This window comes from Drechmeria coniospora, chromosome 03, assembly GCF_001625195.1.
Source record: "Drechmeria coniospora strain ARSEF 6962 chromosome 03, whole genome shotgun sequence".
Lineage (NCBI taxonomy): Eukaryota > Fungi > Ascomycota > Sordariomycetes > Hypocreales > Ophiocordycipitaceae > Drechmeria > Drechmeria coniospora.
In genome coordinates, this window is record NC_054391.1 from 7840552 (window position 1) to 7912640 (window position 72089).

The 72089-nt window shown below is 32.3% G+C and overlaps 4 protein-coding genes across 4 annotated transcripts; 3 read left to right on the top strand and 1 right to left on the bottom strand.

Annotated features, from left to right (window-relative positions):
* Window positions 1-42471: 42471 nt before the first annotated feature.
* On the top strand, window positions 42472-43758 carry DCS_07883 (uncharacterized protein; the record flags this gene model as incomplete). The annotated part of the gene is made up of 1 exon (XM_040805166.1): window positions 42472-43758. The coding sequence occupies one exon, from the start codon at window positions 42472-42474 to the stop codon at window positions 43756-43758; it is 1287 nt and encodes a 428-aa protein (XP_040655270.1).
* A 452-nt stretch (window positions 43759-44210) lies between these two features.
* DCS_07884 (uncharacterized protein) lies at window positions 44211-45137 on the top strand (the record flags this gene model as incomplete). Its single annotated transcript, XM_040805167.1, has 1 exon — window positions 44211-45137. The coding sequence occupies one exon, from the start codon at window positions 44211-44213 to the stop codon at window positions 45135-45137; it is 927 nt and encodes a 308-aa protein (XP_040655271.1).
* A 153-nt stretch (window positions 45138-45290) lies between these two features.
* Window positions 45291-46509, bottom strand: DCS_07885 (uncharacterized protein; the record flags this gene model as incomplete). The annotated part of the gene is made up of 2 exons (XM_040805168.1): window positions 45291-45524; window positions 45583-46509. The coding sequence occupies 2 exons, from the start codon at window positions 46507-46509 to the stop codon at window positions 45291-45293; spliced, it is 1161 nt and encodes a 386-aa protein (XP_040655272.1).
* A 766-nt stretch (window positions 46510-47275) lies between these two features.
* On the top strand, window positions 47276-49741 carry DCS_07886 (tRNA ligase; the record flags this gene model as incomplete). The annotated part of the gene is made up of 2 exons (XM_040805169.1): window positions 47276-49420; window positions 49499-49741. The coding sequence occupies 2 exons, from the start codon at window positions 47276-47278 to the stop codon at window positions 49739-49741; spliced, it is 2388 nt and encodes a 795-aa protein (XP_040655273.1).
* Between the last annotated feature and the right edge of the window lie 22348 nt (window positions 49742-72089).

Consider the following 72089-nt stretch of genomic DNA (forward strand, 5'->3'; position numbering starts at 1 on the left):
GTATACTTAAGGAATTAAAAGGCTATATTTTCTTTAGGTCCCTAGTAAAATAGTATACCCCTTCCTATAAGGGCTATAAGTAGTTCTATAAGGCTTATAAAATTAGGAATAAATTTATAGTAAAAGTTTGTAAAACCTAAGAAACTCCTAATCCCCCTTACTTTAGTAGGTAGTTATTATTCTTAAATTATAGTAATTTTTGCTAGGTTAGGCCTAACCTTAACGCCTACTTAGATAATAAACCTAAGGTATTTAACTTTTATTATTGCAAATATATACTTATTAAAATCTAAGTATAAACTAGCTACTTAAAGCTGCTTAAGGATTTCCCTAACCTTAGTAAGGTAGTTAGCCTTCGATCCGAAGGTATAGATTAGGATATTATTTAAATAGACTATAACCTACTCCCTTAATTTATCCTATAATATCCTATTAATATATCTTTAGAATAAAGCTAGTACTCTAGCTAAACCGAAGGGGTAAACTAACTATTTAAATAGACTAAATTATATATAGAATACTATAAGTAGTTTATCTCCTAGCGCTATATATAACTTATAGAATACTACTTATATATTTAGTTCAGTAAACTAATATACCCTTAAGAGTAAGTATAATATTTCTTTAATTAGTAGGAGTAGGTAGTAATCCTATTATATAATTTTATTTAGGGTTTAGTAATCTATATATAGCCTTTATTCTTTATTTTCTTTTTTAGTAAGTAGTATTAGTATTACTATTATTAATAAACTTACCTATATTTATTCCTTATTTAGTAGGTTTATAATTTATTTACGGACTTTAAGTAGTTAGTCTTATAGTAAATTGTATAGTAGGCCCTAGGGTAGCAATAGTATTTCTCCCTTATCGTTTTATTATAGTTAGATATAGTAGTCCTAGGAGCCCTAGTATAGTAGTAGGACTAAGGCCTATTCCTTATCGAAGAGATTAGTATAGTCCTAGAAGGCTACTAGGAGAGTAGGTAGGGCTATTACTATTATATTTATACTTTTAGGTTCTTATAGTACTATTTTTTATAGTTTTATTACTATTTCTTATAAGCTTATTACTATTAGTACTTCCTATTATTTTTGTAAAAAGGTTTATATTAGTATAAGGTATACCTCTTAGGACCCATTAGAAGGGTAGATATTGTTTGCTTATATAATTTAGTTACCTATTGCCCTAATTATAAGGGTTTAATCTATTGTATTTAGGGTAACCCGTTAGTATTCTATCTATAGTAGACCTAGTATAGCGTTTTAACTTAGGCTTAGGATAATATATAGGAGTACTAGGCTCTCTTAGCTATTTATATTAATTGTTATATAGACTATATTAGTTATTATAGGGTAGGTAAGGGTATTGCTTATATTCCGCTAAGATATTGTAATAGCCGTTTAAAGTAGTTATTTTATTAAAAGAGGGATAAGCTTAAGTTATAAGTATTAGGCTATTCTTTTACTAATAGCCCTATAGTAGTTATAGCTACTATTAATTTAAATATTAAGGAATCTTATAGAAAATTTATAAATATAGTAATAAGAAAGAGTAGTTTATTTATCCTTAGTATAATCTTTTTAAACTTAATTTCCTAATTCCCTTAGTTCCTTATAGTCCGCTTACCTATAAATCCTTTATACCTTTATATAAGATTTAGCTTAAAGGTATTTTATTTTCCTTTTCTTCCTTAGTTTTTAATTCCTTATAAATATATTTTTCTCCCTAAGCGGCCTAAATACTTATCCCTAGGGTATATAGGATTATAGCTTATTATAGGTATTATTAGATATAGTAGCCTCCCTCCTTATAGTAGATATATATATTAGCTACCTTATATTTTTTTTTCCTATATAACCTATTTTGCCTGCTATTAAGGCCTGCCTTAGCCCTAGTTTATTTTTATTATTAGTTTAGTTATAGCTGCTTTAGGCCTAGCAGTAGCCCTAGAGCTTATTGTATTAACCCCTAATATAGGGGTATTACTATTCTTATTAGGTCGAGGGGTTGCCCTAGCTATCCCTTAGCTAGGCCTACCTTAATTCTTAATTTTATCCTCTATATATTATAATTCTATTTTAAATATAATTTATTTATATATATTAACTACCTTATTATAGTTATTTATTATAGTCCCCTACTAGAGGATATAGTTCCTTATTCTCTTAGTTAGCCTAATATAAAGCTTTATAAGTTTTACCTTACTAAGCTAATATATTCCTCCTATTAGTATAAGCTTCTCTTTAAAGTATATAAGGAATATTAGGAATAACTTTAATATCCCTTGCTTAATATCCTTTAGTTTAATAACTATTAGTTACTAGTAGTAGGGGTTACTATAAGCCGATTTATAGTATATTATAAATTAAAATAAATTATAACTAATATAGGAGCCTTCCTTAAAGTATATTATAACTTATTACTAGACTTTAGCTAAAAGGTTTTACTAAATAAAGATCTATTAGTCCTAGGTAGATTTAATAAAGTCCCTATCTACCTAAAGCTTATAGTTTATATAGAACTTCTAGGCTATAAAGGTACCCTTATTACTATTATATAGGTCCTCGATTGGAATTAGTTTATATTTAATACGGGCCTATAGTATACCTAACTTATTCCTAGTCCGTTCCTACTAGGGGTCGATTATTAAGGTATTTATTGGCTGGACTAATAAGTACTTTAGGTCCTACTATACTTATTACTGCTTATTCTTCTATAGAGCTAAGATTTAAATAGAGTATATTTTTATTTAGGCGTATATTTAGCTAAACTTTATATAGACTTTTACTATAAAGTTCTTTATAACTTACTAAAGGTTAATTTTTTTAAGCTTCCCCTTATCTATTTTAACTTATAATAGTTAGGCTTTTCCTTCCTTCTAACCGGTATAAGTAAAGTTTTTTAAATATTATAGAGTTACTAAGTAACTACTTTAGGACTCTTAATAATATTTATTAAAAGACTTAAAGGATAGGAAAACTACTTAGCAATTAGGGCTTTTAGTTATATGCGTTCCTCCTAGTAGGTCCCTTAGTTCCCTTCGTTCTCCTATATCGGGCTAAGCCCGATACTATAATAACTTATAAGTATAATAGCTAAATATACTTTTATATTAGGAATAAAATAAAAAGAATATACTATACTTAGGATAAATACTTTAGTTAGTATTAATCTCTATACTATAAGAGGTACTTAAAGGCTAACCTATATAAAAAGGCCCTAATACTTAGAATATAGTAATTATAAATATAGGAATAAATTAAGTAAATATAGGAATAAACTAAGCCTAAGCTAACTATAAAGTACTAAGCGCTTAAGATATAATAGCTATAAATATAGGGGTAGACTAAGCTTATTTAGAGATAGAAAGGGAATAAAAAGCTATTAATATATTCTAATTACTCTTAGTAATATAGAAATAAATAGAAAGGGAAATATTATTTCTATAGAATATACTAACTAATTAACTATTTTTCCTAAACCCCTACCTATAGGAATTATAGAATTAGGTATTATAAAATAATATAATATATAAAGCTTAATAATAAGTAGTTATAATAGGTATATAGAAATTCTTAGTAAAAGTAAAAATAAAAAAATAAATAGCTAATTATACTATTAATACCTATAATATAATATACTATAGGGGATACTTATAGTTACTAACTTAAGAACTATTAATAATATAAATAATATAATAAGTATATAAATTACCTATATTAAGCTACTTTAGTTAAAACAGAATATTTTAAGTACTTTAGTAGGACTTCTATTAAAATAGTATATTATAAAATATAGTATAGTATATTTAGAATTACTATTACTACTAAAGCTATAAAAGCTATTTATAGAAATAAGGACTCTTATAATTAATCCCCTTACTAAACTATTATAAAAAGTAAATATTAATTAACTTTATAACTAACCTATTAGTATAAAATAATAAGAACCCCTAATTCTTAATAGTTATTATAAACTACCTTTTTAAATTTATTTAACTAAAGGTAATAATTATAATAAGTATAAAGGCTTATATAAAATAATTTAAGACCTATTAGTAATAATTTAGGGGTTTTCCTACTTAAATTATAATAAATTAAGGATTAAACTAACTTAGTAAGTTCTAAATATTCTTATACTTCTTTATTAGTATAAAATAATTCCTATTAACTTTATATTACCCCTAAATAGATAGGGGTATTAAAAGAGTAAATTAAGAAATTTAAGCTACCCTATAGATCCTAATCTTATTTAAGTAATTTAACTAACTAACCTATTTAGCTACCTACTAACTTACCCTAAATAATAGGGAGTCTTTAGTTATAGGAGTTAGCCTAAATAAGCTATTATTAGGCTATAAAATTAATATAATACCTAAGGTAAAGGATAATTAGGTAAGTATAATAATATTAAAAGGGAGGGCTATTACCTTCCTATAATACCTAAGGGAAGAAATAGAAATTATATAAATAGCTATTACCTTTATATAATAATACTTATATAAGTTAGTAATAGCTTTAGGTTACCTAATAGAAAAGTTCTAGGTAAGTAATAAAGTCTAGCTTAGCCTTAAATATATTAAAACTAATAGGCTATATAGGAAGCTAAACTAAATAGCTTTTAAATTTATAGTACTAATAGTACTAATACTACTTATAGTAATACTATATATTCCTTAGGGCTTATACTCTACCTTCTATATAGACCTTATTAAAAGGGTAGTAAATAACCCTTTATTTAGTTAAATAGTATAGGATTTAAAGCTAGGCCTATTATTAGTTTAAGATAAGAATAGTACTTTATAAAAGGAATATTAAATTAAATATATTCTTACAATGAGCGGGGCCTAAGGCTAAGGGGGATAATATAATACCCTTATAAAATAGCTAGGTTATAAATAATTAACCTAAGAACCAATAAAGACCTTAGTATAAACAAAAGCCCTAAAGGAATTTATATAGTAATAGGGAGACCCCTATATAAATAATAAAATATAGGTAAGCTATAAAATAAAATATAAAATTTTAAATATATTAAAGGAAAAAATTAACCCTAAAGCAGTTCTAATAAGGACTTAACCTAATACTATTATAAATATATACTAGCTATACTACTTAGACTTATTAGTTTTTATATCCTTTTTACTTTTATTCTTCTTAGTATCCTCCTTAGGGAGGGTCTTAAAACTATTTATTATAGTACTTAAGTAAGGGTAGGATATAATTAAGGGGGTAAGGGTAAGGGTATAAAATAAAAGCACTAAGTAATATAGGTAATATAAAAAGTAAAGATAATAGGATAGTATAATAAAGATATACTATTTATATAAAATAAGTATAACCTATTACTATTATAAGTAATATAGGGAATAAAGGGGGTAAAATAATATAATAAAAGGGAACTATCTATATAAGACTTATATAACTTATAAATATTATAGTATATTTTAGTTAAAATAGCTATTAATTTAGTACTAATTCTTTGCAATTAATGCGCAAGAGGAGGGGATAGTGGAAGTATATCGCACGGACTAGTAAATCAATTATACTGTTAGTAATAGCAATAAGGGAAGTACCAGTTAGTAACTGGGCAAGAGTATACAATTAGTAGTACCAAATTATACAAACGAATGCAATTATTTCTTCTAGCTATAGTACAGGAAAAGAGCGGCTATTTATATTTACAGAACAATCCCCAATAACGGCTTTATCGGAGATTCCATCGTAGATTAAAGGCGCTATCGTACTATGGCTTAAATGGCTGAAACTATTATACAGTTGGATAACTGTTTTAGTTACTCGTTAGTTAACTGCTTCCGTTATAAGGTTGGATGGATTGTTTTAGTTATTAGCTTAGCTAATTCCATTACATAATGAATAGGTAGTCCGGCCTAAGTTAGTATTATGGGCTGGCAAGCGCTAGTAGCAATTGGGAGAGCAGTAATTATTGTTCCGATTAATTGGCTCCAGTAGTCGACTGGCTACTACATATATAGGTTATATTGCAGTAGTAAGTTGGTCGGTAGTAGTACTGCTGTATATCGCTCCGAGTTATAGTTCGGAGAAGTAGTATGTTATATACTATTAGTTAACTCAATATGCTTACTAATACTTACAGTATAGTATAGCATCCGTACTAGTAGTACTAGTACTAATACTAATAGGATAGTATCCTATTTAGGTAGTCTTACTAGTATAAATACTAGTATTTTAATACTCCCTCTATTTAGCTAGTATAACTACTGCTAAATAGGGATTCCTTGGAGACCTAGTAGGCTAAGGTAGCGCTGGAAGAGATTAGTAGTAAGAGCCTTAGTAAGGCTATCGGTAGGCATAGACTTAGTATTTAGGTAGCTGATTTTGGCTAGTCCGTTAGTTACCTCTTGCTGTATATACCGGAACTTTAGCAATGTATGCTTTGTTCGGTTATACTGATTGGGGTTATTGGCATTAGAGATAGATCCATTATTGTTACATAATAGTAGAACAGGTTTTTGGAGACCCTTACCTATTTCAGTAAATAGACCATCTAGCTATTTAAGTTCCCGAATAGCTTCCAATAGGGCATCCGATTCTACTTTTACGGTAGAAAGAGCAATAGTACTAGCCCTTTTTGATTTTCAGTAGATAGGTCTGCCTGCTAAGGTAAAGAGGTATCCGTAGGTTAACTTAGAGGAATCTAAGTCCCCTGCAAAATCGCTATCGGAAAATCCAAATAGATTGGGTACTAAGGAATTAGACTAGTAGCAAATAGCTAGATCTATAGTTCCTTTTAGATATTGGAGGAGGTTCTTGCCGGCTAATAGCTATAGGCTAGTAGCCTAGTATATGTACCGAGATAGCTATTGTATTGCAAAGGCTATGTTTGGTCGGGTCAATAGCATAAGGTACATTAGAGTCCCTACTATTTGTTAGTATACCAGTTGGTCGGTATTGGATAATGGAGGAAGGGGCGTAGTAATAGCCTGTTTAAGTACCCCTAGCTGTAGTAGGATTACTACTGCCTTGGCCTCCGTTAGCCCAAATCGGGATAGGGCTTCCTCGATATACCCTTTTTAACTAAGAGTAATTCCCTTAGTTATTCGACTAATCTGTACGCCTAGGAAGAAAGCAGCCTGCCCGCAGTCTTTAATTGGGTAAACCTTATATAGTTACTGTTTTAACTGGTTAATGTATATAAGGTCTGGTCCAATAAGTAGGCAATTGTCGATATAGCTAACTATATAAGTACTAGTAGTATTATTATAGTAGATAGCCGGATTAGATATAAGAGGGCTATATCCATATTATTGTAGCAGTTTGGCTAGTACCTCCTGCTACTCTCTAGGTCCTTGTTTTAGGCCGTAGAGTGCCTTTTTTAAAAGGATACCTTGTTTAACTGCTAGGTTATAGCCTAGCTTAGCTAGTAGCTTAGCTAAGTTATTATTCTTATTAAGACTAATAAATACTTCTAGTCCCTTGGGAATTTTAAGATAATTAACTTTAGGTAGCTTACTGTTTAGGAAGGCACCAATAAAGTCAATTTGCTCGACGTACTAGTTATTCTAAGCAGCTAGGGCTAATAGTATCCTCTAGGTAGGTAGAATACTAGTAGTTACAAAAGTCTCTATATAGTTAAGGCCTTTAATTTGCATAAATCCCTTAGCTACTAGTTATGCCTTAAATTTAATGGGGTTATTCTGCTAATCCTTTTTGACTCGTAGTATAAGTTTACTTTTCAGAAGTCGTCTGCTAGTTGGTATTTCTTAAAGGGGAATAAAATAAAATACCCCTGCCTGAATAAGCTGCTGGAATTCCGAGAATATAGCACTTATCTACTGGTCTTTGTTGTCTGACTTAAGTACCTGTTTCCAGCTAGTGGGTTCGCTGCTAACTAGTATTTGCTTTGCTTTGGCTTAGTAGTATAGGTCCTGGATCCAATACGTTAGGTTAAGATCCATTAGGTTAGGGTTGTCTTCTAGTTCTGGTGCATCTGGAAGGGAGGTATCTAGTAGATCCTCTGTTAGCTGGGCTAGGACCCCCTCTGTTGTACTAGTCCTAGTAGGACTAGTTGGTCCGTTGGCTTCTTGCAGCCTACTGGTCCTAGTAGGTCTGCTAGTCCTAGTAGGTCTACTAGTCCTAGTAGGACTAGTAGGTCTACTGGTCCTAGTAGGACTGGTAGGTCTACTGGTCCTAGTAGGACTGGTAGGTCTACTGGTCCCAGTAGGACTGGTAGGTCTACTGGTCCTAGTAGGACTAGTTGGTCTATTGACCCCCTCTGTTTCCCTAGGTGTTTGGGGACTAGAGGTAGTTTGTAAGATATAATCTTCTATCTCAATTTCCCCCTCTGACTTTAGTCCTTGGGGATTAGGACTTAGTAGTTGTTGAAGTCCTTGGGAGATAGGGCTAATACCTTCTAGGATTTTTAGGAAGGTAGTTTTTGTAACTGCCCTTCTGGAAGGTATATATATAAGGTATGTTTTTGAACCTAGCGTTGCTAGTAGCTTTACTGGTTCTGTGCGTTATGCTAATTTAATACTTTGAATCCGTTTCTGATAAGGGATTAGGACTTTGCAGTAGGCACCAATAGCCTTATAGGCTGTAAGGTTTAGTAGTGCTTTTAGCCCTTATAGTTCCTACTTAAGTAATTAATAGGGGCTTAGGTCCCTATTAGTAATTACAGTATAGTTAACTAGGTTAACTATAGCAGGAAGTATAGCAGACCAGAGGAAAAGTAGGAGGCTAGCCCAAATTATAGTTACTCGTAGCCGGTCTAGGATAACTTGTATAGACCGTTCGGTAAGTCCGTTTTGTTCGGGGGTATACGGGTAAGACGTATTAACTAGTATTCCTTTAGTACCCAACCAGTCCTATAACAGTATATTGATTTTAGGTCCTCTATTATAGAATAGCCTTTTTGGGTAACGACTATAGTGTGTTTTTAGGCTTTGAAAGAAGTTCTTTATAGCCTAGAGAATTGTTAGTCCTTCCTTATTAGGTAGGATATATACCCAACGGAATTGGGATTTTCGATTAATTAGAATTAATCCAATAGATTTTCGATTATAGGATATAGGTTTAATCCCAAATGTATCCCCTTCAATTGAGTTAAGTGCATAGTCTAGGTCCTTAATTGGTTCCCTTAACTGGCGTCTTGTAGATTTTGCCCGTATATAAGCAATACATTAGAAGTCGGCAACCTTAATAGATATAAAGTTAGGTAGCCTACTAGTAATTTTATTAGTCTTTTTCAAAAGTAGCAAACTAATATATCCTAGTCGTATATACCAAATGCCTGCTTGTTGCAATAGTCTTTGGTAAGACTAGTTGCTAGATTCCGTACTGGTAGTCGGAATAGCCTGTTCCTCAGTACTAGTAGTTGGGGCTACTAGTAGGTCTGTTGCCTCTATAGGGACTGGGTCCTCTATAGGGTCTTTATATAAGGTAGCCTTAGTAAGGTCCCTTATACTAGCCGAACTGGTAGTTGGGCTAGAACCTGGTCTTGGTCTAGGTCCCGGTCTTAGTACAGGACTAGGTACCGACTTAGGCACCAATCTAGGTGCCGACCTAGGCATTAATCTAGGTGCCGACCTAGGTACCGATTTAGGTACCGTATAGTCTTCTGCCTCGTTGGCCCAGGAAGGTTGTTGCGTAGGAATTTCTACTACAATTCTATAGCTGCTATAGTAGTAGAAGTAGGCTAAATCCGACTTATTTAAGGTAGGTGTATCTAGACCTTCTTGTTATAGGAAGAAGCCGTACCTTTAGAAGTTTAGTAGGCCGTATACTTTTCGGTTCGAGTTATATAGGGATTCCTTAATAAGTATTCCCCCTAATCCGTAGTAATATATCCTACTAATAATATTAACTTCTAGCTTCGGAATATATAGTACCTCCTTTAGTATAGGTATACTATAGGTTGGTAGGTTAGTATTAATTAATACTGTAAATTCTGTATTTCTAATTCCACTAGGGTAGATAGGACTACCTCCAGTTGTAATTGGTTTTAACTAGGATTTTGCAATTGGTCGGAAATTTAAAAACTTAAACCGATTGTTTACTAAATAGTAGGTCGAGCCAGTATTATAAATTAGGCCCTAATTGTATATATTAGTATTAGTAACACTATATAGTATACCGATATTATCCAAGTTGGGTAATATCTCCAATTCTTATGTAGAATTAGTATCTAATTCTTAGTAGGAATTAGGTAAGTCTATATAGCTAACAGTTAGGCTATAGTTACTAACTAGGAAACTAGTAGTATCCTCTAGTTGCTTGGTCGATTGGTTAGATTTATTTAGTTTCTTGGATTAAATTAATTTATTAGGTTAACTCGATTGGTTAGATTTATTGAACTTATTTCCCTTCTTCTTTTTCTTAGGTCCTTAAGATATCTAGTAACTGAATGTATTCGTTCTAGTAGTACTGGAGTTTCGATTTTCTTTTAGTAGGTTAGCCATAAGGTATTGTAGGTTAAAGATATCCAATTTAAGTCCTAGGGCTCTAGAAGATATAAGGTTGTTTTCCTAAATAGCTACCTATTATAGAAATATAGGTTTAACTGTTGCAAGATAATAACTGGTTTGGTCTAATGGATTAATTGTTGCACCGGCTAGCAGTAGCCTAGTAAGTCGATTGTTAAATTTAGTATTAAATACGTTAAGTGTTCCTTTATACCCCTTAAATGTAAGGTTATAGTAGGCCTTGTATAGGTTAGAATGTTTATTTTTATGTCCTTTATAGTAATACTTCTTTAGTAGTAGATAAATTTAGGTTGGATTTTTAATATATATAGTTAATGCTAAGATTTCTTTCGAATAACTATCCCGTAGTAGTATAAGTAAATTGGCCTAATTCCTACCTGAAAAGCTTAATGTAATTAAGGGCTTGTCTAGAAAGCCTTTTAGATTAAGAGCTTAAAGTTATATTGCTAGGGATTGCTCCTATAGCTTATAGTTTTTAGTACCTTTAAGTTTTGCATATTTAGGGAAGTTAAATGCCTTTTTATTTAACGCATAATTAGTATAGGAATCCTCTACCCTATTGTTACTAGTAGTACTAGTACTAAGGGTAGACTTTATTAAATCTAGTCGTTCTTGTATCCTTAGGACTATAGTATTAAGTTACCGTAGCAGTTTGTCAATTTATGTTTATTGTTTCTGAAGATATGTTTTAATTTCCAACAAGTTAGTATTCTGACCTTAGTTGTTGGGATCTATTTTCTAGTTAGTAACTAGATTCTAGTCTTACCTTACTTACCTAGCTAGTAATACTAGCAGTTAGGTCTCCTACTAGTAGTACTAGTAGGAAGAGGAGCCGTAGCTTGGAGATAACTAAGTATTACCAGTAGTACTAGTAGAAATAAGAACTGTAGCTTAGAGATAGCTAAGCGTTACCAGTAGTACTGGTAGGTATAAGAACCGTAGCTTGGAGATAACCAAGCGTTACTAGTAGTACTAGTAGGTATAAGAACCGTAGCTTGGAGATAACCAAGCGTTACTAGTAGTACTAGTAGGTAACTTAGTAAGTTATAGAGTTCGACTAAGAATTACTAGTAGTACAGTAGTACTAGTAGGCGACTTAGTAAGTCGTATAGATTAATTCTAGGGGATTAATTATAGTCCTTCCGGGCTTATAACCTCTTTGCAATTAATGCGCAAGAGGAGGGGATAGTGGAAGTATATCGCACGGACTAGTAAATCAATTATACTATTAGTAACAGCAATAAGGGAAGTACTAGTTAGTAACTGGGCAAGAGTATACAATTAGTAGTACTAAATTATACAAACGAATATAATTATTTCTTCTAGCTATAGTACAGGAAAAGAGCGGCTATTTATATCTATAGAACAATCCCCAATAACGGCTTTATCGGAGATTCCATCGTAGATTAAAGGCGCTATCGTACTATAGCTTAAATAGCTGAAACTATTATACAGTTGGATAACTGTTTTAGTTACTCGTTAGTTAACTGCTTCCGTTATAAGGTTGGATGGATTGTTTTAGTTATTAGCTTAGCTAATTCCATTACATAATGAATAGGTAGTCCGGCCCAAGTTAGTATTGTAGGCTGGTAAGCGCTAGTAGCGATTGGGAGAGCAGCAATTATCGTTCCGATTAATTAGCTCCAGTAGTCAACTAGCTACTACATATATAGGTCACATTGCAGTAGTAAGTTGGTCGGTAGTAGTACTGCCGTATGTCGCTCCGAGTTATAGTTCGGAGAAGTAGTATATTGTATACTATTAGTTAACTCAATATGCTTACTAATACTCGCAGTATAGTATAGCATCCGTACTAGTAGTACTAGTACTAATACTAATAGGATAGTATCCTATTTAGGTAGTCTTACTAGTATAAATACCAGTATTTTAACACTAATACCCTCCTATACCTACTAATAGTAGGTAAGGCTATATATATTACTTTAGATACCTATTAGGGCCTAAGCTATACCTTAGGTAAATATACTAAGCTATATACTTAGTATAGTACTAAAACGGCTACTTACTTAAGTTAGGGTTAAGGTATTAACGGTAAGGATAAGGGTATAGTTCGGGTTATTATTATTATTATTAGTAGTAGTAAGGGGAGAGATAATACCTATTATAAGGGTAAGGGTATAGGTAAGATATATAGGGGTAGGCTTTATTTTAGCTAGAGCTAGAGTATAGGCCTAAACCTAGCCTAAGGCTAAAAATTCAAGTAAAAGTATAGAATAAATACCTAGTACGGACCTAACCTTAGGGTAGGCCTTAACTAAAATATAAATATTATACTAAGTATAAGTATAAAGGTTATATAGGGTACAATATAGCTAAAGGTATACAGTAAATAAATATAGTACCTAAATGCATTTAGTAAATATATATATATATATATATATAGTAACTAGTACTATAGCCTAGTATATAGTTATTACGGCTACTAATAATAAAGTAATTAATATAAGGAAGGTATATTTTATATACCTCCTCTAGAGTTATAAACTCCTTATTAAAGGGGTTACCCTCTACTAGGTATTTACCTAAAGCGCAATAGCAATCCGACTTATTAGTATAGTAGCTATAATAAGGGCCCAAACTATATTTAAAAAAAGGGGGGGGGAGTACTTATAGTAGTAAATATAATAGTAATAATAGTAATAGAAAAGTAAATAATCCTTTATAAGGGAGGAATAATAGTAGTAAGAGAGAGATTAATAGTTCCTACTAATACTAATTTATTAACTAACTACTTAAGAAATATATAGAATAACTATAATAAGAAAGTAATAACCTACCTTATAGGGGAGGAATAATAGTAATAAAGAAAAAGTATAATATAAAGTAGTAAAGAAGTTAGTAATAAAATTATATAATAAGGAGCTAAAAAATAAATAGGTATAATAGTTAAAGGAAGAAGGAATATTAAAATTAAAATAAAAAAGAAATAAAAAGATTAATATAAAGGGATTAATAAGAGGGAAAAGTAAAGTAAAATAGGGCGCCTTAGGTACTTAGTAAATACCTAAGGAGGGGCTAAAGTAAAATAGAGTAAGTTACCTTAGGTAACTAGTAAGCCCCTAGGGAGAGAATAAAGCAAGAGGAGGCTATATATACTATACGCTTAGTAAATACCTAACTAATTAAATCTTTTTTTAGGGGAGCTATAATAATAGGGAGGCTAGCCTAAGGAAGGGTAGTTCGGCTATAGTAATAAATAGATTTTACTTTAAATAAATAAAGTAAAACAGTATATTATAGTATTAGGCTTAGCCTAATATATAAGAATAAAGGGAACTAAAGGACCTACTAAGAAGTACGTATATAACTAAAAGCCCTAGTTACTAAGTAGTTTTCCCTTCTTTAAGTCTTTTAATAAATATTATTAAGAGTCCTAAAGCAGTTACCTAACGACTCTATAACAATTACTAAACTTTAGCTAAAAGGTTTTAGTAAATAAAGATCTATTAGTTCCAGGCGGACTTAATAAAGTCCTTATTTACTTAAAGCTTACAATTTATATAGAACTTTTAGGCTATAAAGGTACCCTTATTACTATTATATAGGTCCCTAACTAAAATTAATTTATATTTAATATAGGCCTATAGTATATCTAACTTATTCTTAGTCTATTCCTACTAAGAGTTAATTATTAAAGTATTTATTAGCTAAGCTAATAAGTACCCTAAATCCTATTATACCTATTATTATTTATTCTTCTATAGGGCTAAAATTTAAATAAAATATATATATATATTTTTAAGTATATATTTAGCTAAACTCTATATAGACTTTTACTATAAAGTCCTTTATAACTTACTAAAAGTTAATTTCTTTAGGCTTTCCCTTATTTATTTTAACTTATAATAGTTAGGCTTTCCTTCCTCCTAACTAATATAAGTAAAGTCTTTTAAATATTAAGGAGTTACTAAATAACTACTTTAGGGCTCTTAATAATATTTATTAAAAGACTTAAAGAAGGGAAAAATACTTAGTAACTAGGGCTTTTAGTTATATATATTCCTTTAAGTAGGTCCTTAGTTCCTTTCGTTCTCCTATATTAGGCTAAGCCTAATACTATAATAATAAGAACTCTAATACTTTATAGAATTAGAGCTTAGTAGATTTCTTAATAACTATTTCCGAGTACTAAATACAAATAGTACTAGTAACTCTATAATAAATAGTATCCTAAAGTTATGAAGTTAGCTAAACTATTTCTTCTTAAATATACTCTTTAGTATTCTTATATAAGTTAATTTAATATTATAATTTTAATAGTAATTTACTAAAATAAAAGTAAGCCTATTTAGACTTTAGTACTTTACTAAAGTAGTTTTTAATTAAGTTTAGGTAAAGACTAAACTCTATTAGGAATTATCTTTTTTATTATATTACTTTTTATTATTATAGTATAAAGTAGGCTTAAAAAATTTTAATAGTCTTTTTTAAACTTCCGCCTTACTATATTAATAGTATAGCTAGAGTTATTAAGCTATTTTTACCTTTTTTATAGAGTTATTAGTTACTTAATCTTTAGTATTTTTTTATTCTAACTTTTTAAATACTCTTTAAAAAGGTATTAAACTTTTTGTAATATATATAGGGAAGTATACTTATATAAACAATAGACTAGTTAACTATTTAACTAAATAGCTAAACTATTAAAAGATTTATTAGTATCCTTACTTAGTATAAGTACTATACTTTATATTTACTTATAAGGCCTATATGCCTATAGTATACCTTATAACTATCCCTTCTCCTATATAATATAGTCCCTTATATTACTAAGTACCTTAATTAGCTAAGGTTAAGGGTCTAACGAATACAAACCCCTAGGTTCTTAGGTAAATAAGCTATAGTCCGATTAGTATACCTATATATTTCTTATTCTTATAAGCCTAACGTAAAGCCTATTACTATAGAATTCTTTTAGTATTATAGTAGTACTTTTGCTTAAACCTATAACCCTTACTTATATATATACGTAACCTAAGAGACCTACTAAGTACGGATATAATTATAATATATATAGGGAGGTATACTTATATAGACAATTGTTATAAAGTCGCTAGGTAATTACTTTAGGACTCTTAATAATATTTATTAAAAGACTTAAAGAAGGGAGAACTACTTAGTAATTAGGGCTTTTAGTTTATATACGTTCCTTTAGTAGTATTATAGGGTTACTAGTACTACTAGTATCTAGTAGTTAGAAATAGTTATTAAGAAATCTATAGAACTCTAACTCGAAGTACTAAGTATTAGAGTACTTATACTCTAGTACTTACTTAGTTATAGGGTATAAGTTATATATAGTAGTACGTAACTCTGTTCTAAGACATAGCTCTATTAGGTAAAGCCTAATATTATAATAAGTAGCTATATTAGTCCCTCCGTCTTATATCTTATTTTGGGCTAAGCCTAATACTATAATAATAATAGACTAGTTAACCGTTTTACTAAATAGCTAAACTATTAAAAGATCTACTATTATTCGCACTTAGTATAAGTACTATACCTTATACTTACTTATAAGGCCTATATACTTATAGTATGCCTTATACTTTCTTTAGGTTTTTGCTTTACTTTTCTTAATTAATAGTTAATTCCTATTCTTAAAAGGGTATTAAGCTCTTTTTCCTTTTCTTTTAGCTATTATAACTCTTATAGTTAGGTTAACTACTCCTATACTATAATTAGTTTTTTTAGAGTTAAAAGTTCTATAATAAGTAGGCTAGTTTAAAGATAGTTAAGTAAGTAAGTAAGCTTTCTTTTAAAAATCGAATAGTATTTAAGACTAAAGCTTAATCTCTTTTAAGCTTTTATACTTATACTCCTTTTATAGCTAGGGTATACCTTACTCCTAGAACTATTTTACTTTCCTATTTATTTAGGCTTTACCTATATGCTTAGCCTTATAAGTTCCCTTTAGGTACCCTTTAGTATTATTCTAAAAGAGCTAGGCGTACTTAGTATTAGGTATACTTTTAGTATTATTGTTAAAATTACTAGTATTAATACTAGTAAGACTATCTAAATAGGATACTATCCTATATATTGCTATTTGCAATACCTAGTAGTAGTACTACTGCTTGCTAATATACTACTACTATACTATACGTATAAGTAGTATATTAAGTTAACGAATTGTACTTACTATATAAATTCTCCTCGCTTAGACTTAGTATTACTAATAGTAGTACTAATACCTAGCTAATTTATTACTATTATGCGTCTTATGCAAGTAGTACTTAGTTAACTAAGTAAGATTATTAATCGGGCCGTTTATTAATATACTCCTAACTACTATTAGTAGTTACTTACTAACAGTACTACTATTATGCAATAGGACCTACCTAACTGCAACTAGTAGTTACTTACTAGTAGTACTACTATTAGCCCGCTTAACTATTGCAGTACCCCTACTATACTGTTACGACCGAATACTAATACTAACTAAGTCTGCTAGTTGTATATACTAACTATACAACTCTTTCCTATACTCTTAGATAGTTAGAATAAAATAAGTACGCAAAATATATATACTATAAATATATATATATATATGCTTACGTAAGTAAGTATAAGAAATATAATAGTCTTTCCTTTTAAATCGTCCCTTAGTACTACTATTTAACTTATTTAAATCTGTATTTCTTGCCTAGTTACTAACTGGTATACTTCTTACTATTACTAATAGCCTTAATTGATATCTATTTTGGATAGTTTGTATAACTAAACTTCTATTGCGTACCCTTCCTATTTTACCCCTTTATTCTAAGAGGTATTTCCCCCTTTATTTTCAAAAATTATATTTATCTTTATTATAGTATCGGGCTTAGCCTAGTATAAGAGAATAAAGGGAACTAAGGGACCTACTAAAGAGAATATATATAACTAAAAGCCCTAGTTATTAAGTAGTTTTTACTCCTTTAAGTCTTTTAATAAATATTATTAAGAGCCCTAGAGTAATTGCCTAATAACTCCGTAATAATCTTACCTTTTAGTAAGAGGTATAGTATATTTCTTATACTATATATAGTAAGTATTATTTTACTTAAGTAACTAAAAAGTAAGCTTTAGAATTGTATTTATACTTAATAAGTCTTTTAAGTTATATATATATATATAAGTAAGAGTTAGCCCCTTCCTCCCTATACTTGCTGTTTTCCTTCTCTTTTCTTCCTCCTTAGTTCGAAAATTCTATAGTCTTTATATATACTGCCTTCCTACTAGTTAGTATCGTAACATTATTTTCGAACTATATTGGCCCGCCCCTAAGATAATTATTCGGCTAAACCCTAAGTCTAATAGAATATTAGGCCCTACTAATTGTACTACTTACTCGGCTGTTACCTAAAGCCTTAACTTAATACTACCCTTAGAACAACCGAGCAGTTCTACCTTAGGCTCCGACCTAGCTCTACTTGAAATTATTACCTTACTCTAAGTACGCTTGTAATAGCTTAAAGGAATGAGTAAAGCTTCCCCTACCTCTACCCCCGAACTAATACCTCTTACTACTATAGCCCCTACTGCCCGCCCCGTACTATACCTAACCTTATTTAATAGCAACCTAGTCCTTTTCTCTTCCTAGTTACTAGAAATTAAGGCCAAAATTAAATATAAAGGCGCCTCTATTAGTAACGACGAAGCCTAATTCTACTATATTTTCGGCCGACTAGGACCGAAACCTAAAAAGATCCTGGCCGCTTGGTTGGAGTATAAGTAGAAAACGGGTAAATTTAACTACCAAAAGATTATTTAGCAATTAGATACAATCTACAGCGATCCAAACCGAGCCGAGAAAGCCCTTAAGAAACTATTATAGCTCCGCTAAACTATTATATTTATAAAGTTCCTTCTTATTTTCGAAAGTACGTTACTTAAAGCTAGTGGCCCTAACTGGCCCAAAGCCGTTAAGATTAATTACCTCGAAACCGCCCTTTCCGACGACCTCCGCTAGGTACTACTCCCTAATTTTAACCTCTTACGCAATAACTTTTATTTCTTTACCCGCTAAGTTAGTACTATTACTAACCGTCTTAAGTCCCCAATATATTGCTCGTCCTACCGCCCTACTAGCTACTATACCGGAGGGGTAAAGACGGCTACTACTACCTAGTAAGCCGACCTTACCGAGCCCGCCTATATTTAATAAGCCAACCTTACCGAGAGAAACGAATACCTCTATGGGTAACGAGCTAATCTTACCGAAGGTAACGAACTCCTCTATAGTAAACAAGCCCAGTACGTTTTAGCTATAGAACTCGGCTACTAAAGGCAGAAGGGGGTTTACTTCTATTGCGTAAGGAAGGGCTACTATACGTAAATCTACCTACTCTTACTACCTATCCTACTGTAAAGATAGAATGCAACCCCCGAGATCTAGGCGCTATAGGATATCCCTACGGGTAGCGTTAAAGGATATAGTAAGGAGGATACTATCTCGGATTAGGGAAATAAGTAGGCTCTAAGGAAAGTCGTTCTCTAAGCCTACTAAACGAAATAAGCCTAATCTCCCCCCCTTTTCTAATTCCTATAATAGTTAATTCGATTTATTATACTAAAAAGACCCTTATAGATATAGGCTTAACCGTTTACGTATCTATTAGTAGTACCTTTACAGAGAAAGCCTAACTAATACGTATCCCTATTTCCCCCTAAGACCTATAAGGCTTTTAGAACTATCCTATTACCTAAATATCCAAAATAGCCTATACTAAGATCGATATAGAGGGCTACTCCTAAGATATCTTCCTTTATATTATCCTATACTAGTACTATAATCTTATCCTTAGCCTTAAATAGATACAATACTAAGACGTTATTATCTCGCCCGCTAAACAACAGCTTTATATTAAGTCTTCTAATACCTGGGTTTAAAACCTTACCTATTGCTACTACTAAAAACCCCTATACCCTGTATAGTAAATTTAATAAATCTATAGTAACTCTTTCTCGGCCTATACTTAATGCTAGAGAAAAGACCCTTTAATCTAAATCTTTACTACCTCCCTAGCTAATATTAAAAAGGCCCTTTAGCCTAAAATTACTAGTAACCCCTATATTACGCTCCTAGTATACTATTATAACTTTCTTCCCCTCTTTAGCCGTTAGTAAGCCGATTAACTTCTACCCCCTAGAGGCTACCTAAACTATAGTATCCCCTTAGAGAAAGATAAGGCCGGCTTTAAGAAATAACCGCCTTAGGGCCCCCTTTACGCTATATTATAAGAAGAACTACTTATCCTCCGAAAGATACTATATAAACTACTAGATAAAGAATTTATTTATATTAGTAGTTCCCTAGCTACTACCCTAGTTCTTTTTACTAAGAAACCTAAAGGCGGCCTCTGCTTTTATATTAACTATAGAGGACTTAATGCTATTATAATTAAGGATTACTTCCCCCTCCCTCTTATTTAAGAGACCCTTTGCTAGGTCTCTTAAGCCCAATAGCTTACAAAACTTAATATTATTTTAGCGTTTTACTGCCTATAGGTTAAAGAAGGCAATAAGTAGAAGACCGCCTTTTATACCCGATTCGGCCTCTTTAAGTAGCTCGTTACCCTATTTAGCCTAACCTCTACCCCCGCTACCTTTTAGTAGTATATTAACTATATACTCCGTAAATACCTTAATATCTTCTGCTCTACGTATATAGATAATATACTTATTTACTCCTTAGGGTCCCTCTAGGACTACTATTGTAAGGTCCGGTAGATCCTTAGTAAACTTTAAGAAGCCGGCCTCTAAGTTAATATCAATAAATACGCTTTTAAAGCTATAGAAGTTAAATACCTCGGTATAATCCTTATAGCTAGCCAAGGCATTAAGATAGATTCCAATAAGGTTAAGGCAATCCGTAACTAGGCGCCGCCTACTATAGTTAAGGGGGTTTATAGCTTCTTAGGCTTTATAAACTTTTACCGGTAATTTATTAATAGCTATAGCCGCTTAGTAGAACCTCTTACTACTCTTACTAAGAAATTAGTACTTATCCCTTTCTCTCTTTCCCCCCTAGCTAAAGAAGTATTCAATATACTTAAGAACCTCTTTACCTCCTACCCTATCCTTACTGCCTTTAACTATACCTATAAAACGGTACTTAAAGTTAATACCTCCGGATATTATATCGGTAGGGTACTTTTGCAATACAATAACGATAAGGTACTACAACTAGTAGTATACTTCTCTACCTATATATCCCTAGCCGAAGCTAACTATACTATCTATAATAAGGAGCTCCTTACTATTATTAAATACCTCTCTAAATAGAGTACCGAACTTTATAGCCTAAATAGCTAATTTAAGATCCTTACTAACTACTTAAGCCTTAAGGCCTTCCGCTAGACCTACTACCTTAACGAACGCTAGTTCCGTTAGGCTAATAAACTCTTTTAATATAACTTTACTATTTACTTCCGCCCTAGGAGGCTAAATAGTAAATCCAATATACTCTCCTAACGTAAGTAGGATATACCCTACTCCCCCAAAGACCTACGGTATTAAGGTTACAATACTATACTCCTTTCGGATTATCTCTTTACTACAACCTATACCCTTAAACCTACCTTAATCCCCTTACCGTTTACCGATATAACGCTAACCGACCTCTAGAATCTAGCCCTTACTACTAATACCGATTACCGAGAGGCCTAGGAGGCTATAGCCTAAGGCTAATTAAAATAGCCCCTAACCCTATACCTTAGAATCTAACTCTCTAAATGCAATCTTAATCTAGAAGGCCGCCTCTACTACCGTAAATATATATAGATCCCCTATTCTAAGCCGCTTTGCACCCGCCTTATATAAGATATATATAATACCTCCCTTTCGGGCTACCCGGGCAAAGGTACTACTACTACCTTAGTTTTAAGATAGTTCTTTTGGCTAAATTATAGTACCTTTACCCGCTGCTTTATCTAGAACTACCGATTATATAGTAGTAAGCTTATCTAAAGGGAATAACACTAGGGCCTCCTTAAGCTACTCCCTATTCCTAACTGTATTTAGTCCGAAATCTCTATAGATTTTATTATAAATCTTCCCCTATCCTATAGGTCTAGTACTCTCCTTATTATTACCGACCGACTTTCTAAAGGTATTCTCCTTATTCCGATAAATTACTACTACGCTAAAGATATTATATAAGTCTTCCTTACTTACTATATCCCCTACTATATACTACTAATAGCTATTGTTTCTAACTATAGCCCCTAATTTGTTAATACCCTCTGGAAACGCCTCTGTAACCTCCTTTAAATAACTTACCGGCTCTCTATAGTATACTACCTAAAAATAGATAGAGCAACCGAATAAGCTAACTAGTAAGTTAAGGACTACCTTTGCGCCTTTTGCTCTATTACCTAGGATAACTAGGCTACCTTACTCCCTAGGGCCGCCCTAGCTATTAACAATCGTCCGACCTTAGCTTCCAGGATAAGCCTATTCTTCCTTTCCTACGGGTATAACCTTAACCTTACCTAACTTATTGACTAACTCCCTACCCCCTCTACTTACTAATCCCCTATAGCCTAAGCCGAAACCATTACCTACAAGCTTCGCTAGGGTATCGAATAGGCCCAAGTAGCTATAGCTACCGCACAGGATACCCAATAACACTATACTAACCGGTCCCGCCTACCAGTAGATAACTTCTAAGCTAGTAACTATATATGGCTTTCTCTCTATAATATTAAAACAACTCGGCTATATAAGAAACTTAATTAAAAGAACGGCCTTTACTAAGTTATTACTCCAGTAGGTTCTTATATATACCGACTTAATACCCCTCCTAGTATACACCCTATATTCTATACCTACCTACTTCGTCGAGCAATATCGGACCCCCTCCTATCCCAACAGTTAGTTGACTTCCAACCGCCTCCTATTACTAGCAAGAACGGTACTAATAAATACGCTATCGACTATATTAGCAATATTAAACGCCGCTAAGGAGCCCTATACCGCGCCCTAGTCCACTGGACGGACTATACTATTCCAACGTAGGAGCTAATATCGGCTATTAAAGATACAGTTACCTAGGACAATTTCTTATGCAATAACCCAGTACCACTTAAGTTATAGCCTATTTCTCTGCAGTAGTAAAACTTAGCTCTAGGCATAGATACGGCCTAAGCCCTTACTCCTACTACTGCCCCGGCTAGGGTTTCGGTTCCCTAGAGCAAACGAATCCGCCCTAGGAGGAGGGCTCTTTACGCTACTTTAACTATTACAGTATCTATAACGCTTAGTCTCCCCCTAATGCCCTACGGTACGACCCGTAGGACCTATAGGTAGGCGATAAGGAACCCCTACCGCCTACCTACCTTCCCCATTACGTTATAACGCTAGAGCGTCCGATTTTATAAAGGCCGGCGCCTAAAGTAATCCCCTTGCGAGCAAGACCGAAGCCTATAAGCCTATTTAAAAAGCTACATTACAGGCGCCTTTTTTTTTTTTTTTTATTCATTACGCGCATGCAGCCCTAGGGGCTATAGCGCGGCGGCCTATAGGTCCCTTAGGGCCTAGAAGACCTAATAGGCCTACTAGACCCTTAGGGTCCTAAGGGCCCGCAGGAGCTAACTAGCTAACTAAACTAGCAGTAACGACTGGCTATTTATATTAAATCAGTAGAGCTTTCCCTCGCATTTCACGAATCTTAGTCCCTAGGCCTAGGCCTAGTACTATTCCTCTAGGTACCACTTTGCCGTACCGATATTAGTAGTAGTTAGGAACTCAAATAGAGCCTCCCTTCCTTGCCTAGTACTAAATAAAATCGGTAGGGTAAGCGGCTTACCCTGTAGGGCTTCCTTTAGGTCTTTCCGTTCCTTCCTATAAAAAGCTACATTACAGGCGCCTTAAGATATAGTACATTTACCCCTAGGTGCCCTCTATTACCCCTAGTGGTCCCTGTTGCCCCCGGTGCCCTCTATTACCCTAGGGGTCCCTGTTACCCCTAGTGCCTTCTGACGCCCTTTGGTGCCTTTGGGTACCCCCGGTGCCCTCTGTTACCCCCGGGGCCTTTTGTTACCCCTAGTAGTCTCTATTACCCCTAGTGCCCTCTATTACCCTAGGGGTCCCTGTTACCCCTAGTACCTTCTGACGCCCTCTAGTGCCTTCGGGTGCCCCCGGTGCCCTCTGTTACCCCCGGTACCTTTTGTTACCCCTAGTAGTCTCTATTGCCCCTGGTGCCCTCTATTACCCCAATAGTCCCTGTTACCCCTAGTGCCTTCTAACGCCCCCTAGTGCCTTCGGGTGCCCCTAGTACCCTCTATTACCCCTAGTGCCTTCTATTACCCCTAGTAGTCTCTATTGCCCCTAGTGCCCTCTATTACTTTAGTGGTCTCTATTACCCCTAGTGCCTTCTAATACCCTCTGGTACCTTTTAGTGCCCCCGGGTACCCTCTATTACCCCTAGTAGTCTCTGGGGCCTTCTGGCGCCCTTTAGTGCCTTCGGGTACCCCCGGTGCCCTTTGTTACCCCTGGTGCCTTTTGTTACCCCTAGTGGTCTCTGTTGCCTCCGGTGCTCTCTAGCGCCGCTAGTTAATCGAACCGACCCCCTCATATACCCACCGACTCTATTGGTGGCCCGGCTACGCTAGATACAGCTCGTTAGCCACTTTTGATTTTCCGCAAAATTTATTTATATAGCAAAACAAAAAAATCGACTTACGGCCACCAAACGCCCTCCCTCAACCTACCCTATACCTACCCTATACTCCAATTGTTAACCTACCTACCCTATACCCTAAGTTCAGCCTACCCTATACCTACCCTATACCCCCTATTTCTCCGACCCGCCTATACCCAAAGGAGGGGGGTATTGTAACGATATCGTATATCGTACTCTTCTTCTGGCCTACCCTATACTCTTCATTACGTAATGCGCGGACTACCTATGTATATAGCCCCTTCCTCCCCGCACTTACTGTTTTCCTTCTCTTTTCTTCCTCCTTAGTTAGAAAATTCTATAGTCTTTATACATACTGCCTTCCTGCTAGTCAGCATCGTAACAATTAAACCCTTAGCCTTAGCCTAAATACTTATCCCTAAGGTATATAGAATTATAGCTTATTATAAATATTATTAAATATAGTAGCCTTCCTTCTTATAGTAAATATATATACTAACTACTTTATACTTATTTTCTTTTTTTTATATAATTTATTTTACTTATTATTAAGGCCTACTTTAGCTTTAGTTTATTTTTATTATTAGCCTAATTATAGCTATTTTAAGCCTAACTATAGCTCTAAAGCTTATTATATTAACCCTTAATATTAAAGTATTACTATTCTTATTAAGTTAGGGGGTTACTTTAACTATCCTTTAGCTAGGTCTACCTTAGTTCTTAATTTTATTCTCTATATATTATAATTCTATTTTAAATATAATTTATTTATATATATTAATTACCTTATTATAGTTATTTATTATAGTCCCTTATTAAAGAATATAGTCCTTTATTCTTTTAGTTAGCTTAATATAAAGCTTTATAAGTTTTACTTTATTAAGTTAATATATTCTTTCTATTAGTATAAGCTTTTCTTTAAAGTATATAAGGAATACTAAAAGTAACTTTAATATCCTTTACTTAATATCTTTTAGTTTAATAATTACTAATTATTAATAGTAAGGGTTACTATAAGTTAATTTAAGGTATATTAAGAATTAAAATAAGTTATAACTAATACAAAAGCCTTCCTTAAAGTATATTATAACTTATTACTAAACTTTAGCTAAAAGGTTTTATTAAATAAAAATCTATTAGTTTTAGGTAGACCTAATAAAGTTCCTATTTACCTAAAGCTTATAGTTTATATAGAACTTCTAGGCTATAAAAGTACCCTTATTACTATTATATAAGTCCTTAACTAAAATTAGTTTATATTTAATATAGGCCTATAGTATACCTAACTTATCCCTAGTCCGTTCCTATTAGGAGTTAATTATTAAGGTATTTATTAGTTAGGCCAATAAGTACTTTAAGTCTTACTATACCTATTACTACTTATTCTTTTATAGAGCTAATATTTAAATAATATATATTTTTATATAAGTATATATTTAGCTAAACTTTATATAGACTTTTGCTATAAAATCCTTTATAACTTACAAAAAGTTAATTTCTTTAGGCTTCCCTTTAATTATTTTAACTTATAATAGTTAGGTTTTTCCTTTCTCCTAACTAATATAAGTAAAGTCTTTTAAGTATTATAAAGTTACTAGGTAATTACTTTAGGACTCTTAATAATATTTATTAAAAGACTTAAAGGAGGAAAAACTACTTAATAACTAGGGCTTTTAGTTATATATATACTTTTTAGTAAGTCCCTCAGTTCCCTTTATTCTTATATATTAAGCTAATCCTAATACTATAATAGTAATAAGTTATAATATACTTTAAGGAAAGTACCTATATTAATTATAACTTATTTTAATTCCTAATATACCTTAAATTAGCTTATACTAATAGGAAAAATATATTAATTTAATAAGGTAAAACTTATAAAGCTTTATATTAAACTAACTAAAAGAATAAAAAATTATATTCTTAATAGGGAACGATAATAAATAACTATAATAAGGTAGTTAATATATATAAATAAATTATATTTAAAATATAATTATAATATATAAAGAATAAAATTAAAAACTAAAGTAGGTTTAGCTAAAAAATAGTAAAAATAACCCTTTAACTTAATAAGAATAATAATACCTTAATATTAAGGGTTAATATAATAAGCTTTAGGGCTATAATTAGGCCTAAAGTAGTTATAATTAAGCTAATAATAAAAATAAATTAAGGCTAAAGTAAGCCCTAATAATAAGTAAAATAAGTTATATAAAAAGAAAGAAATAAGTATAAGGTAGTTAGTATATATATATACTATAAAAAGGGAGGCTATTATATTTAATAATACCTATAATAAGCTATAATTCTATATATATTAGAAATAAGTATTTAGGCTACTTAAAGGAAAAAGTATATTAGTAAAAAACTAAAGACTAAAGGAAAAAAAAAGTACCTTTAAGCTAAGTTTTATATAAAGGTATAAAGGGTTTATAGGTAAGTAAATTATAAGGAACTAAGGGAATTAGGAAATTAAGTTTAAAAAAATTATACTAAGAATAAATAAATTACTCTTTCTTATTACTATACTTATAAATTCTATAAGATTCCTTAATATTTAAATTAATAATAGCTATAATTACTATAGGGCTATTAGTAAAAGAATAGCCTAATACCTATAACTTAAGTTTATTCCTTTTTTAATAAAATAATTACTTTAAATAGCTATTATAATATTTTAATAAAATATAAGTAATACTCTTACCTACTTTATAATAATTAATATAATTTATATAATAATTAATATAAATAGCTAAAAAAGCCTAATACTCCTATATATTATCTTAAGCTTAAGTTAAAATACTATATTAGGCCTACTATAAATAGAATACTAAAGGGTTACCTTAAATATAATAAATTAAACTCTTATAATTAAAGTAATAAGTAACTAAATTATATAAGTAAATAATATTTATCCTCTTAATAGGTCCTAAGAGGTATACTTTATATTAATATAAACCTTTTTATAAAAGTAATAAGAAATATTAATAGTAATAAGCTTATAAAAATAGTAATAAAATTATAAAAAATAGTACTATAAGTACTTAAAAGTATAAATATAATAGTAATAGCCCTACCTATACTTTTAGTAGCCCTTTAAAACTATATTAATCTCTTTAATAAGGAATAAGCCTTAGGCCTATTATTATACTAAGGCTTTTAGAACTACTATATTTAACTATAATAAAATAATAAGGAAGAAATACTATAGTTACCTTAGGGCCTACTATATAATATACTATAAGATTAACTACTTAAAGTCTATAAATAAATTATAGACCTATTAAATAAGGAATAAATATAAATAAGCTTATTAATAGTAATAGTATTAATATTACTTACTAAAAAAAAATAAAGAATAAAGGCTATATATAAACTATTAAGCCTTAAATAAAATTATATAATAGGATTACTACTTACTTCTATTAGTTCAAGAAATACTTTACTTACTTTTAAAGGTATATTAGTTTACTAAACTAAATATATAAGTAGCTTTTTATAAATTATATATAGTATTAGGAAATAAACTACTTATAATATTTTATATATAATTTAGTCTATTTAAATAGTTAGTTTACCCTTTTAGTTTAGCTAAAGTATTAGCTTTATTCTAAAAATATATTAATAGGGTATTATAGAATAAATTAAGAAAGTAAATTATAGCCTACTTAAATAATATTTTAATTTATTCCTTAGAATTAAAGGCTAATTACTTTACTAAAGTTAGGGAAATCCTTAAGTAACTTTAGGTAGTTAGCTTATACCTTAATTTTAATAAGTATATATTTATAATAATAAAAGTTAAATACTTAGGGTTTATTATTTAAGTAGGTATTAAGGTTAGGCTTAATTTAGTAAAAATTACTATAATTTTAATAAGTATATATTTATAATAATAAAAGTTAAATACTTAGGGTTTATTATTTAAGTAGGTATTAAGGTTAGGCTTAATTTAGTAAAAATTACTATAATTTAAAAGTAATAACTACTTACTAAGGTAAAAGGGATTTAAATCTTCCTAGGTTTTATAAACTTTTACTATAAATTTATTTTTAATTTTATAAGCCTTATAAAACTACTTATAACCCTTATAAGTAAGGGTATATTATTTTACTAAAAACCTAAAGAAAATATAGCCTTTTAATTCCTTAAGTATACCTTTTTATTATATTTAATCTTAATATAATAGGACTTAAATAAAAAGACTTTAGTTAAAACTAATTACTTAAGTAAGGTATTAAGTAGATACCTTTTATAAATTAATAGTAAGGGGGTCCTATAGTTAGTAACTTACTATTTAACTAAACTTATACTAGTAGAAAGGAATTATATAATTTATAATAAGGAACTTTTAGTAGTTATTAATAACCTTAAGGTATAGTTAGTAAACCTATAAGGTATTATAGAACTATTTATTATTTTAATAGACTATAAGAACCTTAAATATTTTACTAAATTATAGGAAATATTAAAATAGTAAGTATCGTAAGTGGAAGTCCTTATAAACTTTGATTACTTACTATAGTATAGATTAAGCTTATAAGTATAACGGCTAAATATACTTTTATATTAGGAATAAAATAAGGAAGATATACTATACTTAGGATAAATACTTTAATTAGTATTAATCTTTATACTATTGGAGGTACCTAAAGGCTAACTTATATAAAAAGGCCCTAATACTTAGAATATAGTAATTATAAATATAGGAATAAATTAAACCTAAGCTAGCTATAAGTACTAAGTACCTAAGATATAATAGCTATAGATATAGAAATAAACTAAATATATTTAGAGATAAAAAGGAAATAAAGAGCTACTAATATATTTTAACTATTTTTAATAATATAGGGTTAAACTAAAAGGAAAATACTATTTCTATAAAATATACTAATTAATTCATTACTCTTTCTAAAACCTTACCTATAGGAATTATAGAATTAAGTATTATAAAATAATATAATATATAAAGTTTAATAATAAATAGTTATAATAAGTATATATAAATTCCTAGTAAAAGTATAATTAAAAGAATAAATAACTAACTATACTATTAGTACCTATAGTATAATATACTATAGGGGATACCTATAGTTACTAGCCTAAGAACTACTTATAATATAAATAATATAATAGGTATATAAATTACTTATTATTAAGTTACTTTAGTTAAAATAAAATATTCTAAGTACTTTAGTAGGACTTTTACTAATATAGTATATTATAGGATATAATATAATATATTTAAAATTATTACTATTACTAAAGCTATAAGAGCTATTTATTAAGATAGGAACTCTTATAATTAATTCTATTACTAAATTAGTATTAAAAGTAAATATTAATTAACTTTATAACTAATCTATTAATATAAAATAATAAGGACTACTAATTCTTAATAATTATTATAGACTACTTTTTTAAGTTTATTTAACTAAAGATAATAATTATAATAAGTATAAAGGCTTATATAAAATAGTTTAAGACTTACTAATAGTAATTTAGGGGTTTCCTTATATAAATTATAATAAATTAAAAATTAAACTAACTTAGTAAGTTCTAAATATTCCTATACTCCCTTATAAGTATAAAATAACTCTTATTAACCTTATATTACCCTTAAATAAATAGGGGTATAAAGAGGGTAAATTAAGAAATTTAAGCTACCCTATAGATTTTAATTTTATTTAAATAATTTAACTAACCGGCCTACCTAACTACTTACTAACTTACTTTAAATAATAGGAAGTCTTTAGTTATAGGAGTTAGTCTAAATAAGCTATTATTAGGCTATAAAATTAATATAATACCTAAGGTAAAGGATAACTAAGTAAGTATAATAATACTAAAAGGAAGGGTTATTATATTCCTATAATACCTAAGGGAAGAAATAAAAATTATATAAGTAGTTATTACTTTTATATAATAATACTTATATAAGTTAGTAATAGCTTTAAGTTACTTAGTAGAAAAGTTCTAAGTAGATAATAAGGTCTAGCTTAGCCTTAGGTATATTAAAACTAATAAGCTATATAGAAAGCTAAATTAAATAGCTTTTAAGTTTATAGTACTAATAGTACTAATACTACTTATAGTAATACTAAATATTCCTTAGGGCTTATACTTTACCTTTTATATAGACCTTATAAAAAGAATAGTAAATAACCCCTTACTTAATTAAATAGTATAAGATTTAAAACTAAGCCTACTATTAATTTAATATAAGAATAGGACCTTATAAAAAATACTAAGTTAAATATATTTTAATAATAAAGGGAGCCTAAGGCTAAAGGGAATAATATAATACCTTTATAAAATAGCTAAATTATAAATAACTAATCTAAGAACTAATAGAGGCCCTTATATAAATAAAAGCCCTAAAGGAACTTATATAGTAATAGGGGGATCCCTATATAAATAGTAGAGTATAGGTAAGCTATAAAATAAAATTTAAAATTTAAATATACTAAAGGAAAAAACTAACCCTAGAGCGGCCCTAATAAGGACCTAACCTAATATTATTATAAATATATACTAGCTATACTACTTAAACTTATTAGTTTCCTTTAAACCCTTTTTACTTTTATTTTTATTTTTATTCTCCTTAGTATCCTCCTTAGGAAGGGTCTTAAAACTATTTATTATAGTACTTAGGTAAGGGTAAAATATAACTAGGGGGGGTAGGAGTATAAAATAAAGGTACTAAGTAATATAAGTAATATAAAGAATAAAAGTAATAAGGTAGTATAATAAAGTTATATTACCTAGATAAAATAAGTATAACCTATTATTATTATAAGTAATATAAGGGGTAAAGGGGGTAGAATAGTATAATAAAAAGGAACTATTTATATAAGACTTATATAACTTATAGATATTTTAGTATATTTTAGCTAAAGTAGCTATTAATTTAGTACTAATACCCTTTTGTATTTATTAATAGTAAATAAAACTATATATATTACTCTAAATACCTATTAGGGCCTAGGCTATACTTTAGGTAAATATACTAAGCTATATACTATTAGTATAGCTACTAACCTAAGTTAGGGTTAAAGCGTTAGCAGTAAGGATAAAAGTATAGTTTAGGTTATTATTACTAATAGTAATAGGAGGGGAAATAATACTTAGTATAGGGGTAAGGGTATAGGTAGGACGTATAGGGGTAGGCTTTATTTTAGCTAAAGCTAAGGTATAGGCCTAAACTTAACGCAAGGCTAGAAATTTAAGTTAGAGGATAGTATAAGTACTTAGTATAAATCTAACCTTAGGGTAGGCCTTAACTAAAATATAAATATTATACTAAGTATAAGTATAAAGGTTATATAGGGTATAATATAGCTAAAGGTATATAATAAATAAATATAGTACCTAAATATATTTAGTATATATATATATATATATAATAACTAGTACTACGGCCTAATATAAAGTTATTATAGCTATTAGTAATAAGGTAATTAATATAGGGGAGGTATATTCCTTATACCTTTTCTAAAGGAATAAACTCCTTATTAAAGGAATTACCCTTTACTAAAAAGTCGCTTAAGGTATAATAATAGTCCGACTTATTAGTATTATAGCTATAATATAGGCCTAAACTATATTTAAAGGAAGGGGGGGGAGTACCTATAGTAGTAAATATAATAATAGTAATAGTAGTAATAAAAAGGTAAATAAATCCTCTATAAGGAAGGAGTAATAGTAATAAAAGTAAAATTAATAATTCTTATTAATACTAACTTATTAACTAATAGTATAAAGAATAACTTTAATAAGGAAGTAGTAACTTACCTTATAGGGAGGAATAATAATAATAAAGAAATAAGTATAATAAAAGGTAGTAAAGGAATTAATAATAAATTATATAGTAAGAAGCTAAAGAAATAAGTAGGTATAATAATTAAAGGAGAAAGAAATAATAAAGTATAATAGGAAGGGAATAAAGAGGTTAATATAAAGGGAGTAGTAAGGGGGAAAAGTAAAGTAATACTAAGCGCTTTAAGTACCTAAGGAGTACTTAAGGAAAGGCTAAGGTAAGGTAGAGTTAGTTACCTTAAGTAATTAGTAAACTCCTAATAGGGGATAATATAAGGAGGAGGCTATATATATTAAGTACTTAATAAATACCTAAAAATTTTTTTAAGGGAAGCTATAAATTAAAAAGCTAGCCTAAGGAAGGGTAGTTTAGCTATAGCTATAGCTAGACTTTACTTTAAATAGGTAAAGCAAAATAGTATATTATAGTATTAGGCTTAGCCTAATATAGGAGAATAAAGGGAACTAAGGGACCTATTAAGAGGAATATATATAACTAAAAGCCCAAATTACTAAGTAGTTTTCCCTCCTTTAAGTCTTTTAATAAATATTATTAAGAGTCCTAAAGCAGTTACCTAGTAACTCCTTAATACTTATACTCTAATATTTACTTTATTATTATAAGGCTAAGTATATAAGTAAAGCCTAAATAAATAGGAAGGTAAGGTAGCCCTAGGAGTAAAGTATACTTTAGCTATAAGAGAATTATAAGTATAAAAGCTTAAAAGGAATTAAACTTTAGTCTTAAATATTACTCGATTTTTTAAAAAAGGCTTACTTACTTACTTAATTATCTTTAAACTAGCCTACTTATTATAGTTATAGTATATATATTATATACTTTAGTATATAACTCTATTATATAATATAGCTTTATTAAGTAAAGCTTAATCTTATAATATATCCCTTACTTTTTTGGATTTTTCTAATAGTCCTATAAGTACTATATTATTATAGTATTAGGCTTAGCCCGATATAGGAGAACGAAGGGAACTAAGGGACCTACTAGGAGGAATACATATAACTAAAAGCCCTAGTTATTAAGTAGTTTTCCCTCCTTTAAGTCTTTTAATAAATATTATTAAAAGTCCTAGAGCAGTTACCTAGCGACTTTATAATATTTAAAAGACTTTACTTATACTAGCTAGGAGGAAGGAAAAGCCTAACTATTATAAGTTAAAATAGATAAGGGGAAACCTAAAGAAATTAACCTTTAGTAAGTTATAGAGGACTTTATAATAAAAGTCTATATAAAGTTTAGCTAAATATATACCTAAATAGAAATATACTCTATTTAAATTTTAGCTCTATAGAAGAATAAGTAGTAATAGGTATAATAGGACCTAGGGTACTCGTTAGCCTAGCTAATAGATACCTTAACAATTAACCCTTAGTAGGAACGGACTAGGGATAAGTTAGGTATACTATAGGCCTATATTAAATATAAACTAATTTTAGTTAGGGACCTATATAATAGTAATAAGGGTACCTTTATAGCCTAGAAGTTCTATATAGACTGTAAGCTCTAGGTAGATAGGGACTTTATTAAGTCCGCCTAAGACTAATAGATCTTTATTTAGTAAAACCTTTTAACTAAAGTCTAGTAATAAGTTATAATATACTTTAAGGAAGGCTCCTGTATCGGTTATAACCCGTTCTAATTTCTAATATACCTTAAATTAGCTTATAGTAACTCTTACTGCTAATAACTAATAGTTATTAAACTAAAGGATATTAAGTAAAGGATATTAAAATTATTCCTAGCGTTCCTTATATATTTTAAAGAAAAGCTTATACTAATAGGAGGGATATATTAGCTTAGTAAGGTAAAACTTATAAAACTCTATATTAAACTAACTAAGAGAATAAGAGACTATATCCTTTAGCAGGGGACTATAATAAATAACTATAATAAGGTAGTTAATATATATAAATAAATTATATTTAAAATAGAATTGCAATATATAAAGAATAAAATTAAGAACTAAAGCGGGCCTAGCTAAGGGATAGCTAGAGTAACCCCTTAACCCAATAAGAACAGTAATACCCTAATATTAGGGGTTAATACGGTAGGCTCTAGGGCTACGGCTAGGCCTAGAGTAGCTATAACTAAACTAATAATAAAAACAAACTAAGGCTAAGGCGGGCCCTAACAGTAGGTAAAATAGGTTATATAGGAAGAAAGAGATAAGTATAGGGTAGTTAGTATATATATCTACTATAGGGAGGGAGGCTACTATATCTAATAATACCTATAATAAGCTATAATCCTATATACCCTAGGGATAAGTATTTAGGCCGCTTAGGGAAAAGAATATATTTATAAGGAATTAAAGACTAAGAAAAAAAAGGAAAATAAAGCGCCTTTAAGCTAAGTCTTATATAAAGGCATAAAGGGTTTATAAGTAAGCAGACTATAAGGAACTAAGGGAATTAAAATATTAAGTTTAAAAAAATTATACTAAGAATAAATAAATTACCCTTTCTTATTACTATACTTATAAATTCTATAAGATTCCTTAATATTTAAATTAATAGTAACTATAACTACTATAGGGCTATTAGTAAAAGGATAGCCTAATACCTATAACTTAAGCTTATTCCTCTTCTAATAAAACGGTTACTCTAAATAGCTATTATAACTTTTCGGTAAAATATAAGTAATACCCTTACCTACCCTATAATAACTAATATAGTCTATATAATAATTAATATAAATAGCTAAAAGAGCCTAATACTCCTATATATTATCCTAAGCCTAAGTCGAAATACTATACTAAATCTACTATAGATAGAATACTAATAGGTTACCCTAAACGCAATAGATCGGACCCTTATAATTAGGGCAGTAGGTAACTAAATTATATAAGTAAATAATATCCGCCCTCCTAATAGGTCCTAAAAGGTATACCTTACGCTAGTATAAACCTTTTTATAAAAACAATAAGGAGTACTAATAGTAATAAGCTTATAAGAAATAGTAATAAAACTATAAGAAATAGTACTATAAGTACCTAAAAGTATAAATATAATAGTAATAGCCCTACCTACTTTTCTAGTAGCCCTCTAGGACTATACTAATCTCTTCGATAAGGAATAGGCCTTAGGCCTACTACTATACTAGGGTTCCTAAAACTACTATATCTAACTACAATAAAATAATAAGGGAGAAGTACTATAGCTACCCTAAGGCCTACTATACAATTTACTATAAGACTAACTACTTAAAGTCTATAAATAGATTATAGACTTACTAAATAAGGAATAAATATAAGTAAGTTTATTAGTAGTAGTAGTACTAATACTACTTACTAAAAAAGAAAACGAAAAATAAAAGCTATATATAGACTACTAAGCCCTAAATAAAATTATATAATAGGATTACTACCTACTCCCGCTAGTTAAAGAAATACTATACTTACTCTTAGGGGTATACTAGTTTACTAAACTAAATATATAAGTAGTATTCTATAAGTTATATATAGCGCTAGGAGATAAACCGCTTATAGTATTCTATATATAATTTAGTCTATTTAAATAGTTAGTCTACCCTTTCGGTCTAGCTAAAGTATTAGCTTTATTCTAAAAATATATTAATAAGGTATTATAGGATAAATTAAGGGAGTAAGTTATAGCCTATTTAAATAATATTCTAATTTATACCTCCGGATTAAAGGCTAACTACCTTACTAAAGTTAGGGAAATCCTTAAGTAGCTTTAGGTAGCCGGTCTATACCTAAATCTTAATAAGTATATATTTATAATAATAAAAGTTAAATACCTTAGGTTTATTATCTAAGTAGGTATCAAGGTTAGGCCTAACCTAATAAAAATTACTATAATTTAAGAATAATAACTACCTACTAAGGTAAGGGGGATTAGGAGCTTTTTAGGTTTTATAAACTTTTACTATATATTTATTTCTAATTTTATAAGCCTTATAGAACTACTTATAGCCCTTATAGAAAGGGGTATACTATTTCGCTAAGGACCTAAAGAAAATATAGCCTTCCAATCCCTTAAGTAGGCCTTTTCATTATACCTAATCCTAGTATAATAAGACCTAAATAGGAAGACTCTTATTAAGACTAATTACTTAAGTAAGGTACTAGGCAGATACCTCTTATAAATTAATAGTAAGGGGGTCCTATAACTAATAGCCTACTACTTAACTAAACTTATACTAATAAAAAGGAATTATATAATCTATAATAAGGAACTCCTAGTAATTATTAGCTACCTTAAGGTATAGTTAGTAAACCTATAAGGTATTATAGAACTATTTACTATTCTAACGGACTATAAGAACCTTAAATACTTTACTAAACTATAGGAGATATTAAAACAATAGGTACAATAGGTAAAAGTCCTTATAAACTTTAATTACTTACTATAGTATAAACTAAGCTTATAAGTATAACGGCCGAATGCACTCTTATATTAGGAATAGGATAAGGAAAATATACTATACCTAGGATAAATACTTTAGCTAGTATTAATCTCTATACTATAAAAGGCGCCTAAAGGCTAACCCGTATAAGAAGGTCCTAACGCCTAAGATACCTAGGATATAGTAATTATAAATATAGGAATAAATCGGATAAATATAAGGACAAACCGGGCCTAGGCCGGCTATAAAGTACTAAGCGCTTAAAATATAATAGCTATAAATATAAGGGTAGACTAAGCCTATTTAGAGATAGAAGGGGAATAAAAAGCTATTAATATATTCTAACTACTCTTAGTAAAATAGGAATAAATAGGAAAGGAAATACTATTTCTATAGAATATACTAACTAACTAATTACTCTTCCTAAAACCCTACCTATAGGAATTATAGGACTAAGTATTATAAAATAATATAATATATAAAGCCTAATAATAAGTAATTACAATAGGTATATAGAAATTCCTAGTAAAAGTAAAGACAAAAGAATAAATAGCTAATTATACTATTAGTACCTATAGTATAATATACTATAAGGAATACCTATAGTTATTAGCCTAAGAACTACTAATAATATAAATAATATAATAGGTATACAAATTACCTATATTAGGCTACCTAAGTTAAAACGGAATATTTTAGGTACTTTAGCGGAACTTCTACTAAAATAATATATTATAGGATATAGTACGGTATATTTAGAATTACTACTGCTACTAAAGCTATAAGAGCTATCTATAGAGATAGGAACTCCTATAACTAATTCCCCTACTAAACTGTTATTAAAAGTAAATATTAATCGATTTTATAACTAACCTACTAATATAAAACGATAAGGACCCCTAATTCTTAATAGTTATTATAAACTACCTCTTTAAGTTTATTTAACTAAAGGTAATAACTATAATAAGTATAGAGGCTTATACGGAACGGTTTAAGACCTATTAGTAGTAATTTAAGGGTTTTCCTACTTAAATTATAACGGATTGAGGATTAAACTAGCTTAGTAAGTTCTAGATATTCCTATATACCCTTATTAGTATAGAATAACTCTTATTAACTTTATACTACCCCTAAATAAATAGGGGTACTAAGAGGGTAAATTAGGAAATTTAAGCTACCCTATGGATCCTAATCTTATTTAAGCAATTTAACTAGCTAACCTACCTAACCGCCTACTAGCTTACCTTAAATAATAAGGAGTTTTTAGTTATAGGAGTTAGCCTAAATAAACTACTATTAGGCTACAAAATCGGTATAATACCTAGGGTAAAGGATAACTAAGTAAGTATAATAATACTAAAAGGGAGGGCTATTACTTTCCTATAATACCTAAGGGAAGGAATAGAAATTATATAAGCGGCTATTACCTTTATATAATAATACTTATATAAGTTAGTAGTAGCTATAGGTTGCCTAGCAAAAAAGTTCTAGGTAGGTAATAAGGTTTAGCTTAACCTTAGATATATTAAAACTAATAGGCTGTATAGGAAGCTAAACTAAGTAGCTTTTAAGTTTATAGTACTAATAGTACTAATACTACTTACAGTAATACTAAATATTCCTTAGGGCTTATACCTAACTTTCTATATAAACCTTATCGAAAGGGTAGTAAATAACCCCTTACCTAGTTAGGTAGTATGGGATTTAGTATAACGCGCGGATCGGTTAACAACAGTTAGGTAAGTAAGTAAGCCTCCTTTTAGAAATCGAGTAGTATTTAAGACTAAAGCTTAGCCCTTCTCGAGTTTTCGGGCTTATATTCCTTTTATAGCCGGGGCGTACCTTAGGCTACCCTACCTTCCTATCTACCCGGGCTTTACCTATACGCCCCTGTCTACTCGGGCTTTACCCGTACGCCTAGCCTTATATTTAGAGCTAGGCCTACTACTAGTCTAAGACAAGGACGGTACTTTATAAGAGGAATACTAAGTTAAACGCATCCTTATAATAAGGGGGGCCTAAGGCTAAGGGGGATAACGCAATACCCTTATAAAATAGCTAGGTTATAAATAACTAACCTAGGAACTAATAAAGGCTTTAGTATAAACGGAAGCCCTAAAGGAATTTATATAGTAATAGGGGGATCCCTATATAAATAGTAAAGTATAAGTAAGCTATAAAATAAAATGTAAAATTTTAACTATACCGAAAGAAAAAACTAACCCTAAAGCGCCCCTAATAAGGGCCCGACCTAATACTACTACTATAGATATATACTAGCTATACTACTTAGACTTATTGGTCTTTATATCCTTTTTACTCTTATCCTTCTTAATATCCTCCTTAGGGAGGGTCTTAAAACTATTCGTTATAATACTTAGGTAGGGGTAGAATATAACTAAGGGGGGTAGGGGTAGAGGTATAAAACGAAGGTACTAGGTAACTTAAGTAATATAAAGGGCGGAGGCAATAGGGTAGAGTAATAAAAACATACTGTCTACGTAAGATAAGCGCAACCTACTACTATTACAGGCAATACGAGGAGTAAAGGGGGTAGAATAGTATACTAAGGGGGAACTACCTACATAAGACTTACGTAACTTATAGATATTATAGTATATCTCGGCTAAGGTAGCTACTAACTTAGTACTAATACCCTCCTATGCTTACTAATAGCGGGTAAGGCTATACATATTACTCTAGATATCCGTTAGGGCCTAAGCTACGCCCTAGGCAAATATACTAAGCTATATACTCAGTATAGTACTAGTACGGCTACCCGCTTAAGTTAGGGTTAAGGTATTAGCAGTAAGGATAAGGGTACAATTCGGATTATTATTATTATTAGTAGCAGTAGGGGGAAAGGCAATACCTAGTATAGGGGTAAGGGTATAGGTAGGGCGCATAAGGGCAGGCTCTAGCTTAGCTAGAGCTAGGGTACAGGCCTAAACCCGGCCTAGGGCTAGAAATTTAGGTAAGAGGACGGTATAAGCGCCCAGTACAATTCCGACCTTAGGGCGGGCCTTAACCAGAATATAAACATTACGCTAAGCATAAGTACAAAGGTTATATAAAGCGCAATACAGCTAAAGGCATACAGCAAATAAATACAATACCTAAACGCATTTAGCATATATATATACATACATACAGTAACTAGTACTACAGCCCAGCATACAGTCGTTACGGCTACTAGTAATAAGGCGGTTAATATAAGGGAGGTATATTCTATATACCTCCTCCAGAGGTATAAACTCCTTATCGGAGGAATTACCCTCTACTAAGTATTCGCCTAGGGTACAGTAATAGTCCGACTTATTGGTATAATAGCTATAATGTAGGCCTAAACCGCATCCAGGGGGGGGGGGGAGGAGTACCTATAGCAATAGATATAATAGCAATAGTAATAGTAACGAAAAGGTAAATAAGTCCTCTATAAGAGAGGAGTAATAATAGTAAAAAAGGGATTAATAGTTCCTATTATTACTAGCTTATTAGCTAATAGCCCAAAGGATATATAGAACGGACCTAATAAGGAAGTAATAACCTACCTTACGGGGGAGGAATAATAGTAATAAAGGAGTAGGTATAATAGGAGGTAGTAAAGGAATTAATAATAATTATATAGTAAGAAGCTAGAAAATAAGTAAGTATAATAGTTAAAGGAAGAAGAATAATAAAGTATAATAGGAGGGGAACGAAAAGGGTAATATAAAGGAAGTAGCAAAAGGGAAAAGCAAGGTAACGCTAGGCGCCTTAGGTACCCGGTAAGTACCTAAAGAATACCTAAGGAGGGGATAGAACAAAATAGAATTAGTTACCCTAGGTAACCAGTAAACTCTAAACAAGGGACAATATAAGGAAAAGATAGTATACACTAAGTACTTAACGAATACCCTAAAAAAAAAAAAAAAAAAAAATTCAAGAGAGCTACAGATTAAGAAAACTAGCCTTAGGAAGGGTAGTTTAGCTACGGCTATAGCTAGACCTTACTTTAAATAAGTAGAGCAAGATAGTATATTATAGTATCGGGCTTAGCCTAATACAGAAGAACAAAGGGAACTAAGGAACCTACTAAAAGGAATACATATAACTAAAAGCCCTAGTTATTAGGTAGTTTTCCCTCCTTTAAGTCTTTTAATAAACATTATTAAGAGTCCTAAAGCAGTCGCCTAGCAACTCCGTAATATATATATTTATAGTAGCACCTTATAGTATTATAGTAATATGTATAATAATAAAGTACTTTAATTAACTTATTTTATAAGTTTTACTAAAATAATATATAAGTTTATTACTTATTTTTTATCTAAAGGTAGTTATTAAATATAGTATATTAATACTTTTATAACTAAAGTTTTACTATAGCTTTACTATACTACCTATTTATATTTCTATTAAAATACTAGTATTTATACTAGTAAGACTACCTAAATAGGATACTATTCTATTATTACTAGTAGTACTACTATTAGTAAAGATACTGTACTATACTGTAAGTATTAGTAAGTATACCGAGTTAACTAATAGTATATAACATACTACTTCTCCGAACTACTACTTAGAACGACTAACGGTAGTACTACTACCGGCCAACTTACTACTACAATACAACTTGTATACGTAGTAGCCAGTTAACTACAGGAGCTAATTAATCAGAATAACAATTGCCGCTCTCCTAGTCGCTACTAGCTATTGCTAGCCTACAGTACTACTACGGGTAATTATACTATTGTACGACCGAAACGGCAATTAAACTATTATGCAACTAAATAGGCAATTAAACTATTGTACGACCAAACGGGCGATTAAACTATAGTATAACTGCGCAGCTACAATCTAGACCTATACAGTACTACTCTATAGGCATAAATAGCCGTACTTCCCTTGCACTTTAGGTAGAAGAATAATTGCATTTATTTATATATTTCGGTACTACTAATTGTATACTCTTGCCTAGTTACTAACTGGTACCCCTTATACTGTTACTAATAGCTTAATTAATTCCTTAGTCCGTGCAATATACTTTTACTACCCCCTCCTCTTATACATACAAATTGCAAGAATTTCTTATATATTTATTTTATTATAAGTAAGTTATATTTTCTTCTCTTCTTTTTTTATAATTACTATTACTTATAACTAATTACTTATATTAATAAGTTTATACTTACTTTTTCTTATAATACTATTATATTTATTACTATTAATACTTTTCCCTCCCTCCCTAATAATAATAATAGCCTTAAATATAGCTATACCTTAAGTAAGTTATTTATTATAGAGTTACTAAATAACTACTTTAGAACTCTTAATAATATTTATTATAAGACTTAAAGAAGGAAAAACTACTTAATAGTTAGGGCTTTTAGTTTATATACGTTCCTTTAGTAGGTCTATTAGTCCCTTTATCTTATATCCTATATTAGGCTAAGCCTAATACTATAATAACTTATTATTATACTATTATATTTCTTTTTAGATATAGCTTTTTATTTTATTACAATACTTTACTATAGTATTGAGCTAAGCCCAATTATGTAATATAAGACAAGGGGAGATAATAAACCTACCTAAGGGGTATATATAGAAAAGGAAGTCCTTATAGATAGGTAGTCTTTCCTTTTTTAAGTTTTTTATAAACATTATTAAGATAATTAAAATAACTACCTAGTAACTCCGTATTATACTATACTTATACTCTTTATTACTACTCTATAGCTATTTAGTTATATCTCTATGTATTATAAGAATTATAACTATATTTTAAAAGTATTATAATATTTATAGATATAGTTAAGTTATAGTTCTACTTAAATACATATTTAAGTTACTTATATAGTAAATATATATATAGTAATAAAATGTAATACTAGGCAAAAATTGTACTTTTCAATATAATTCTGAATTATAGGTACTGTATTAAAACTTGTATTCCTTAAACTATGGGCATGTATTTAATGCCTACAATAAACTATTGAGGATGGAAATTATCATCTCCAGCACAATGCCCAAGCCATAAACGCATACCGCAATTACATGTTCATTCAATAGGGATAAGGTCACTATTTATCACTACCCACAGCATCTTAATACCCATTCGCTCTACAACAAGCACAAAATCGACGAGTTAGTCATACCAGCAGCATCATGGCCGAGACTCTCGTGGATCTACTCAACCTCCGTGTAGTGGAAGACGAAAAAACAACATTGGCGTATCTGTCGTATCTAGCTGAGCAGTCCGCCGACGTCCTGAACTTATCGGAGCCTCAACGTCTTGCCCAAGCCTCGCAGTCTCTGCTGCTATGCGTGCAGTCACTGTCCAAGCGTTCGTTTAAACCTGTTGTCGAGTCATCTTCCTGCCTTAGCTCCCTGCGGCAAACATTACCTGTCCTCGCGCAGCGGGCGACAGAGCTGAGCCAATCCGTCCCTCGGCTTGACCAAGAGGCCGAAAGTTTCTCGACTACATTCAGCAAGGTTAGCGAGGGTACGGTGGTCGCCCGTAGGAAGCAGGCCCTCCTCCTACTGCATAACGCGGAGCGCCTGGTTGATGTTATGGAACTCCCCCCCCTACTTGGCTCGGCTGTCAAAACGAACCCCGTTAGCTATTCGTCTACCCTCGATCTGTACGCCCACGTCCGCCGCCTTGCCTCATTCTATCCCTCGTCCAAACTAGTCGCATGCGTGTTGGCCGAGGCTGATACGGCTATCCGGCAGATGGCTACCGACCTCGTTGTTGCCTTAAAAGCTCCGAATCTCAAGCTCGCCGCTGGTCTTCGCACGGTCGGTTGGCTTAAACGCATTGTGCCTGACCTGGTCTCTAAACCCCCCTCGGAAGATGTTCTACTCGCCCTGTTCCTCGTCTGTCGCCTGATGACACTATTGAACACGCTCGCGGCCCTGGAACCTCTACGTGAGTTAGCAGACCAGGAACGGCTCCGTCTGAAGGGAGCAGCGCATGCGTTGAGTGGCGGCCAACAAACGGAGCGCTACCTCAGACGCTTCATAGAGATATTCCGCGAGCACAGTTTCAACATCGTTTCCATGTCCAAAAGCGTTGATAACAGCTTTAATACGCCACCTGTTACCAAGAACGATGATATGCTCACTCTACTCCCGTTAGCTTTGTCTGCTTTTCCGCTGCATCTGGTTGGTCTGTTGCTTGAGACGCTAGATAATCATCTTCCAACCATCAGAGATCAGGCGTCTCGTGATAGTATCGTTACCCAAGTCCTCTACTGCGCCGGAAGTTTGGGAAGACTCGGCGCTGACTTCAGCATGCTGCTTGCTACGGCCAATGTCAACGAGTGGGTGGATGTTGTCAAGCGCCATCGGTTGCTGGCCGGGAGGCTTGAATCTGTTATTGGCGACTACCGTAACCACCAGCACGCCATGACCTCCGTTTCTATAACTGCCAACCCCATTAATCAAGCCTGACAATGTTGTGCACTCCAACATGATTATTAGCAAGAACTTGATGCTGTGTGGCCCTGCTCAGAATGAGACCTTACTACATGGTGCAGAGCAATTTAAGCGTACGACGCCTTACGTACAGTAATGTAAGTACTGTACTGTACCGTACATGTGGCGCAGGTGGGTGATTACCAATACAAGTCCTAATTGCTACAAATTCGTCCTGCCGCCAATCGGCACGACAGAGCAAACCCCATGTTCTCCGACCCAAGCAAGACCAGGCAACTTAACATTCATCGTTTTGGATCTGTCATATCAAAAGCACCAGCAGCATGCTCGTGGTGTACCAGCCACTGATATCCCCATGACACGAATAGCTCGCCAACAATGAGCGAGACGCAAACTCAAGTCCGCGCCACATCAGGTATGGCTAGCGTCCGTTAAAACAAACCAAGCCCAGGGCACCAGAAATGAACATGGAGAGCACTCCCTCACTATTGCCCACAGCACATCATTTTGTTTCTGGTCTTGGCTCTGGCGTTGCTTCGGCTGTCCTCCTGCAGCCGCTTGACCTCTTGAAGACCCGAGTGCAACAGCCAGGCCGCCCGTCGCTCCTGGCTTGTTTGCGGGATGTGCAGAAGTCCACAAACCCGATTCGAGCCTTGTGGAGAGGTACAGTGCCCTCTGCATTACGGACCGGCTTCGGCTCTGCATTATACTTTACCTCGCTCAGTAAAATTCGTCAATGTTTCCACCAAGTGGACGTTCATGAGAGCCGGACGCTACGCCGGAGCAGCTCATCCGTCCTTCCCACCTTGACAAACTCGGCAAACTTGATATCCGGAGCAGCGGCCAGGACATTTTCCGGCTTGGTTCTCATGCCCCTTACCGTGATCAAAGTTCGATTTGAATCTAATATCTATTCGTATTCATCCACCTGGGCCGCGGCTCTCGATATTCGACGCGTGTATGGCTTCCAGGGTTTCTTCGCAGGCTTTGGCGCCACTTGCCTTCGAGATGCTCCTTACGCTGGTCTGTATGTACTACTTTACGACGTTCTCAAGACCCGACTTGCCATTGTGGCATCATCCCATCGTTCGCACGAGTCCGAGCAGGGTTCAATGCAAGGGTGGCTAGCTAGTTCGGTCAACTTTAACGCCGCGATCATTGCGGGGGCTGCTTGCTCTGTCATCTCAAATCCGTTCGACGCAATCAAGACGCGAATACAGCTGCAGCCACGGCGGTATCGCAATGCTTGGAAGGCTAGCTATATGATGGTGATCGAGGATGGTTTTTTATCTCTTTGGAACGGGCTAGCCTTGCGAATGTGTCGTAAGGCCCTCAGCTCAGCATTGGCTTGGACGTTATATGAGGAATTCATCCGCAAGTCGGTTGGGGCGTAAAGATGTTGTAGTATCAGCTGTCATACCAGCAATCAGACGATAAAAATGTTTGAACAACAGAAATCAACATATGCGGGCGAAAACTCAGGCTAGGATGTCATGTAATAGACAGTAGGGTTGTGATAGGCCCTCAGTCAAGTCAGATTGGCGAAGTCATGCGGGCCGGCCACCGGCGAGATACATAAGAAGGCCAGGTGACTTGCTCCTCTTACGGTCGCTTTTCTTGCGGACCCATTCAAACTCGGGCTCGAGGTGGCGGTGCTTCTTGTCCTCAAACAGCAGCATACCACCGCCGCTGCGCCTCTCGCGAACGATCTTGGTATGTTTCCAAAATTGATCCTGTTCCCATTCAGGTACCCATCTCTTGACTAATATATACTCCGGATCCTGCACAGCTCCAGGTCAGAAGAAATGAAAAAGATGTTTCAGGCTGATATTTGCTTACTGGATCGAAGTCAAAATCGACGCGGAATGTCCTCAAGGTTTCAATGGATAAATGCCGGCGGGCCATGCGAGTATACGTAGGTCGGACGCCTGGCTCCATGGTGGACCCATAACCTGTTGATTTGTTGATGATGGCAGCAATTGTCGTCTCATCTAGACCGGAATTAAGGAGGTCGTCCTGTAGCCGACGCTTATATTCCTTATCGTTCTCTTCTTTCTGCATCGCTTCCTTGGCGATGCGCTTGGCCTCATGCTTCTTGTATCGCTCAACGGCTTCAGTGGCCTCCTTCTCACGGAGTTTCTTCTCTTGGGCAGCGTGCTCTTCTTCTTGAAGACGCTTCAACTCAAGCTCCTTCTTGATTCGCGCCTCCTCGTCCGCGAGAGCCTGGCGCTTTTTCATGTCATCAAGTTCGCGCTTAGCTCGACGAAGTTCTCCCTCGTCGCGATACTCCTTTGCCAAGCGACGCTCTTCTTTGTCGTGAGAATACACAAGCCGTAACTGTTCAAGCTCACGACGAGCATGCTCCGACTCCCAGTCCTCTCGCGTCCTGAAGGCTGACGAGCGCGAGCGCGAGCGTGGGTCAGGGCTGTGGCCGTGACAGACAGGGTGCCCGCGATGACCGCTTACCGCTTCGTCGTCTGACGAGCAATCGTTGTAAATACGATTATTGATGATCACGGGGTTGGCGGGGGTCAGAACAGGGGCGACAAGGGGAGGGCTAGCCCGGCGGGTTCGTGAGCGGGACCGAGAACGAGCCATTACAGTTGTGTGTCGTTCCGGAATGAAATAGCTAGGCCCCGTGGCGCCGACGCCTTGGTAACTTCGGGGACGCGGCTGGCTCTGAACATAGCTGATGGGATAGGGAGTGTAGCCACGGTGGCGGACGTGAATGTCAACGTCATCTTCGTCATGATAGTAATTGGCCATAATTCTCCTGCGGCGGCGGTGAAAGTGGAGGTTCTACAGTTCACTGACTATCGCTTGGTGTATCCAGCCGAACAGTGAGAATTGACGAAGGGTGGGGGATCGAAGCCACTTTATTGTTAGTACTTAAAAAACTTTGCATTATTTTTAATGCGTCGCCTCAAGCTGGCTGGTGGCCATGTGTACAGATGAGTGAAGATAGTACCAGAATGGGTGAGGGGAGACGCCGGACTACTGGTGGTGAAGGGAACAGTTCTTCGGACTGGCCTAGAAGGAAATGGAACTAATTACCCCTTGTTCAGGGCTGGAGTAATAACTGAAGGTATTGGTGTAGGTAATACTAACTAACGGCGCTTATAAACGGAGATGTGTGGAGTAACATGAACTGTAAAAAGTAGTCCAATCAATTGGCCGGACCAAATTTGGATTGCAGGGGGACCCTCTCTTGCGGTGGTGGACTTGGCGGGTGACTGATGTACTTACATGTACTTAAGCCCCCCTCACCCACTTGTCCTGGAATTGAACCAACCGCTTATCTACTTACAGTACAACTACTCCGTACATGTACTACTGTACCTACCAATCGACGTGTTACGTTTATTTTTCTCCACAGGGATTGCTCCGGCGATTTGTTGCGGCTTTGTTTTAGCGCCAGGTTGTATTTAGCGCGACAATGGCCAAAAATATCACGTCGTGTCTTGGAACAGGCAGTCTTCCTATTTGAGCTTGCTCACCTTTTTCAGGCTGGTAGTCGCCCATACTCCAGGTCATGGCCACCCCTATCATGCCTCAGAACACTCAAGAAGTGGCTCAAGTGCTGGATGTTCTCGAGGAAGCTCGCAAAGAGAAGAAGAAGGGCGCCTTTTCAGTGAAGAAAACCACATTTATCGTCAAGCATTCCAGACGAGGCATCCAGGTGGAATCTTGGAGGCTTCAAGACTGGGACTATAAGCGGCCGGATCTGCCCACATATGCCCGTGGCTTCTTCACAACGAAAATACCAGACAAGAAACCCGAGATTGCCATCCGTGGTTACGATAAGTTCTTCAATGTCGGGGAAGTGAGGGAGACGCACTGGGAAAGCATATCCGCAATGACCCAACCTCCCTATGAGTTAACACTGAAGGAAAACGGCTGCATTATTTTCATATCCGGCCTTGAGGATGAGACCCTGCTCGTCTGTAGCAAGCACTCCACTGGCGACCGTTCGGATGTCGAGATTAGCCATGCCCGCGCCGGAGAGGACTGGCTTGCAAAACAACTTGCGATGATTGGTAAAACCAAAGGCGAGCTTGCCAGCGAGCTTCACCGGCGCAACGCAACCGCCGTCGCTGAACTTTGCGATGACTCTTTTGAGGAACATGTTCTTGCGTATAGTCCTGAAAGGGCTGGCCTATATCTACACGGCGTTAACCTCAACCTCCCCGAGTTCACAACTTACCCCAGCTCAGCCGTTCAGGAGTTTGCAGATCAATGGGGCTTCCATAAGACAGGCTTGATTATCATGAACGATATTGGGAATGTCAAGGCATTTCTTGAGGAGAAAGCTCAGTCCGGTGCATACGACGGCCGTGATGTTGAGGGCTTTGTCATACGCTGCAAGATGAGTTCTAGCCCAGGCTCAACTCCCTATCGAGATTGGTTTTTTAAGTACAAGTTTGAAGAGCCGTATCTCATGTATCGCCTGTGGCGAGAATGCACAAAAGCACTCATCGCCGGCAGGCAGCCGAAGTTCAAGAAGCACGTAGCTATCACTCAGGAGTACTTGATTTACGCTCAAAAGCGCCTGGCATCGGACCCTCTGTTAGGTCAGTTGTACAACCAGAATCATGGTATCATTGGACTGCGCGACGATTTTTTAAAGTTCAAGAACCTCAACGGGGCAGACGCTGCCAGCATGGGCGAGTGCAGCCCTGTTGTCATGGCAGAGGTTGCCAGGGACTTAATCATATGCCCTGTTGCTACAATCGGTTGCGGCAAGACTACCATTGCCCTCGCCTTAACACGTCTGTTTGGATGGGGTCACGTTCAGAATGATGATATTTCCGGGAAAGGGCGCCCTCCTCGGTTTACCAGGGCTGTTCTCGACCAGCTGAAACAATATGCTGCTGTCTTCGCCGACCGAAACAACGCGCAGAGACATGAGCGAAAACAGATTATTGCAGACGTTAAGTTGCAGTGCAGAACCGTCAAATTGGTCTGCCTCAATTTCCGTCATGATGAAGAGCACATTAATGAGATCCGCAAGATCACGCAGGAGAGAGTTATAGCTCGGGGCGATAATCATCAGACCATTCACGCAGAATCAAACCGAGATAAGTACATTGGGGTTATGGAAGGGTTCATCAACCGCTTCGAGCCATGCAACACCGGTGTGCCACCGGACGACGGCTTCGACGTGGTGATAAACTTGAATCCTACTGCATCGAGCCGAGCGAACCTTGAAACAGTGGTGAGACAGCTGCACCTGTATTTCCCCAATGTCGTTAAGGAGGTCCCATCTGCAAATGAGCTTTATGCCGCCATGGAGGTGGCATTGGCATACAAACCCAACTTTCACCACTCCATTCCTGATCGGTCGAACAAGAAGACTGGTTTACCCCAGCAAGCCACATTGCATACGACACAGCCGAGAGCGAAGAAAAGGCAGCTGCAGTATCTGGCCGTCGATATCCCTACAGCCACCATCAATGCACTTCTTGAAGATACCTTTCAAGGAAGTCAGACAGAATCATCGCAATTTTATAACCGATTGAGGCAGACCAGGAGGGTACAGGAGAAATTCCATGTGACACTCATGCATCGTGCCATGTCCCAGAAGTACCCGAAGCTATGGACACGGTATGCACATCTCCACGAAGCAGCTGGAGGTGGAGATGAGAAGCTTGGCCAGTGTGAGCTGTTGCTTGAAAGGGTAGGTCATACATGGATGCGTCTTGCCCTCGGGTATCTGGATAATTGGAAACACTAATGCTACTTTCTTCACGTGTAGGTTGTATTTGACGATCGCGTGATGGCTATCGTCGTGCGCCTCATTGATTCAGAACACATTTGGGAATGCGCAAACGACGTTGCTCATATTACAGTGGGGACGCGCGATGATTTCGTGAAGCCGAAGGAAAGCAACATTCTGCTTGGAAAATGGCTCAAGGGTGGTGTCACGGAAGGTAGTATTGGGGAATGGGTATTTCAGAACCCGCCAACGATCCAGGGCGATGTTAGAGGTGTGCTATAAAGAATGCTAGTTGGACCAGAGGAATGGAGTAATATAAGTAGTTAGTTGACCAAGTTGACATCTTACCGTTCAATTATTGGTCTCAACGTAGTGGAACAAGAAACTAGTGAATCGTGGCAATGGGCATCAAGAATTACCTTGGCGATATACTAGTAATATATATGTATTGATTGACTAACTAATAACTACCTCATGATTAGTTAGTAGTAACTAATAAGTTGATTTAGTATACTATCAATATAATAATAGTAGTAGTAGTAGTAGTAGTAGTAGTAGTAGTAGTAGTAGTAGTAGTATTTATTATGGAGTTACTAGTACTACTAGTATCTAGTAGTCGGAAATAGTTATTAAGAAATCTACGGAATACTAACTTAAGGTACTAGGTATTAAAGCACTTATACTCTAATGCCTGCTTAGTTATAGGATATAAGTTACATATAGTAGTACGTAACTCTATCCTAGGATATAGCTCTATTAGGTAAAGCCTAATATTATAATATATCTTCTTCCTTCCTTAATTTCTCTAGTAGTTCTTAATTAACTTAGTAATTTTCTTATTCTTTTTTTTTAAAGTTATTGCCTCTATCCTGTTCGTAGGTAGTTGCCGGGCGTATATATTAATACTTCTGTAGCTAAGGTTCTATTATAGCCTTATTGTACTGCCCCTCTGTATTTCTTATATATTTATTATAGGTAAGTTGTATTTTTCCTCTTTCCTTCTTTATAATTACTACTTCCCTTAATACTACTATTATAATTTCTTACTTCCTCCTATACTCCTACCTTCCTTACTATATATATTGTACTAGGGTTCCTACTACTACTTATTGCTAACTACTTATATTAGTTAATTACTTACTTTCCTATTATTATACTATTATATCTACTGCTACTAATACTCCTCCTCCCCCTCCTAATAATAACAATAGCCCTAGTTATAGCTATACCTTAGATAAGTTATTAGTCGTTTGGTTAATAGGTAACTTTACTATTTAGGGAGAGTCCTTAGATAAGGAGTATAATATTCCTATTGCTAAGGCTTAAATATACTTACCCTATATTAAACGTTTGGTCCGTACTAGTACTACTTACTGTAAATATAGTAGCAGTAATAGCTGTACTACTTACGATTTAGTCCGATATAAGTATAAATAAATTCCGTACCTACTAATACTATATTTATGCCTTTACTGTATTATTTATAAGCTTATTCTTATTGTTACTAAAGGTAACTATATTGTTTTGGCTGCCTGTATTAAGACGGCCGAATTGCTTAGCTATTGCGTTTACCTTTCCGCCCTGTTTTGCTAGCTTAGTAATACTTAGCGTAAGCTCTATAATACTACTAGGACGACTCCTATTAATATTGTTCCTACTACTCCCCTTACCCCTACTAGTAGTACTGCTTGTAGTACTACTGCTATAGTACTGCCCTTAACTCCCGGTAACCCTATAGGTACCTTAGTACTAGCCTTATAGGCCCTAATGCTATTACGTAGCGGTAGTATATAGTAGCAGTAGCTATAGATACTAGTACGCGGCTTTACTAGCGCTATGTAAGGCCTATTTAATTATTAGGGCGTATAGGACGCCTGGCTTAATAGCTTTAAGCTAGTACAATAACTATAGTTAGGCCTTATAGCTATAATTTATAAGGAGCTAGTTATTACTTATTATACCTATAAGGTAAGTATACCTTATTTACTCTACCCCCCCCCATTAGGGACTATAGTTCCCTTCCTCCTCCTATTGTACTATTACTAATTGCTTTAACCTATTTTATCTTACTATTACCTTACCCTCTACTACCCCTAGTAGAAATTATACCTATTGCGTTTTATTTATAGATAGCCTTTTAGTACTAGTTTAGTCCCTTTACCTTTTGTCTTTTATTAAGAATAACTTAAGTAAGCTACTAGTAACCTCCTCCCGGCTATTAAGGGCCTAATACTTATATACTATAGCGCTAAAACTTTATCTTACTTATAGTATTCTGATTAGGGCTAGGAATTCTTTAGGGCTAACTTAGGTCTATTATTTTAAGATATTTTAATTTAGGACAAAAGAGTTATTTATATTCCTTTCGGGCTGGTTAAATATAAGCTATATTAATATTATTATTATAAGAAGATTAGTTTATTATAAGTAAGTATACTATCTTATTTTTACTTATAGTCTACTAGTACTTTAGTTTCCTATAGGTTTTCTAGTAGTTCCTATATAGGTTAGTTATACCTACCCTATTTAACTAAAACGTTATAGTACTTACTTTACCCTTTTGTATTCTTTATAGCTAAGATTTCCTTTATAATATACTCTTCCTATAGTATACTGTCCTTATCCTTTATTAAGAGCAGCCCTAGCTTAGTATTTATTAAGGCCTAACTAGGTAGTAGATCTATTACGGCCTACTCTACTAGGTTTACGTAAAAGGTAGGGTATATACCTTAGGGGACGTTTAGCGTAATAGTTAGGGGGGTCGGTATAGCTATAACTATATACTTAGCTATTACTTAGTTTAGCTTTTTGGATAGGTATAAAGACTTTATATAGTATAGACTTAGCTATACCTTATCCCTTACCTAAAAACGCTCTACTAGGTACTAGTAGGAATTTAATTTTTCCTCTAAGCGTTATTATATAAATATAATTACTACTTAAGTTAGCTTAGTACTTTTATATAAGTACTATATAAATACTACTACTTACTCCTTACCTATAGTTACGCTTAGGGTAAAAGCTTTTACCTATTGTACTATATTAATCTTATATTCTAATAGGAGACTATTCGGACTTATACCAGTAATAGAAGAGTTCTTACTATTTAGCGTTAGTTAGTATACCGCTAAATAGTCCGGTTAGTTAAATTAGTTAAATACTATAAAAGTATATAGGATTACTTAACCTTTTTGGTTTACTTATTCTATACCCCTATCTAACTATAGGTAATATACTATAGATAGCTACTATTTAATCCTAATAATATAGTATAATATTACCTAGAACTAGCCGACTTAATTTAATCCTTAGTTAAATATAATATATATAAGGCTAGGCGCACAAGTAAAGCCCAAGTAGACAAGGGCGTACGGGTAAAGCCCAAGTAGACAGGGGCGAATAAGTAAAGCCTAAGTAAATAGGAAGGTAAAGCAGCCTAAGAGTAAGGTATACCCTAGCTATAAAAGGAATATAAGCCTAAAAACTTAAGAAGGGCTAAGCTTTAGTCTTAAATACTACTTAATTTCTAAAAGAAGGCTTACTTACTTACCTAACTATTATTAATTAATCTATATATTATAATTCTAAAGCTTTTATTATAGTTACTTAAGTAAAATAGTACCTATTATATATAGTATAAGAGAGATACTATACCTTTTACTAAGGGGTAAAATAAATATAATACTAAAAGTATTTCTTATACTAAGTATACTAAGTTCCCTTAAAATAATACTAAGGAGTACTTAAAGGGAACCTTTTATTTTAAAAATACTAACTATAGTATAAGAATAACTAGCTTAGCTATAAGAGTTAGAAAGGCTAAAGGAAAAGGAAAAAGAAATTTATACCTACCTAAGAATAAGTACTAGCTATTAACTAGGGAAGGTAAAGAAAAAGGCCTAAAGAGAATTAAATACTTTCTTAAAGAATAACTAAAAAGTTAAAGTAATACTAAAACTTAGGTAACCTATAACTCTATAAAAAAGGTAAGAATAGCTTAATAATTTAAATTATACCTTTAATAGAGTAAGATAGAAGTTTAAAAAGTACTACTAAAAAATCCTACTAGCCCTTAACTATATATAGGCCTAAGGCTAAATATACTAAGAAAGGTATTTAAATAAACTACTAAAAGATTAATAAACTATAGTTAAAAATAATTAGGATTATTTCTAAGAATAAATACTTACTCCATTAAGAGAAATTAAAAATTACTTTAGTAAAGTACTAAAGCCTAATTAAACTTACTTTTACTTTAGTAAGTTACTACTAAAGTTATAAAGCTAAATTAATTTATATAAAAATATTAAAGAATATATATAGAAAGAAATAATCTAACTAGCTTAATAACTTTAGAACTTTACTAAAACCTAACTAAAAAGGAAAACTAATATAAAAAAAGAAAAGAACTTAAATTATTAAAGGAAAGTTACTAAAAAAATAAAAATATACTAACCTTAGTATAATAGTAAGGAATTCTCCTAAAAATCTATAACCTTAGGCTTAAAAAGGGTCTATAGTAGTAAAGGCTTACTACTACTAAGGTAAAGTAGGAATAATTACTATTTTAACTATTAAAAGAAAGGCTATTAAGTAAGAGAATACCTAAAACTCTAGAAATAAGGAAACTTTTAATAACTAAAGTAGTTACTCTTACTTTAGTCGGTAATATAAAATATAAAGTACTACTTTAGTTTATAGCTAATATAATAATTTTAAAATAAACTACCTAAAAGGTTAAGGTAGGACTAAATAGCTATATTAATATAGACCTTATTAATATATAAATAGTAAGGTAATATAGACTTTATTAGGTTTTAATAAATAGAAATAGCCTTTAAGCTATAGGGGGTCTTTAAGTTACTAGTTATAAAATATAAGAAGTACCTATATATATAATAAATAGTAAATAAAGAAAGAAAACGTTTACCTATTACTATATTAAAGTAAATATAGGACTAACTTTAAACTAAATATAAATTATACTAAAAATACTAATATTAACTAACCTAAGGATCTATCTAAACCCTATAGAAGTATATTAATAGTTTTAGTAGGACTAGTTAAGGGTATAGCTATTATTACTTATAAAGTTTTAAGTTAAATATAGAAATAAAGTAAAAATCTTTATAGTAATAGGAATAAAAAGTAATCCTATTAAGCTACTAAAGAGTTATTAAGGATAACCCTAAGGGATTCTATAAGAGCTAAAAGAATTTAAAAATATTCTAAATATAAATAGTATAAAGATCCTATTAGTATATAAATAAATAAATTATATAATTAACCTTTAACTAAATATATTACTACTATATAGATTAATTTACTTATTTTTTTAAATAAAGCTAAAGGAGCTTAAAGAATATTTAAATAAAAACCTATAAGCTAATAGGATTTACTCTTTAAAGTTACCTATAGAATTACTTATTCTATTTATACTAAAAAAGAATAATATATTCTAATTATATATAGATTACTAAGGATTTAATAAGATTTTAGTAAAATTTTAATATACTTTTCTATTAATATTTAAGATTATAAACTAATACTAAGGAGCTATAGTATTCTTTAAGATTAATATTAAAAATACTTACTATTAAATCTAAATTAAGAAAAGTAATAAATAGAAAATAGTATTTAAAAATATACTATAAGTATTTTAAAAACTTAATAATACTACTTAGGCTAACTAATATACTAACTACCTTTTAATATTATATATATTAAGTACTCTAAAGGTATATAGATATAATTTATATTATATACCTAAATAATATTTTAATCTTTTTAAAAAACTATTAAAAATATACTAAATTTCTTAAAGAAATCCTAAGGTAGTTATAGTTAGCCGAATTATATATTAATCTAAATAAGTATAGATTTTACTAAGAATTAGTTCAGTTTCTAGAATTTATTCTATCTAAAATTAAAATAGTAATAGACCTAACTAAGGTATAAGCTATAACCTAATAGGAAGAGCCTACCTTATTTTATAATATTTAAGTATTTCTTAGGTTTTATAATATTTAAGTATTTCTTAGGTTTTATAACTTCTATAGAAAATTTATTAAGAACTATTTAAACATTATAGTACCCCTATATATATTCCTTAAAGGAAGTAAGAATAAGAAAAAGCTAGAAAAAGTTTACTTAAATAAAAAGGAATTAATAGTCTTTTAAGAGCTAAAAAATATATTTAGAAAGGCTTTACTATTATATTATTTTAACCTAATAAGACCTATTAAAATTAAAATAAATATATTAAGTTTTATAATAATAGGTATCCTATTTTAATTAAATAACTAAGGGTATTAGTATTTAATAGTATTTTAGTTAAGGAAATTCTTAAATATAAAATAAAACTATAGAATACTAAACTATAAAACTTTTACTATTATTAAGTTATTTAAATATTAGTAATAATATATAGAAAGAGTAATAGTTTTAGTAAAAGTATTATTAAATTACTATAACTTATAGACCTTTATAAATAGGCTAAGGTTAATTAGGTATTAAGTATATTAATATATAAACTTAATAACCTTTAATTTTATTATTAAATATAAAATAGGAAAATCTAACTTAGTAAATAGGCCCTTAAAAAAACCTACCTATAAGAGTAAGGCCTTAAGTAATACCTACCTACTAATACTATTATAAAAGTAGCTTATAGGTATAGTAAGGGAAGAAAATATATATATATAAGAGTATAGTAAAATACCTTTATAGGATAATAAGTCTTAAGCTTTAAGTAAGAATAAGGGTAATAAGATATTCTTATAAGCTAAAGAAAGCTAACCTTATTAAGGTAAAAGTAAACCTAAAAAGGTACTAAACCCCTTTTAAATAGCCTAATAGGCTAAGGAATAAGTTAGTTATAAATAGCCTATTACCTAATAGTTTATAAAAAAGAACCTAAAGAAGGGAATAATATATAATACTACTCTTAAGTTACTAAAGGACTATCTTTATAAAATTTAAAGTAAAGACCTAAAGATAAAAAGGCTATAAGGTATAAAAATCTATAGCTAAAATAGTATACTTAATAAGAATTAGTTAGTAAACTTAAAAGGAATACTATATTTTTAAGAATATATCTATATTTTAAATAAGGCTATAGTATACTAAAAGCTTCTATAGCTATACTATAATAATTCCCTTATAGACTACTTTAAAGTTAAAAGGATAATATAATTACTATAAAGAGTAGTTTACTAAAAGGGCTTATTAGTAAATATAAAATACTATATATAAATATACTTAGTTTACTAAAGGGTATTATTAAAAAAGTATTACCCTTATAAAGAGTTATAATTATTATTAATTTCTAATAAACCTTAGGCTAAAGTAATAATAAACTTTATTATAGGACTACCTATTACTTAATTTAAGGGGAAGAAGGTAAGTATAATTTTAGTAATAGTAAATAAAATAACTAAACATTTTATATTCCTCCTATACTAAACTATAGTTAATATAGCAAGTTAGTATAACTATTTTATTATAAAATAAAGCTTTATTTTAGTATACCTAAGGGAGTAATAAGTAATAAAGAGCTAGTATTTATAAGCTAATTTTAATTAGAACTATACTATTACTTTTAAATAACTAAAAGGCTATTAATAGTATTTTACTTATAAACTAATAAGTAAACTAAAAGAATAAACTAAGTACTAAAGTACTACCTATAATACTTTATTAGTTAGAATTAATCCAACTAAGCTAACTTACTATAAGTAGCTTAATTTACTTATAATAATATAGTTAATATAACTATAGGTTACTCCCTAAACTAAGTACTACTAAGTTACTACTTATAGTTCTATACTAAAGAAAAGGATAATAAGTATATAGTAATAATCTTAAAAGTAAAAGTAAAAGTAATAAAACTAATAAAAATTAAGAAATAACTAAAAAAGTATTAAAGAAAAGCTATAAAAATATAAGTAAAGTATTATAACTATAGGTATAATTCTTTATCCCTTAATATAAGTAATTTAGTATTACTATTTATATAGAATATTAACCTTAAAGGGGAAAAATAAAAACTAATACTAAAGTATATTAAGCCCTTTTAGATTTTAAAAAAAATTAACCAATAAGTATACTATTTAGTACTTTTTAATAAATACTTATACCTATATAATATATTCTATATTAGCTTACTAAAACCTTAGAAGGAGTAAGACTAAAAAAGAAATAGTATAAATAATATATTACTTTTAGACCTATTAAATAAAAAGAGTAAATAGTAAGTTAAAAAAATATATAACTATTAGTAATTAAAAAGAGCCTAACTATATTTTATAAAATTAAAGGGCTAATTAGTAAAATATAATTAGTAAGTATATAAAAAAAATATAAAGAATATACTAAAAGTAATAGTAACTTACCTTTAATAAAAAGGCCTAGGAAAGGAATTATATAAAAAACTAAATAAAAGGGTATAATAATAAATATAAGGTATAAATATAGTTACCTTACTAATAACCTACTAATTTTATACTAATTCCTAACTAAACTAATTAACTTAGTAATAAGTTATTACTTATATAAAGGGGGAGTAGGAAAACTATAGGATAGTTTAAGGATAAAAAGAGTATTAAGGTAAGAAAAAGAAAAAAATATACTAATAAGAACCCCTAAACTACTTATAAACCTAAAGCTATTACTATTTATACTAAGTTAAAAATAAAAATAATAAGATAAAGAGAAAAGGAATATAAAATATAAAGAAATATATAAACCTATTATTAATAATAGGATTACTCTTATAGGATAAAAATAAAATAACTATTAGTATTATTAAAAATAAAATAAAATAATAAAATTACTTAGGTAACCTTATTATCTAAATCCTTATTTAGTAATCTAGTAGTTACCTTATACTTATATATTGCAAAAGCTATTTACTAAAATAAATACTTAGTATTCTTAACTAAAAGACTAAAATACTATATTACCTTTTAAGTAGTTAGGTTAGTAGTAGCCTAAAAAAGGAAAATATTAACTAACTCCTAAAGGATAATCCCTATAATATAATAGAAATATATATTAATCTAAAGGGTAAGGGGAGTAATTACTTAGTAAGTATCTTATAATATAAGTCTATTATAAAGTAATAAGTAGCCTAATTAGCCTAATAAGTATATTAGTAAAAAATAGTATAAAAACTTCCTTCTAACTTAGTATATACTTTATTTATATACTTAGTATTAGTAAGATAGTACTCCCTTTAGTACTACTCCTTAGATAAATTAAAGGACTTACCTAAGTACTAGGCAGAAACGGTAAGTTAGTATTATTCCTTAAGTAAAAGAAGAAATAAGTACTTACTATTATTATTATTACTACTATTAGTGCCCTAAAGCAATATATTGCCTACCTTTAGGAACGCTTCCGCCCTTTAGGAGCAAAAGTAATAAATATAGTTATAGACTACAACTAGGTTATTGCAATCCGTAGCTATAAGCGCTACTACCTACGCCCAAAAGAGCTAGTAAATATAAGCTAATTCTAGGGAGCCGAGAGCTATATACCTAAGAGCAGGTAGTATACCGCTTGTTATACTGCTAGTAGCGGGAGGACCGAACTGCAGAATAATATATTCCGGGAACTTACGGAATACTACTAGTACTCCTTAAACTATTTAATATATACTTTTATTATTATAGATATTATAACTTTTAGCTATATATACTTAAATAGTTTGTCTATAAGTACTATTATATACTATAGTACTTATTTATTTTATATAGGTAGCTTTATTATAAAGTCTATAGAGATCTATTTTTAATATTTATTTAGTAGTTCTATTAGCTATAGTAGGCCCTAGTAGTACTACTTATTCTTATAGCTATAATAATAATAGTAGTTTTATATAAATTGCCCTACTACTATTAATATATAATCCTAATAGTAATTCCTCTTTAGCGCTATAAATATAGTATTATATCCTAGGTACCCTAAGATAGGGGAGTTATAAACTTAATAAATAATATATATAGTTAGTAGTTCCTATAATAGTAATTATAGGTACCCTTAGAATTATAGTATATTATATATATTAATAGTATAGTTAGCTACTTATTCCTATATATTTACTTTATCTAGGAACTTATAGTCTCTATAATATATAGTATTTAGGCATATTATATACAGTTAGTCCTTAATAACTACTTAGTCCTATAGCTCCTATAAGCTAGAGTTATAAAATAGCTATAATTTTAGTAGTAGGTTACTAAGTAGTTACTCTATAGGTACGCTATAGGTACTTAGCAAACTCCTAAAACTACTAATTAATATAGGTTATGATACTTATATAGTTTAAGGTTAGTACTCTATATTCTACTACTTATATAATAGTATATCTAGCTGTTATACTTAAGATCTAGGTCTATACTATAAATAAAAGTTAAACTATAAGAGCTTTTTAGCCTATTATACCTAGTACTTTAAGATTTCCTATAGTTAGGTAAAGTATTTTAGGTTCTTATAGTTAGTTAGGACTATAAACGGTATAGATATACCTTATAGGTCTACCTACTATACCTTAAGGTAGTATACTATTACTAAAATCTCCTTATTATAAAATATATAATTATACTTTATAGCTATTAATTTTACTAAATAGTATATAACTAGGCATAGAATGCCTTTTTTATCTACTTATAATAGGTATTCTTTTAGAGCTATATTGGAATAATTTACCTTTATAAATATTTATCTTTCTATATCCTATTATACTAAAATTAGGTATAATATAAATAGTTACTTTAGTTCTTTAAATATATTATCCTTATTAGTTATTTAGTAAAATAGTTACCCCTTATAAGTAAGTTAGGATAGGGGTACTATTAATTTTATAAACTAAGGAATAAATTCTTAGTAGAAGTTAGTAAACCCTAGGAAGCTATATACCCCTTAAATAGTCCTTAGCGCCTTCTAATTATAAATAGTAGCTATCTTTACTAGGTCGGTTTGGACTTTTACTCCTACCTAAATAATATAGCCTAAATACTTAACTTCCTTAACTGTAAAGGTATACTTATTTAGGTCTAAGTATAAACTTACTTTATGTAAGTATTAAAGTACCCCTTTTACCTTTTAAATATAGTCCGCCTTAGAGCTACTTATATATACTAAGATATTATTTAAGAAGGCTATTATAAAGTTACCTAAGTTAATCTTAAGTACCCTATTAATATAATACTAAAATATTATAAGAGTACCTATAAGTCTAAATAGGTAAACTAACTATTTAAATAAGCTAAAGTAGGTATAAAATACTATAAGGTACTTACTACTAAGTATAATATAGATCTTATAGAAGGCTATCTATATATTAAGTTTTATAAACTAATAGGATCTTAATAGAAAGTATAATATTATTTTATTAATAATAGGGGATACCTATTCTATATTATAATCTTATTTAGTATATAGTAATTTATATAAAGGTACTACTTCCCCTTTAGTTTTTTAGTTAAGAGGATTAGTACTACTACTACTAAGGAGTTAGTATATATTTATCCTTTATCTAATAATTTAATAATTTACTATTATACCTTTAATAACTAGTCCTATAGTATATTATATAATAGTCCCTATAGTAGCTTTAGGGGTTTCCTATTAGGCCTAATTTATAGCTTAATATAGTAGACCCTTAGTCCTTAGTATAAAGGGAGGCCAATAACATAGCCATACGGGACGAACTAGCCGAATCGGGGTCTGATTTAGGTACTTTTGCCTATATTAGGCCTATAACACAGCTATTCCGGCTACTATCGAAAATCAAGGAAATAATAGGCCCTAACTGGGGCCTAGAGAGACAAAGAGCGGCCTGGCAAGCCCCCTGGGCCCTAGGGCCTAGGGCCTCTATAAGTATTTCGCAAAGCCCCAAGGAGACCGCTAAAGTAGAACACGAAACCCTTCTAAGGGACCTAGAATTTAATAACTGTATTATTTATTATACAGACGGGTCACAAGGGACTATTAGGGGTCAAACAACGAACTCGTGCGCCTTTTACGAAACGGACCCTACAGGCCGGGCCCTAGGGGCAAAGGCCTATAACCTAGGCCCTAGGATCGAAGTAGTTGATGCCGAGCTAATTGGTATAACGAGGGCCCTAAAGGCCTTATCCCAACGAAACCCCCTACCGCAAGAAGCCTATCTTTGCCAAGCAGCTATCCAGAAGGTAACCGTAGGCTATAGCGATATCTTTTTATAGATAGCCAAGCAGCTATCCAGAAGGTAACCGTAGGCTATAGCGACCTAGCCTATAAGGCAAGGCAGCTAGTAAATAGCCTAGCGGACCGGAAGGTAGCTATAACCCTAACGTAGTACCCTAGCCACGTTGGAATTATAGGGAATGAAATTGCAGACCAGGTAGCAAAAGGAGGCCTAACTAGGCCTAGTATAGGTACCCCCTATACCTCCCTAAGCTATCTACGGAGGAGGGTAAAGGAAGTAGCCCTAAGGGGGTGGAAGGAGCTATGGGCTAGGGAGGAGGCCCGAGGCCCTAAGGCTAGGGGCCTAGGGGCCTACTATCGAAGGACTGGGAAACCTAGGTTTGCGTATAAGCCTAGCCTACCCGATTTGCCTAAGCCTATCCAATCGGCCTATATATAACTAAAAACAGGGATCGGATACCTTAAGCCCTACTAAAAAAAGATTGGAAAAATCGACTCGGACGCCTGTAAGTGCGGGCAAAAACAGACTGTAACCCACCTATTGCTACAATGCGTACGTTATAGGAAGGAACGGAAAGACCTAAAGGAAGCCCTACAGGGTAAGCCGCTTACCCTACCGATTTTATTTAGTACTAGGCAAGGAAGGGGGGCTCTATTTGAGTTCCTAACTACTACTAATATCGGTACGGCAAAGTGGTACCTAGAGGAATAGTACTAGGCCTAGGCCTAGGGACTAAGATTCGTGAAATGCGAGGGAAAGCCCTACTGATTTAAAATAAATAGCCAGTCGTTACTGCTAGTTTAGTTAGCTAGTTAGCTCCTGCGGGCCGTTAGGGCCCTAAGGGTCTAGGAGGCCTATTAGGTCTTCTAGGCCTTAAGGGATCTATAGGCCGCCGCGCCATAGCCCCTAGGGCTGCATGCGCGTAATGAATGAAAAAAAAAAAAAAAAAAAAAAGGGAGGCCAAAGGCCTATACCTTATTGAATAAGTCGGTAAACTCCTTTAGGTAAGTAAGTAGGTATCCCTTTATCCTATTAGGCTTAGTACTTAATACTACTTAGCAAAGTACTACTAAGATTTCCATTAAGCTAATAACTACTACTTAGCTCTTTAGTTTAGCTATAATAAATAAAATAATTATAATCTTTAGGTTATAGCTATTATATTATAAGTATATATCTACTGCTTATACTACTTAGCCCCTTATTGCTTTAATTATAAGGTAGTATTTAGCTATATATAGGTTAATACTATAGTATTCTATCTATAGTAGGCCTAGTATTATATTTTAGCTAAGGCCTAGTACTATATATAGTACTACTAAAGACTTTTAGCTATTTATATTAAGTATAACTTATATTATATATAAAATATATAGGTATACCTTTGTTAGGCTACCCTAGCAGTATATTACTACTATAGCTATCTTTAACTAGCGCTATACTAGTAGTAGAATAAGCTTAAGGTATAAACTTTAGGCTATATATTTACTAATTGTATTATAATAGTTATACCTATAATTAATTTAAATATTTAAGAAATAAGTAGAATTTATAAGTATTAGGATAAGGAATAGTAGCCTATTTAACTATACCTTAATATTTTAAAATTACTCCCTTTAACGCTTAGTCCTCCTACCTTAGTCTTTATTTATACTATCTTACCCTTATATAAGACTTAGCTTAGGGGTACTTTATTTTCTAAAAACTAATTTAAGGATTCCTTTTATATATTCTCCCTTTTTATATTTACCTAATATATAAATAAATTTTATACTAATTGTACTATAGGCTATATCTTATAGTCCTTAATAAAGTACTACTTAGATCTATAGTATAAATAAGTACCTTTCTCCTTATATATATTAATTATACTATAGGAGACCTAAGTTATATACTAGCTTAAAGACTACCTTAGGCTAGTCCTTATTCCTTAGGTTACTAAGTAATAGTACCCTATAGTTACTATATTAATACCCATTATCTATATATTACTATCCTTATTTATTATAGGTTTTATTAAGGCTATTACATAGCTATAGAAATTTTAGTATTTTTCCTTTAAGTAGTATAATTTAATATCTACTGTAATACTATAGTAAATATTAACGGCTACCTTATAACTATCTTGTAGGATATTACGCTTAATACTACTATTCTATATAGTCTTATTAAGTATATAATATAGCTTAATAAGTTTAATTTCGTTAGGTTAATTTATTCCTCTAGCTAATACTAGCTTTTATTTAAAGTATATATAGAATAAGATAAATACCTTATTGCTTACTTACTTTAGTTATTTAAGCTTGGTTTATATTATTTCTATCTAATAAGGGTTAGTAAAAACGGATTTAAGGTAAGCTAAGAATTATAATAGGTTATATTAATATAACGGCCCTACTTTAAAGAAGGCTATAATATAGGACTAAATCTTAGGCGCTAAGTACTATTAGATAAATATCTACTAGTCCTTATTGGTACTAATAAACTTACAGTCGGTAACTAGCTTATAGGCTATAAGTATCTTCTAGGCTGTAAACGTAGTCTTATCTCTATTATATAGTACTCCTATTAGTATTAGTTTATATTAGGCTTAGGGAAGTATTACTAGGCTATTAATAGTTAAGGGGGTCTATACTAATCCTAGTGTAGTACCGGACTGTACCTCTCGGAACGCTTAGTACTATATTACTATAGTAATTTACTAGTATAACTACTAGATTTCTATAAACTAGTTAGGTAGTAGTTAACTAGCGGTAGTATTTTATTTACTAGGTAGTATATTATTATCTTATTAATCTATTGTTTAATAGTCTACGGCCTACTACTTACCGTAACGAAGGGAGATTTCTTAAATATTATAGAGTTACTAGTACTACTAGTATTTAGTAGTTAGAAATAGTTATTAAGAAATCTACGGAATACTAACTTAAGGTACTAGGCATTAGAGTACTTATACTCTAATGCCTGTTTAGTTATAGGATATAAGTTATATATAGTAGTATATAACTCTATCCTAGGACATAGCTCTATTAGGCAAAGCCTAATATTATAATAGTATTCTTAAAAATAAAGGGGAAAATAGGAAGGTTATATAATAGAAGTATAGTTATACGGACTATTTAAAATAGATATTACGGACTAACCCCAGTAGGGTATAAGCAGTAGCTATACTACTAGCCGTTGCACTATGCGGTACCCCCTTATTGTATTTAGAAAAAGAGTACGTATTAATAAAGCTAATGCATTATTAACTAGCTACGCTTATAAGGGCTGTTGCTGTTCTTCTTAACGATTGTATTTAGGCAAAGCCCAAGACTATAATATAGCTCCCTCCTTCCGGAGCCCTTCCTTATAAGCCGTACCCCCCTAAGCATCCTACTTTACGCCTATAAGCCTAAGTCCTATACCTATAGTCTTAGCATTATACCTTATGCTCTTTTAGCTATACTACCTTATATATAGTTCGAACTTATAGTCTTAGGTAAGCTTTATTAAATATTACAAACTAACCCTAGTAGAGTATAAGCAGTAGTTATACTACTAGCCGTTGCACTATATAGCGCCCCCTTATTATATTTAGTAAAAGGGTATATAATAATAAAGCTAATGCTTTATTAATTAGCTATACTTATAAAGGTTATTACTGCTCTTCTTAATAATTGTACTTAGGCAAAGCCTAAGACTATAATAATAAATATTAATTAAGTCTATTAGTAATAGTAGGAAGTATACTAGTTAGTAACTAGGTAGGGAATATAGATTTAAATAAGTTAAATAGTAATAATAAGATATAATTTAGAAAGACTTACTTATATTTCTTATACTTACTTATTTCCTATCTAGGAGTATAAGAAAGGTAGGACTATTATATACCTAAGAGGTAGTACCTTAATTAATATAGTACTATTATAGAGTTACTAAGTAGTTAACTGCTTTAAGACTCTTAATAATCTTTATTAAAAGACTTAAAGAAGGGAAAACTACTTAATAATTAGGGCTTTTAGTTTATATATATTCCTTTAGTAAGTCTGTAGTCCCTTTATCTTATATCCTATATTAGGCTAAGCCCAATACTATAATAGTAACCCCCTTTATTTCCCTAGGTAATAGGGGACTAAAGGTACTTTGTAAAATAGTAATTAAATTTACTATTTTAATTTCCCCTTTTAACTCTAGTCCTTTAATACTAGGACTTAGTAGTTAGGAAAGCCCTTAGAAAATAGGGCTAATACCTTTTAGGATTTTTAGGAAAGTAGTTTTTATAACTATCCTCCTAAAAGATATATATATAAGGTAATAAGGTATATTTTTTAACTTAGTATTACTAATAGTTTTACTAGTTCTATATATTAAAATACTGGTATTTATACTAGTAAGACTACCCAAATAGGATACTATCCTATTGTTACTAGTAGTACTACTACTAGTAAAGATGCTATACTATGCTGTAAGTATTAGTAAGTATACCGAGTTAACTAATAGTATATAACATACTACTTCTCCGAACTACTACTCGGAACGACTAACGGCAGTACTACTGCCGGCCAACTTACTACTATAATACAACTTATATACGTAGTAGCCAGTCGACTATAGGAGCTAATTGATTAGAATAACAATTGCCGCTCTCCTAGTCGCTACTAGCTATTACCAGCCTATAGTACTACTACGGGCAATTAAACCATTGTACGACCAAAACGGTAATTAAACCATTATGCGACCAAATAGGTAATTAAACTATTGTACGACCAAACGGGCAATTAAACTATAGTATAACTGTACAGCTATAATCTGGACCTATATGGTACTACTCTATAGGTATAAATAGCTATACTTCCCTTGCACTTTAGGTAAATAAATAATTACATTTATTTATATAATTCGGTACTACCAATTATACACTCTTGCCTAGTTACTAATTGGTACCCCTTATACTATTACTAATAGCTTAATTAATTCCCTGGTCCGTACAATATACTTCTACTACCCCCTCCTCTTGCGTATCCAAATTGCAAGAGGTTATAAGCCCGGAAGGACTATAATTAATCCTCCGGAATTAATCTATACGACTTACTAAGTTACCTACCAGTACTACTAGTAAATCGTCCGAATCGATCTCTGTAACTTACTAAGTTACCTACCAGTACTACTAGTAACGATTGATTGAATCCTATAACTTACTAAGTTACCCACTAGTACTACTGGTAATAATTAATCGAATCCTATAACTTACTAAGTTACCTACTAGTACGACTAGTAACTCTTGGTCGAATCTATAACTTAATAAGTTACTTACCAGTACTACTAGTAATCCTTAGTTACCAAACTACAGCTCCCCCAACTACTAGTACTACTAGTACATTAACTACCAGTACTACTAGTAACTCTTAGTTACCAAACTACAGCTCCCCTAACTACTAGTACTACTAGTACGTTACCTACTAGTACTACTAGTAATCCTTAGTCACCAAACTACAGCTCCCTTAACTACTAGTACTACTAGTAATTCTTAGTTACCAAACTACAGCTCCCCTAACTACTAGTACTACTAGTATATTACCTACTAGTACTACTAGTAATGCTTAGTCTCCAAGCTACGGCTCCTTTCCCTACTAGTACTACTAGTAGGAGACCTAATTACTAATACTACTAGCTAGATAAGTAAGGTAAGATTTAAATCTAGTTACTAACTAAAAAATGGATCCTACTAACTAAGGTTAGAAGATTAACCTATTGGAGATTAAAAAATATCTATAGGTACAATAAATATAGATTAACAAACTATTACAGTAACTTAATACTATTGTCCTATAGATATAGGAACAACTAAATATTATTAAGTTAATACTTAGTACTAGTACTACTATTACTAAGATAGAGGATGCCTGCTCTAACTATGCCCTGAATAAAAAGGCATTTTAATTCCTAGAATATATAAAGCTTAAAGGTACTAAGAACTATAAGTTATAGGAGCAATCCCTGTTAATTTAACTCTAAGCTCTTAACCTAGAAGGCTTTCTGGATAAGCCCTTAATTGCTTTTAGCTTTTTAAGTAGAAATTAGGCCAATTTACTTATACTACTATAGGATAGTTACTCGAAAGAAATCTTAAAATTAACTATATATATTAAAAATCTAACCGATATTTTCTTACTATTAAAAAAGTATTACTCTAAAGGTTATAAAGCCAAACGCTCTAACCTATATAAGGCCTACTATAACCTTATATTTAAGGGGTATAAAGGAATACTTTATACATTTAATACTAAATTTAACAATCGACTTACTAAGCTATAACTAGCCGGCGTAATAATTAATCTATTAGACTAAACTAACTATTACCTTACAATAGTTAAACCTATATTTCTACAATAGGTTACTATATAGAATAGTACCCTTATACCTTCTCGAGCCCTAGGACTCTAAACGGATATTCTTAACCTATAATATCTTATAGCTAACCTACTAAAAGAAAACTCTAGTACTACTAGATTAAATATATTTAGTTACTAGGTATTCTAAGTACCTAAGAAAAAGAAGAAAGAAAATAGATCTACTAGATCCGGTTAATCTAGTTAATCTAAAACAAGCTAATCCAGCTAAATAAGCTAATCCAATAAATCTAACTAATCGACTAGGTAACTAAAGAATACTACTAATTTCCTAGTTAGTAACTATAGCCTAACAGCTAGCTATATAGACTTACCTAATTCCTATTAAGAATTAAATACTAATTCTAACTCTATATAAGAATTAGAAATATTACCTAACTTAGGTAATATTAGTATACTATATAGTATTACTAATACTAATATATACTATATGGGCCTACTCTATAATACTAGCTCAACCTACCATCTAGTAAATAATTAGTCTAAGTTTATAACTTTTTAACTAATTGCAAAATCCTAGGCAAAACCAATTACTACTAAAAGTAGCCCAATATACCCTAGTAGAATTGGAACTATAGAATTTACAGTATTAATTAATACTAATCTACTAACCTATAGTACTTTTGTACTATAAGAGGTACTATATATTCCGAAACTAGAAGTTAATATTATTAGTAGGATACAATACTATGGATTAGGGGGAATGCTTATTAAGCAGTCCCTGGACAACTCGAATCGAAAAATATATAGCCTACTTAACTTCCAGAGGTATAGCTTCTTCCTATAATAAGAAGGCCTAGATATACCCTATCTAAGAAAACTAGATTTAGCTTACTTAAGCTACTATAGTAGCTATAGAATAGTAGTAGAAATTTCCTTACAGTAACCTTCCTGGGCCAATAAGGCAGAAGACTAGTCGGTACTTAGATCGGTACCCCAGTCGGTACCTAAATCGGTGCCTAGGTCGGCACCTAGATCGGTGCCTAGGTCGGCACCTAGATCGGTACTTAGGTCGGCACTTAAATCGGTACCTAGGTCGGCAACTAGATCGGTGCCTAGGTCGGTACCTAAATCGGTACCTAGCTCGGTACCTAGATCGGTGCCTAGGTCGGTACCTAGATCGGTACCTAGGTCGGTACCTAGTCCAGTACCGAAACCGGGACCTAGACTAGGACCAGGTCCTAGCCCAACTACTAGTTCGGCTAACCCAAGGGACCTTACTAAGGCTACCCTATACAAAGACCCTATAGAGGACCCAATCCCTATAGAGGCAATAGACCTACCAGCAGTCCCTACTGCTAGTACTAAGGAACAGGCTATTCCAACTACTAGTACAGAATTTAGTAACTAGTCTTACCAAAGACTACTGCAATAAGCAGGCATTTAGTATATTAGACTAGGATATATTAGTCTACTATTATTGAAAAAGACTAATAAGATTACTAGTAGGTTACCTAACTTTTTATCTATTAAGGTTACCGATTTTTAATACCTTACCTATATACGGGCAAAATCCACTAAACGCTAGTTAAGGGATCCAATCGAGGATCTAAACTATATACTTAACTTAATTAAAGGGGATACATTTAGGATTAAACCTATATCCTATAATCAAAAGTCCACTAGACTAATCCTTATCGATTGCAAATCCCAATTCTATTAAGTATATATCCTACCCAATAAGGAAGGACTAATAATTCTCTAGGCTATAAAGAACTTCTTTTAAAGCCTAAAAACATACTATAGCCGTTACCCAAAAAGGCTATTTTATAATAGAGGACCTAAAATTAACATACTACTTTAGGACTAGTTAGGTACTAAAGGAATACTATTCAATATATCTTACCCGTATACCCCTAAACAAAATAGACTTACCGAACGGTCTATATAAGTTATTCTAGACCGGCTATAAGTAACTATAATCTAGACTAGCCTCCTACTATTCCTCTAGTCTACTATACTTCCTGCTATAGTTAACCTAGTTAACTATACTGCAATTACTAATAGGGATCTAAGCCCCTACTAATTACTTAGGCAGGAGTTACAAGGGCTAAAAACGCTACTAAACCTTATAGCCTATAAGGCTATTAGTACTTACTGTAAAGTCCTAATCCCTTACCAGAAACGGATTTAAAGTACTAAATTAGCATAACGCATAGAACCAGTAAGGCTACTAGTAACGCTAGGTTCAAAAACATACCTTATATATATACCTTCCAGAAGGGTAGTTACAAAAACTACCTTCCTTAAAGTCCTAAAAGGTATTGGCCCTATCTCCCAAGGACTTTAACGACTACTAAGTCCTAGTCTCTAAGGACTAGAGTCAAAGGGGGAAATTAAAATAGAAGACTATATCTTACAAAATAGCTCTAGTCCCCTAACACCTAGGGAGACAAAGGGGGCTAACGGACCTACTAGCCCTACTAGGGCTAGTAGACCTACTAGTCCTACTAGGACCAATAGGTTGCAAGGAGCCAACGGACTAACTAGTCCTACTAGGACTAGTACAATAGAGGGGGTTCTGGCCCAGCCAATAGAGGATCTACTAAATACCTCTCTTCTAAATGCACTACTAAAACCAAAAGACAACCCTAACCCAATAGATCTCAACCTAGCGTATTGGATCCAGAACCTATACTACTAAGCTAAGGCAAAGCAACTACTAGTTAGTAGTAAGCCTACTAGCTAGAAACAGGTACTTAAGTTAAATAACAAAGACCAGTAGATAAGTACTATATTCTTAGAATTCCAGTAGCTTATTTAGGTAGGAGTATTTTATTTTATCCTCCTTTAAGAAATACTAACTAGCAGATAACTTTTGAAAAGCCGACTTATACTATAAGTTAAAAAGGATTAGCAGAATAGCCCTATTAAATTTAAGGTACAACTAGTAGCTAAGGGATTTATATAAATTAAAGGCCTTAATTATATTAAGACTTTTGTAACTACTAGTATTCTACCTACCTAAAGGATACTACTAGCCCTAGCCGCTTAAAACAACTAATACGTTAAATAGATCGACCTTATTAGTACTTTCCTAAACAGTAAGCTACCTAAAGTTAATTACCTTAAAATTCCTAAGGGACTGGAAGTATTTATTAGTCTTAATAAGACTAATAATTTAGCTAAGCTACTAGCTAAGCTAGGCTATAACCCAATAGTTAAACAAGGTATCCTTTTAAAAAAGGCACTCTACGGCCTAAAACAAGGACCTAAAGAGTAGTAGGAAGTACTTACTAAACTACTATACCAATACGGATACAGCCCTTTAGTATTTAATCCAGCTATTTACTATAATAGTACTACTAGTACTTATATAGTTAGCTATATTAACAACTACCTACTTATTAGACCAAACCTTATATACATTAATAGGTTAAAATAATAACTATATAAGGTCTACCTAATTAAAGACTACGGATAGGCCGCCTTCTTCCTAGGCGTATAGATTAATCAAACAACTAAGGGTATTTGACGGCTATAGCCCCTAAGGTCTTATTTACATCAACACCACGCGCCCACCCGATCGATTGAAACCACAATAAAATAGCCAAATTGCAGTTCTTTCAATTCCCCTCAATTGGGACATTACGATCCTCGAGTTACAGCCGCGCGCAGCCGATTGCGCGCGTGCAGTCGGGGGTCAAAGATACCTTCAACTGGGAGGAAGAGGGCCGCCAGAAACGCAACCCCGCGCGTGCCGACCCCACCCAACGAGACCCACCCGATCCTACCCAATAAGACCCATCCGACCCCGCCCGACGGGACCTGCCCAATCGCACCCAACGAGACCCACCCAATTGCACCCAACGAGACCCACCCAATTGCACCCAACGAGACCCATCCGATTGCACCCATCGAGACCCACCCAACCTACCCAACCCACCCGACTATAGGCCCGGCTACAGGCCCGGTCCTAGCCCAGCCTACCCTATACCAGAAAAATCAGGAAAAAAATCAGGAAAATCAGGTTCAGCCTACCCTATACAGGGAAATTCAGGAAAAAAATCAGGAAAATCAGGAAAGTCAGGAAAATACTATAAAT